The sequence below is a fragment of the Brachycentrus maculatus genome, unplaced genomic scaffold, assembly GCF_059751285.1.
Source record: "Brachycentrus maculatus isolate JH-2025_06_01 unplaced genomic scaffold, ASM5975128v1 h1tg002196l, whole genome shotgun sequence".
In the NCBI taxonomy this organism is placed as follows: Eukaryota; Metazoa; Arthropoda; class Insecta; order Trichoptera; family Brachycentridae; genus Brachycentrus; species Brachycentrus maculatus.
Window position 1 is genome coordinate 8,663 of NW_028282703.1, and position 62,021 is coordinate 70,683.

Below are 62,021 nucleotides of genomic sequence, written 5' to 3' on the forward strand. Positions count from 1 at the left end.
GTTTTTATTTGCTATAACTGATTTCAGAGCACTATTCACTTTGTTCCCAGCATTCACTCTCCTTTCTATGTCTTTATCAATCTTTCCATCCCTAGAAAACATACTACCCAAATACACGAAATCATCTACCTGTTCCAAAATCCCGTTTACCAATATTTCACATTCAGATCTGCATTCTTCTCTTTCAAAAACCATTATCTTGGATTTGCTAACATTCATCAATAAATCACTTTCCTTGCAAATGAAAATATAACCTCAATAATAGTGCTTTAGTTTTCCAGATAATTCCACATTAAAATTTTCCGAACGTCTACGCCTTAGATCAGTTTTTTAACTGCCATTTTTTTAAATTTTCATATTTTAGTATTTTAATTTTAATTTTTTAATACGTAATTAGTATTTTATTGATTACAATTCAAAATATTACCATTACTGGCTTGCCTTGGCGAAAAAAAAAGTTTAATGCCCGGTCAATGATTTTAAAATAATTTTTTAGGTGACTTTGACTCTTCACCCTGAAAAAAATATATATGACGCTAACCTGGCAAGTTATTTTAAAACTTTTATGTCATTTTTGTGTCACATTTATGTCGTTTTATGTCAGTTTTATGTATTTATGTCATTTTAAAAACAGTACAAAATTTACTTTATTTAATTTAGAAAAAAAAATGCGTTTTTAATGCAAAATGAGCTGATTTTATAACAATTTTATTTATTAGGAATTCCGATGTAAAGATATTTCTTGTTTTAATAAAGTAAAAAGTGTTTACGTTAAATTAAATTATTTTTGTATGTTATTGTGAAACATTGTGTCCGCCTACGTAGTGTCCCGAGTTCGATTCCCAGGGGGGGTCAAATAAATATAAGTGATTTTTTCACTGTAATATCTATTCAATATTACCCTGGACTGGTACCTGAAGCGGAGGGCTGATCACCTTTCCTTAATGTGAAAACGATCAAGATAACACTGCGTTTATATGAAGCAGTGCCCTATGCACCATTGGGGTGCGGATAAGGGTTTTTTTAATTGTGAAACAAAAATTAGAATCCTAAAATATGAAAATTTGGAGAAGTGGCTTTCAAAAAACTGTTCTAAGGGGTAGATTTTCTGAAAATTCACAAAAGTCGAAATATCTCGAAAACTAAGGCACTTTTACGGAGGTCATATTTTCATTTTATGTTGAGTTATGAGCTGGCCTAACACCCCTTAAAAGGAATACGACGGATTATGGGACATCCTGTATATATATTGTAGTCGTACGGGAGAAATTGACCAAGTGCATTTTTTACAAAAACGTGATCATTGACTATTTGATATCTTACTAGCTTAATATTGCCCTGAAAAAATCCTAAAGCGATTTAAAACTTGGAAGCATAATATATTGACTTGGTAGAAATGACTAACTGCATTGATGTTTATTTTGTTGCCAAGCAAAAGTGACTTAAATGGCCCTCCTGAACATTTTACGTTTTGTTAGTTGGTCACTTTCTCCTGTACGACTACGATATGTACAATATTCCCAAAAGTAAATCCCAAAAGTAGAAAAAAAACAGCGATTCTACACTGTTCATATTTTTGGAGCTTCTATATATCGCTTACTCCTTTCAAGAACGTCATAAAACAAGAAACTTGATTTTTCAGGAGAACGTTTTAAAAGTTTGAAAATATAATATAATGTATAAAAATTACATATCAAGCCACTTATTGAACTTTTTTCTATGCAAAACATCTTTTAAGGTAAAACTTGAAGGTTTTTTCTCCATTTGAAAAATATATATAATTTCAAAAAAAAAATTAACAATTCCTTTTCTTCAAAATGCAAAAACTACAATTTCTGCCCTGTAGCGGGTAAATATTAAGTTAAAAATATGCCGGTTTTGCTGGGATATAGTACATTTTCTGGGCATTCCAAAAACATACACAACTGAAAATTGACGATTTTTGATTTATGACGTTCTTGAAAGGAGTAAGCGATATATGTTTTTACATACATATATTGTTCAAATTTGAAACAAATTGCTTGATTGACTAGAATTTCACTAGAGACATCTATGGTTAGACTAAGAAAGCTTTTTATTCAGCAGAAACTCTTTCATTTGTCCGAATCCTGGATTATATTAACACACATGAGAAACGCTAGACAAATTTTTATGGTTGTCAATAATGGGTAGAATTGGTGAATGTTACACGTGTGTAAAGTGATCACTGAAACCAGCCTATGACGGTCGTCAGCCCCGTAAATGCCCAGACTTCCATATCCTCCTTCATCTTTGATGAGATGCCAAAAAATAAAATGAAAAATACAACTCAGTGGACTTAGTAGACAATTAATACATACTTACTTACATACAATGTGGCGTTCCATCCTCTCTGCCTACCCCTGCGGGGAAACGGCGTGATGGTAGTAGTAGTAGTAGTACTTTCATACATTTTTTGAAAATAAAAAAAATAAAACACTTTTACTTACTTTTTTCTTCTAAGTATTAAAAATAGATATTCTGAACAGAGACGAAGTCTTCCTTGCTACAATCACTTCCATTTTATCACAAATTTCTTTCACAGACACTAAAATAGTACATTGTAAAATTATTTATTCCACTATCGAAAATAGTAACATGTAAATTTGTTCTGTCACATATTTTTTATTAATAATAAAAATAATGATAAAACAAAATAATAATACTTTTATTCATCATTTTCTTTTGGAAAATTCGCATTCGAAAAAACGTTACTTTCGTAAGTTGGCAATGAATGACGTCACAGAAAAGTTGGAGTTATTTTAATGTTGGCGTCATTGCTAAATTATTTGCGGCTCTATGTGTTTGAATATAAAAAAAAAAAAACCCTTATCCGCACCCCAATGGTGCATAGGGCACTGCGTCATATAAACGCAGTGTTATCTTGATCGTTTACACATGAAGGAAAGGTGATCAGCCCTCCGCTTCAGGTACCAGTCCAGTGTAATATTGAATAAATATGACAGTGAAAAAATCACTTATATTTATTTTACCCCCCTTGGGAATCGAACCCGGGACCTCCAGAACGGTAGCCGAGCGTGCTGACCATTACACTACGGAAGCTATTTTTTTATTAAAAAAAATATATATATATATATATTTACATTATTTTTGACGTCTCAACATTCGGAAGCACGCTCGGCTGCCGTCCTGGAGGTCCCGGGTTCGATTCCCAGGGGGGTCAAATAAATATAAGTGATTTTTTCACTCTAATATTTATTCCATATTACCCTGGACTGGTACCTGCAGCGGAGGGCTGATCACCTTTCCTACTGCGTAAATACCCAGACATTCATATTTACATACACACATACATCGCTCACTCCTTTCAAGAACGTCATAAATGAAAAATCGTCAATTTTCAGTTGTGCATGTTTTCGGAATGCCCAGAAAATATACTATATCCCAGCAAAAGAGGCATATTTTCAACTTAATAATCACCCGCCACAGGGCAGAAAGTGTTGTTTTTGCATTTTGAAGAAATGGTTTTGTTGATTTTTTTTAATATACTAAATATTTTTCAAACGGAGAAAAAACATTCAGGTTTTACCTTAAAAAATCTGTTGCACAGTAAAAAGTTCAAAAAGTGGCTTGATATTTATTTTTTAATACATTGCATTATATTTTTCAACTTTAAAAACGTTTTAAACCTGAAAAAGTTTTTTGATTTATGACGTTCTTGAAAGGAGTGAGCGATATATACAATACAATACAACAATAATACAACAATAAAGTGCAGACGTACCGTCTTGATTACCAAAGCAAACTTGTGTAAAAAGTGATATTTTCTTGCCAATTGTCAAAAAAAACATAGTCGAATACTTTCATATCGACTCTTCTTACCGGATAATTGTTAAACTGTGACACGGAACTGTGCAATAATAACATAAAAACATCATTTCGAAAAATATATAAACAAGCCATATCTAGTGTTCCTCGCTGATATTAAACGAAACTTCCATGTGATTGGTTAACGATCGATCGTACCTACCAATCCGCCGCTTCTATCAAATCGGACTTTGACCGGCAATTAGCGCTGAATATATCCAGGGGTACTCAACCTGAACTTATTATAACTTAATTATAAACTAAATTAAATTATATTTTTACGAAAAATAAAATGTCGAATACCAATAATACAGCTATGCAATATATCGAAGAAGCGAGAAACATTATAACTAACTTAAACATTTTTATTAATGATCAAAGTAACAAATTCACTAAGGATCACATCGCAAAATTGTCTCCCAAATTCTCAAACCTGTTGGGGACAATAAGCCAAATGGCAGTGAAAATGGGGAGCTTAGAGGGAGAAATTATATCTTACAAAACAATAATCCAAAGCGGCCCCTCCCCGACTCAGCAATGTAATAATAATCCAAACGACGTTCTCGAAGCTATTGCGGAGATGGAAGAAAGAAAGGAGCGCTCCAAAAACATTATCATTTATAACGTACCTGAGAGCCTCTCACCAACCCAAACACGGAAAAGCGAAGATGACACAAAAACTACTACCGAACTAATCAAACAAATCGAACCAGTAACCAACGGCGACATAATAAAAATATATCGACTTGGTGCGCAACGAGATGGTACTAACAGGCCTATAAAAGTCGAACTTCGTGACTCCTTGATAGTCAAACGTTTGCTACGATCTAAATCAAAAACACCTGATAATCTCAAAATCAAGTCAGACCTGACGCCCAAGCAACGAGCCTACTTGACGGACCTCAGAAATGAAATGGAGTCAAGAATAAAAAATGGTGAGACGAATCTAACTATCAAATATATTAACTCCTTACCATCGATTATATCAACAGTGTCAAAAAACATAAAAAACATACAAAATCTTCTTTCGCATCCTTAAATATATCTAATAAAATATATCATCTATCTAATGACGATCCCTTCCTATCAATCCCTAACTCCTCACCATCTTCATTCTATGATCCCAATGATGTCTCAGATATTTCTAACTCTTCTTTTTCTGAAGCTGCATCCAGTCGCCCTCCTCTATATTACCAACTCAACTCAGAGTTGGCCCCTTTCCCGAAAAACTTTCATGTTTGCCATATTAATGCGCAAAGTCTTCCTTCACATTACTCTGAGTTCCTTCTAACATTCGCCGATTTACCTCTTCATGCTATCTTAATTAGTGAAACTTGGTTAAAGCCGTCGCTAAATTCGGACCTGTATGCATTACCGGGGTTCCACCTCATTCGCAATGACAGAATAGAGAAAAGAGGTGGGGGAGTGGCTATATATCTACGCACAGATATTACATTTTCTATCTACTCCCAATCACAAAGTTCCTCTCAAAATACTGAACATATTTTCCTAGAAGTACAGTGCAAATTTAACAAACTCTTACTGGGTGTAGTATATTGTCCCCCTACTATTAATTACTTCGACTCCTTCGAAACCACCCTAGCAGACCTGATTCCCGCTTTTGAACACTCTATCATAATGGGAGATTTTAATACTTGCCTAATCAACCCCACCCTTAGAGCTAACAGACTAAAACACATTATAGAATCTTTTAATCTATCTTGCCTAACTCTCAATCCCACTCACTACAGTAACTCTAACAAGTCACTGTTAGACCTAATACTAACATCTCAACCAAATAGGGTCAATTCCCATGGTCAACTTACTGCTGGCGGTTTCTCTAGACATGATCTCATTTTCGTTTCCTATAACTTATTGCCTGTAAAAAAACAAAAAAAGGTGATTTTCAGGAGGAATTTTCGTAACATGGACATCAACAGACTTGTTACTGATGCCAATTGTATCAATTGGGATGATCTATTCACCATGGCTGATATAGACTCTAAAGTTGACTTTCTCAATCAAGAAATAATTTCTCTCTACGATCGGCATGCGCCGATAAAGAAAATTAATACCAAGCGCTCACCTACTCCATGGTTTACGGCGGATATAGCTCATCTAATGTGCAAGAGAGATAAAGCTTTCAATAAAGCGAAGAACCACCCTGGAACCGCTACCTGGGAAAATTACAGGTCTCTAAGAAACAAATGCAATCAGAAGTGTCGTAATGCTAAACGTAGGTTCTTTTACGAGTCTTTGGTCCAGGCTAGCCCTAAGGACTCTTGGAAGTTTCTCAAGACTCAAGGGTTTGCAAAACCTAAAGATGCTGTAGATATTTCAATTGACTTAAATGCCCTAAATAGTCATTTTTCCAAACCTCCCATTCTACTTGATAGCGCAATCAAATCAAATACAATATCACACATCAAATCTCTCCCTCAGCCCAACTGCCAACCTCTTTCATTTAATATTGTCACTGAAGCGGAAATTAAAAAAATTCTCCTTTCTATAAAGTCCAACTCCAGTGGATACGATGGAATTAATTTATCTATGATTAATCTCATTTTTTACTCCATTGGGCCAATCATCTCTCATATTATCAACTACTCACTTACTTCACATTCTTTTCCTGCAAAATGGAAAATTGCTAACATAATCCCACTCCCTAAAATACCTTCACCCACACAACTCACAGACTTTAGGCCGATTTCCATTCTACCAACCCTCTCCAAAATTATCGAAAGGGTAGTTTTTAATCAAACCAATAGCTACTTAAATAGTAATAAACTATTCGACCCATATCAATCAGGTTTCCGCTCAGCCCATAGCACAACGACGGTTTTAACCAAAATTACCGATGATATTAGACGCGCTATGAATGATAGACAACTTACTGTCCTGGCTCTCCTAGATTTTAGCAGTGCATTCAATTCTGTGGATTTTGATATACTTCTCGCCCGACTAAGCTCCCTCAATTTCTCACATTCAGTTATACAATGGTATTCAGCTTTTTTAAATGGGAGAAGCCAAAGTGTTATTCTGCCAGATAAATCATCAGAGTTTAATTGGTTAAGCACAGGGGTACCTCAGGGTAGCGTTATTTCTCCACTCCTCTTCTCAATCTTCATAAACACCATATCTACCCACTTGAGTTGTTCTTATCATCTCTACGCCGACGACCTTCAAATTTATCTTCACACTGATGCCAAAAATGTTGACAATACTATAAAAACGTTAAACTCTAATCTCTATTCAATCTCTTGTTGGTCCAAAGATAATGGTTTACTGATCAACCCAAAAAAATCTCAAGCCATTGTTATAGGTAGTCGTAGACAAATTTCCCTTCTAAACTTAACTACTTTATCACCTTTAGTAATTAACAAATCTCCAATTCCTTTTACGAAAACTGTAAAAAACCTTGGTGTCTTAATGGACCAACACTTAAGCTGGAATGAACAGATAACTGAAGTTAGTAAAAAATTTTACCGCACTCTCCACTCATTAAAAAGGTTACAAAATTTTCTTCCGCCCACTGCTAAAATAAATCTGTCACAATCTGTCCTCCTATCTTCTCTGTGTTATGCTAATATATGTTACCTTAACGCTAGCACGGAACTTATTAATCGTCTGGAGCGTCTTCAGAATCATAGTATTCGCTTTATTTTTAACTTAAGGAAATATGACCATGTTTCACCCTGTCGCACTGAATTAAAATGGCTTCATTTTAATCAACGCATAAATTCACAATCTCTTGCCCTATTATACAACATTCTTCACGACCCCAGTGCACCAATTTATCTTGTAGAAAACTTCGTTTACCTTTCTGATCATGGTCTATCGCTTCGCTCTTCCCAAGAGAGAACACTCTCCATTCCTTGCCACAACACAGCATTCCTCAGTAATTCCTTTACTGTCCAAGCGGCTAGACTCTGGAATGAACTACCTCTACATGTAAAAAATGCACCTTCTATCTTAACCTTCAAAAAACGCCTGAAACATCATTATCTTACCTTAGAACCCTAACTGTCCATCTCTTCCTCCCCTGACCCCTCCTCTCTTTCTTAAACTTGCTACCGAATTCTACCTATTTATCTTTAGAATCCTAGAATACTTTTTTGTCTAATTGTTAATTAATTGTTTTTTAGTTTTTTGATAAAATCTATTACATCAGACAATAATATGTATTAACTTTTAAAAACGTCTGAGACATTACTATCTGTCATTAGAATCCTAACTGTCGATCAAACCTCCTCCCTCTACCTCCTTCCCTATTCTCCCTTCTTCCTTTGCCCTCCTCATTATCGTCTTTTGTTAATTTATGTTTCTTTTTAAATGTCAATTTGTAATTTATGTTTTTTTAAATGTTCAAGTACTATCTGCCCACTGATTGCAAACGGCTATATATGGTATCAAACGTTTTGATCAATATCACTAGTCCGTCTTTGGTCGGTTGGAAGATATTGCTTTTTAGCAATAAGCCCGCCAATGTACTTTTTATTTTCTGTACATGAAGTTTAAAATAAAATAAAAATAAAATATATATATATATATATATATATATATATATATATATATATATATATATATATATATATATATATATATATATATATATATATATATAAATATATGCATATATATATATATATATATATATATATATATATATATATATATATATATATATATATATATATATATATATATATATATATTATATATATATATATATATATATATATATATATATATATATATATATATATATATATATATATATAAATTATTCCTTTATTTTGGTACCAATTGGCAATGTGTTTTTCGATTAGTCCGACGAATCAAAATTGGCGGAAAATTCCAAAAAAATAGCACCCACACATACTCTCACATTTCGAATAATACCCGGGCGCACTATCCTCCGTGCGTACGTCGCTCCCCTGGGCCCGGGCGTTGGGCGCAGTTCGGGCGCCGAGTGACAGCTATTTCGCCCGCTTTATCCGACGACACACCCGGCGGGCGCGAATCACCAACACCTACTGCGAACCGTGCGAGCGAGACGGGCTGAAGACGTTACGAAATGTGCCCCGTCCCTTTCTGCTTTCTGGAGTCTGAGACCGTTCCACAGCGGCGGATAAATATGCTATCAAAATAAATATGAGTACCATATCCTATACCCATCATTCTCTTCTTCTTCTTCTTCATGCCCTCATACACGTGTGTCAAATCATCATCCACGTGTATGAGATACTTGATCATGCCAAGATTTACTCGGTTTTCCTCTGCTCTCATTCTTCTTCTTCTTCTAACCCTTATCCGCACCCAATGGTGCATAGGGCACTGCATCATGTTATCTCGATCGTTAATTGCATGAAGGCAAGGTGATCACCCCCGCGCTTCTTGCACCAGTTCAGGGTGATATTGAATAAATATGAGAGTGGAAATCGGCCATATTTATTTTGACCCCCTGGGAATCGAACCCGGGGCCTCCAGCACGGTATCCAAACGCGCCGACCACTGCGCTACGGAGGTGGACATTCTGCTCCTATTACCAACCACATTCGCCTCATAAATTTGTTTAACTAACCTCTAATTATCCACATGCCCAAACCATCTCAACACACCTTCCTTGGTTTGATGGATAGTGCTCATCTCAGCCTTGTACCCTTTCCTTATATCACCATTGGAACATCTACCATACATGGTCTTGCCGCACTGAGAGATGGCATCCCGACTGCATCCAGTCTACTCTCATCCTTCCCAAACCATCCCAAGCCGCCTTCCTTAGTTTGCTGGATAGTGCTCATCTCAGCCTTGCACCCTTTCCTTATATCACCATTGGAACATCTACCATACATGGTCTTGCAGCACTGAGAGATGGCATCCCGACTGCATCCAGTCTACTCTCATCCTTCCCAAACCATCCCAAGCCGCCTTCCTTAGTTTGCTGGATAGTGCTCATCTCAGCCTTGCACCCTTTCCTTATATCACCATTGGAACATCTACCATACATGGTCTTGCAGCACTGAGAGATGGCATCCCGACTGCATCCAGTCTACTCTTATCCTTCCCAAACCATCCCAACCCGCCTTCCTTAGTTTGCTGGATAGTGCTCATCTCAGCCTTGCACCCTTTCTTTATATCACCATTGGAACATGTACCATACATGATCTTACCGCACTGAGAGATGGCATCCCGACTGCACTCAGTCTACTTTCATCCTTCTTTTGCCAACTCCATGCTTCACTTCCATACAAAAGGGTTAATTAAATCAATATACCACCATTTGTGTTGTATAAATATGAGAGAAGAGAGGGGAGGTGGGAGGGTGGACCATAGACATCAACGAATATAGCCACCAATTATTTAGCAATGTTACCAATATCAAAATAACTCCATCATTTCTGTGTCGTCATTCATTGCCAACTTACGAAATAACTTTTTTCGAAGGCGAATTTTCCAAAAGAAAACGATGAATGAAAATATTGATTATATCGGCTGTTATAAACACTGCACGAGTCTAATACAATCCTTTATAGGTTGAGTATGTTAAATAAATTTAATAAAATAAAAAGATCCATTGGCGAAAGTTACACGTGCGTAAAGTGATCACTTAATCACCCTATGACAGGCCGTAAGCCCTGTAAATACCCTGACTTCTACATTCTTCCTTATCTTTGTTGAGATGTCTTCTTTTTATCATGATCGTTAACGCGTGTAGGAAAGGTGATCAGCCCTCCGCTTCAGGTACCAGTCCAGGGTAATATTGAATAAATATTGGTGTGAAAAAACACTTTTATTTATTTGACCCTCCCCCACCTGGGAATCGAACCCGGGACCTCCAGAACGGTAGCCAAGCGTGCTGAGTTAGTTGAACTATAATAAAAATACATACAATTAAAAATTAAAATTATATTCATTTAAGATTATTATTTATTTGACCGTGTGAGATGGGCTTCAACCGATTCAGTATTATCGAGATGATTTATCTCCGTCTCTCTCATTGCCGCTACAATTTCGTATGTGCGAGAGAGACAGAGCACACTCTTTACGAGCTAGAACAGTATCGAGAGCGATAAAGTATCTGCGTCCCTCTCGCACCTGCCGGCAAGTGCGGCGCGCGAGGGAGACAAAGCAATCTCTTTACGAGCTAGAAATGTATCGAGAGCGATAAAGTATCTGTGTCTCTTTCGCACTTGCGAGTAGATGCGGCGCGCGAGGGAGACGCAGATACCCATGGGAGAATCTATGAGAGAATGCTTTTTTTAACCTTCAGTGAAGGTCTCTTCTAAGTCCAAACAGTGACGTCATTAGATTGGCAGCAGCCATAGAGTCCGGGTATGCAGCCCCGAGCGCCATAGCTGCAGTTCTCCCTTTTGATCGCTCCTTAAAACTAAGAAAGACATTTACAACAGATAATTAATTTAATTATCTGGTCAAATTATAAGCTTAAATAATAAAAATGAAAATGGTATTTTCTGGCGTTTCTCATGTGTGTGAATATAATCCAGGATTCGGACCTCACATACTAATATAAGAGTTTCTGCTTAATAAAGAGCTTCTTTACATCTCACCAATAGATGTCTCTAGTGAAGTTCTAGTGATTCAAGAACAAGGTTTCTAAATTGGTTCATATATGTAGAACTTCCAAGAATTTGACTAGTATGGTTGTCAATAATGGGTAGAATTGGTGAACGTTACACGTGCGTAAAGTGATCACTTAAACCAGCCTATGACGGTCGCCAGCCCCGTAAATGCCCAGACTTCCATATTCTTCTTCATCTTTGATGAGATGTCAAAAAATAATAAGAAAGACATGTTGAGATGGTTTGGTCACGTGAATCGAATGGACGAAGAGACAAGAGTAAACCAAATTTATGAGGCAAATGGATTTATATTTAATTTAATTTTATTTTTTAAATAATGAGTTGCCTTCTTGCGTATTATGTACAAGGATTTATAGCATATTTAGTTTATATATAAAATATTTGTGGATTTGTATTAAAGTTCATAAAAAATGAATAAATGGATGAAAGCAGACTGAATGCAGTCGAAATGCGATCCCTCAGACGAATGTGTGGCAAAACAATGTTTGATAGATGTTCGAATGACGAAATAAGGAAAGAATGTAAGGCTGAGATAAGCATTATCGATAAAATTAAGAAAGGTGTGTTGAGATGGTTTGGACATGTGGAGCGTATGAGTGAAGAAAGAACGGTTAAACAAATTTATGAGGCGAATGTAGTTGGAAAAAGAAGCAGAGGACGACCGAGGAAAACTTCAGGCACAATCAGGTATGTCGAATACTTGAAAGCGGCCGGGTTAGGAGTCGTAATAATCGTCGGGTATGTATGAGGAGATGCATGAATGCAGGAGAGGCAAAGAACGTTTGCAAAGACAGAGTGGTGTGGCGTTCTATTCTCTCTGCCTACCCCTGCGGGGAAGCGGCGTGATGGTTAGTTAGTTAGTTAGTTTATAAATGAATAAGGTTGATCCCTAAACACAACACAATAGGCACAATGGATTCAATATCATATCGCTCACTCCTTTCAAGAACGTCATAAATTAAAAAAACTCGATTTTTCAGGAGAACGTTTTTAAAGTTTAAAAATATAAAACAATGTATTAAAAATAAATATCAAGCCACTTATTGAACTTTTTACTGTGCAACAGATCTTTTAAAGTAAAACCTGAAGGTTTTTTCTCCATTTGAAAAATATTTTGTTTATTTTAAAAAATAATTAAACAATACCTTTTCTTCAAAATGCAAAAACAACACTTTCTGCCCTGTGGCGGGTAAATATTAAGTTGAAAATATGCCGCTTCTGCTGGGATATAGTAAATTTTCTGGACATTCAGAAAACATGCCCAACTGAAAATTGACGAACTATGACGTTTATGACGTTCTTGAAAGGAGTGAGCGAAATATCAATCAAGATCTGTCACATAGCTCATTGAATTGTCTTATTCGTCTTGTCATATTTTCTAAACAAGACTTTACTAAATCCCATAGATCCTTATGTCGTATTTCCTCATAAAATTTTGTCAACTGCATACCTTCTTTTGCACATTCTGTTTCCAATTTCAATCTTTCTTTTACAAAAATATGTCATGCCCGCACTAAATGAGGGGCATCTTGTGATGACGTCTCGTCACATTCACAAGTAGAGGTTTGTCATATTTTAAAACGGAAGAGGTATTCTCAAAAAGTCCCATGAGCTAAAAAATATGGCTATGTTAAATTTATGGTTTTTACTTTATGAAAATCATTATCATATTATTTTTTGACAACTCATCAAAGATGAAGAAGAATTTGGAAGTCTGGGCGGGGCTGACGACCGCCATAGGCTGGTTATGATCACTTATAATCACTTTACACACGTGGAACATTCACCAATTCCACCCATTATTGAAAACCACACTACTCAAAATCTTGGAAGTTAAAACATTGTTCTGAAATCACTAGAACTTCTCTAGAGACATCTATTGGTGAGATGAAAAGAAGCTTTTTATTTATTTTACGGAGCTGACGACCGTCGTAGGCTGATGAGATGTCAAAAAATAATATGAAAATAACTCGAGTAGTGTGGTTGTCAATAATGGGTAGAATTGGTGAACGTTACACGTGTGTAAAGTGATCACTTAAACCAGCCTATGACGGTCGTCAGCCCCGTAAATGCCCAGACCTCCATATATTTAAAAAATATATATGAAAATAAAAAAATATATTCATATGAAAAAATATATATATAAGTATTTATGAAAATAACTCCTGTAATTGGAGACAATCCAGATTTTGTGAACAAGTATTTGGACACACTCAAAATGTTGTGAGAAAATTATTATAGTTGTAAATAGGAGCAGAGGAAGACCGAGAAAGACCGGGCATGATACTTGGGCGCGGCCAGGTCAGGACTCGGAACAATCGGCGGGTATGTACGAGGAGATGCGCGAATGTGGAAGAGGTGTGGATTGTTTGCAGACAGGTTGGTGTGGCGTTCACAGATAACTGTGGTGATGGTAAAATTTGTTTTCTGATCTCTTTCGTTCGCATCGTCTCTGTTCAGTCCCATATACAATCATCTGGATCGCACTCGCATTGGTCGCATTTTGCATCGATCAACTATCAACTATCTATAAGGTGCCATATGCACTATTGGATGAAATAAACTTAGACACGGGCTGCTCGACGTATGAGTAGCTGAAGAGGACTTCCGAAAATAGGCGAGAATGGCGAAAGAGATGTCATCTGTCGCTACAGACCGATCCGCAGGGTTTAGACCAAAGAAGAAGAAGAAACTTAGCAGTAATTATATATTTATTGATTTGGCGTTTAATTTGTAGAACTCCATTTTAATTTATGTATTAATTTTAAATCAAACACAGATTTTTTGAGTCTACGCCTTGTGAGGGCATTATCAAACGAATGTGAAGATCAAATGGACTACGGTCCTTATGTAGCTATACAATTCTAAGTGACAGTTTTAACACATGCAGCAATAATTTATGGGAGACAACAGTAGCTAATGGGGGATGTAGGTATGTACCCTTATATTTATTTTCTGGGAAGGGAGATTTTATTGCAATGGCAATTTTTTATTTTATTTTAAGAACGAATTTATATAAGTATGTAGATATAATTAATTATGTATGTAGATATAATAATTACTAGACATGGCAATTTTAATTTTAATTTTAAGAATGAATTTATATATATGTAATATAGAATATAGGAGATGGACAGTTAGGGTTCTATATATATAGATATCTGTATATATAGAACCCTAACTGTCCATCTCCTCCTCCCCTGACCCCTCCTCTCTCCCTTTAACTTGCTACCTGATTCTACCTATTTATCATTAGAATCCTAGAATACTTTTTTTTTTTTTTTTTCATTTTCATCTTTTTGTTTTTTAGTATTTTGATAAAATCTATTACATCAGACAATAATATGTATTAACTTTTAAAAACGTCTGAGACATTACTATCTGTCATTAGAATCCTAACTGTCCATCAAACCTCCTCCCTCTACCTCCTTCCCTAAACTCCCTTCTTCCTTTGCCCTCCTTATTATCGTCTTTTGTTAATTGGTAATTGGTATATTAATATGTAATTTATGTTTTTTTTAAATGTCAATTTGTAATTTATGTTTTTTAAATGTTCAAGTACTATCTACCCTCTGATTGCAAACGGCTATATATGGTATCAAACGTTTTGATCAATATCACTAGTCCGTCTTTGGTCGGTTGGAAGATATTGCTTTTTAGCAATAAGCCCGTCAATGTACTTTTTATTTTCTGTACATGAAGTTTAAATAAATAAATAAATAAATAAAAAATATGTAGATACAATTATAAGTTTATCAATAACGCATCATGCAAGCGTTTACATAGAGAGAGATGATGTACAGTAATAGTCTATTTAAATATATTTAGCAGTGGTGAAGATATAAGGTTGGTTTGTTTATTAATGATTTTAAAATTAGGATTGTTTATATACTTATTTATTTCTAATTGCTCTCATATATTCATTTTTCTACCTTTGCTTTCAATATGTAATGGAATTGGTTTATTTGAGACATGAATTTTATGGTTATTTTCATTTAAGTGGTTGGCAAATTGAGAGTCTTTGGTCTTCTAGTTTTTTATTTTTATAAGATCTTTTATGTGTTTTTGTTAATAAAATACAACTTAAATTAATAAAATTTTGTTGAAATTGCTTAGTGTTGCTTTTTGGAGTAGAAAAATCGTTTGAGAATCTAGAAGATAAACTTTTTTTAGATTCAAATAATTGTCACCCATTTGGATGGTTTGAGAAAGTGGGAAAACTCTGGCTTTTTAACCTAGGATGAGGCACGCGTTGAAGATCTCGGTCAGGCTGACGATGGACCGCTGCGGTAGGTGTTTGAGTACCACGTTCATCACGCCGTCGTCGCCCGGTGCTTCGAGTGGTGCCCTTGTTCTCATGGAGTCTTCTTCGGTGTCTTCCGTCTCCCTGAAGAGAAGGCCCGCCTCGGAAACCGCGTCGTCCGTCTGCATTCACCGAGGCCCTGTGACAGATAATGGGTATTTTCAAAACTGTCCGCCAAGGCTTCCGCTTTTCCCTCGTCAGGCACTACGACCAGGGGGTGGGCACTTGTCCGACATTGATAAATTGTAATGTTTACGGCAAGTAAGTGGTTCTGAAAAGAACTGTTTTTATTTGAGATCGGTAATGAGTCGACTCAAAATACCGGAACTGCGCACTCACTACATACGTAGGTACTGCGCACATTGCAAGGGACAAGTGCGAAGCGGACACTTGTAGAAGACATAGACAATAATATGCCGATTAGTTAGTCTGTGGACAATAAGCATTGTGCTATCGGCGGCGTTGCGCGTACCCTTGCAGGTAATTATTGTGATAGTTATTGATTTAATGTAAAGTAAGCAGTAATAATTATATATTTCACTTAACAAACCCAATGTTTTGTCACGGCAATTCCTTCTTGTTGACGGCAATTAATGATGGCAGTTGTAGCTGTCAAAATTGATACAAGAGATAAAGTAAATAGGGAAATTATTCGCAATAACAGATGAGAAGTTACAAATTTCGAGTATTGATGTTTATTGTTTAATGTTATTAAGTTTATTCAGGAAAAGCGTTGTGAGTGGTCACTTGCAACTTGGATACATCTTTTCCAAATTTCAGTGATGTGTTTGTCAATCGTGTGTAGAATGGTGAATATAATGTAGTTATAACCCGATTACTTAAACCAGTCCATGATTCTCACATCATGACTGTCTTTTCATCTTTATGCATTTAATTTTCATCATTGTAATAATGATCATAATCCAGGTTTTGAATTTTCAGGACAAACTACCTTTTTCCCTTGAAATCTTAGCTAGAAGATTGAAAAACATGGATCCTACTTTAGCGACTGTTAAGGCTGAACCGGGAGATGAAAAAGGGGATACTCTACCTTTCTCTGCTGGTGAAGGGCCACTTCTCGGGGGCTGCCATAATTTACGACATTGTTATGTCGACTTGTCATACTCTAGGATTATTAACCCGCATGATCCTATTATCAAAGAGGAACCGGGAAGTGATAATGCTTCTCTCCATACTAGGAAATACCTGACCGAGGGGCCAGTAGTACCGGAAACTGCTTTAGACCTACAATGCAAAGTAATATCTAGCGATATCGTCATCCTCACCGAAATAGATATTGATCTTCCTGATATTAAACAAGAGTGCGCGGAACACTCGAGCAGACTTGAAGCTGAATCTTGTAAGTAACCTTTTGTAGTATGATGTGACTTATCTCCACATGTGAGACGCGGTTTCAGAGAGATGCATGGGGCATTTCATTGCTAGAAGCCCGGCATATTTCTTGTTTAGTCAATTTAAGCAACTACAAAAATGACAATATTTTACTTCAACCTTTTTCGCCTATTTCGACTGAGAATTCAATGTTTTCAAAACTATACATACAAACTATACAAAAATATACATATGTATATATATATATATATATATATATATATATATATATATATATATATATATATATATATATATATATATATATATATATATATATACATACATATATACATATATACATATATACATATATACATATATACATATATACATATATACATATATATATATATATATATATATATATATATATATATATATATATATATATATATATATATATATATATATATATATATATATATATATATATATATATATATATATATATATATATATATATATATATATATATATATATATATATATATATATATATATATATATATATATATATATTTATAAATATATATATATATATATAAAATTTGGTTTTGTTTTATGTCAGCTTTGATCAATAATTAATTTTTATTTCAGATTTAATAGAAAGTGAAATAAAATCTTCATGTTCAGGGAATATCAGGAACATTTCTTCTAACAATGTTGGAGAAATAATGTCTTCCTCCTCAATGAAACAGAATCTAGAGTTACGTAATATGTCAGTTGTTGCAGGAGAGAAACACTTCCCTTATTCAAAGTATAATAACAAATGTTCACAAAAAAGGAATTACAAGGGACATGTGTCAATTCATACTGATGAGAAACCCTACTCTTGTTCAGAGTGTGATTATAAATGTTCACAAAAAGAACACTTAAAGAGTCACATGTTTATTCATACTGGTGAGAAACCCTTCTCTTGTTCAGAGTGTGATTACAAATGTTTACGGAAAGGGAATTTGACGCGTCACATGTTAACTCACACTGGCGAGAAACCCTTCTCTTGTTCAGAGTGTGATTATAAATGTACACGGAAGGGGGATTTAAAGAATCACATGTCAATTCACTCTGGTGAGAAACCCTTCTCTTGTTCAGAGTGTGATTATAAATGTAAGCGGAAAGGGGATTTAAAGAATCACATGTCAATTCACTCTGGTGAGAAACCCTTATCTTGTTCAGACTTTTTTTACAAATGTGCACGGAAAAGGGATTTAAAGAATCACATGTTAACTCACACTGGCGAGAAACCCTTCTCTTGTTCAGAGTGTGATTATAAATGTTCACAGAAAAGAAATTTAAAGACACACATGTCAATTCACGCTGGTGAGAAACCCTTCTCTTGTTCAGAGTGTAATTATAAATGTTCTTTAAAAGGGAATTTAAAGAATCACATGTCAATTCACACGGGAGAGAACCCCTACTCTTGTTCAGAGTGTGATTATAAATGTTCACAAAAAAGGTATTTAAAGCGTCACATAACAATGCATACTGGCGAGAAACCCTTTTCTTGTTCAGAGTGTGATTATAAATGTTCATGGAAAGGGGAATTAAAGAAACACATATCCACTCACTCTGGTGAGAAATCCTTCTCTTGTTCAGACTGTTTTTACAAATGTGCACGGAAAAGGGATTTAAAGAATCACATGTTAACTCACACTGGCGAGAAACCCTTCTCTTGTTCAGAGTGTGATTATAAATGTACACGGAAGGGGGATTTAAAGAATCACATGTCAATTCACCTTGGTGAGAAACCCTTCTCTTGTTCAGAGTGTGATTATAAATGTACACGGAAGGGGGATTTAAAGAATCACATGTCAATTCACTCTGGGGAGAAACCCTTCTCTTGTTCAGAGTGTGATTATAAATGTAAACGGAAGGGGGATTTAGAGAATCACATGTCAATTCACTCTGGTGAGAAACCCTTATCTTGTTCAGACTGTTTTTACAAATGTGCACGGAAAAGGGACTTAAAGAATCACATGTTAACTCACACTGGCGAGAAACCCTTCTCTTGTTCAGAGTGTGATTATAAATGTTCACAGAAAAGAAACTTAAAGACACACATGTCAATTCACACTGGTGAGAAACCCTTCTCTTGTTCAGAGTGTGATTATAAATGTACACGGAAGGGGGATTTAAAGAATCACATGTCAATTCACTCTGGTGAGAAACCCTTCTCTTGTTCAGAGTGTGATTATAAATGTTCACAGAAAAGAACCTTAAAGACACACATGTCAATTCACACTGGTGAGAAACCCTTCTCTTGTTCAGAGTGTAATTATAAATGTTCTTTTAAAGGGAATTTAAAGAATCACATGTCAATTCACACGGGTGAGAACCCCTACTCTTGTTCAGAGTGTGATTATAAATGTTCACAAAAAAGGTATTTAAAGCGTCACATAACAATTCATACTGGCGAGAAACCCTTTTCTTGTTCAGAGTGTGATTATAAATGTACATGGAAAAATGAATTAAAGAAACACATGTCCACTCACTCTGGTGAGAAACTCTTCTCTTGTTCAGACTGTTTTTACAAATGTGCACGAAAAAGGTATTTAAAGAATCACATGTTAACTCACACTGGCGAGAAACCCTTCTCTTGTTCAGAGTGTGATTATAAATGTTCACAGAAAAGAAACTTAAAGACACACATGTCAATTCACACTGGTGAGAAACCCTTCTCTTGTTCAGAGTGTGATTATAAATGTACACGGAAGGGGGATTTAAAGAATCACATGTCAATTCACTCCGGTGAGAAACCCTTCTCTTGTTCAGAGTGTGATTATAAATGTTCACACAAAGTGAATTTAAATCGTCACATGTCCATTCACACTGGTGAGAAACCCTTCTCTTGTTCAGAGTGTGATTATAAATGTTCACATAAAGTGAATTTAAATCATCACATGTCCATTCACACTGGTGAGAAACCCTTCTCTTGTTCGGAGTGTGATTATAAATGTTCACACAAAGTGAATTTAAATCATCACATGTCCATTCACACTGGTGAGAAACCCTTCTCTTGTTCGGAGTGTGATTATAAATGTTCACAGAAAGTGTATTTAAAGAATCACATGTACACTCACACTGGTGAGAAACCATTCTCTTGTTTAGAGTGTGATTATAAATGTTCACAGAAAGTGTATTTAAAGAATCACATGTACACTCACACTGGTGAGAAACCCTTCTCTTGTTCGGAGTGTAATTATAAATTTTCACGGAAAGCGGAATTAAAGAGGCACATGTCCACTCACACTGGTGAGAAACCTTTCTCTTGTTCAAAGTGTGATTACAAATGTTCAATCAAATGGGCATTAACGAGACACATGAATGTACATTCTGATGAGTAACCCTTCTCTTGTCAGAGTGTTATTATAAATGTACACGGAAGGGGGATTTAAAGAATCACATCGCTCACTCCTTTCAAGAACGTCATAAATCAAAAATCGGCAATTTTCAGTTGTGCATGTTTTCAGAATGCCCAGAAAATCTACTATATTCCAGCAAAAGAGGCATATTTTTAACTTAATATTTACCCGCTACAGGGCAGAAAGTGTTGTTTTTGCATTTTTAAGAAAATGTATTGTTAAGTTATTTTTTTAAATAAATTAAATATTTTTCAAATGGAGAAAAAACCTTCAGGTTTTACCTTAATAGATCTGTTGCACTGTTAAAAGTTCAATAAGTGGCTTGATATTTATTTTTGAAACATTGTATTATATTTTAAACTTTAAAAACGTTCTCCTGAAAAATCAAGTTTTTTGATTTATGACGTTCTTGAAAGGAGTGAGCGACATGTTCACTCACACTGGTGCGAAACCCTTCTCTTGTTCAGAGTGTATTTATAAATTTTCACGGAAAGTGAATTTAAAGAGGAACATGTCAATTCACTCTTTTGAGAAACCCTTCTCTTGTTCAGAGTGTGATTTTAAATGTTCACGGAAAGGGGATTTAAATAGTCACGTGTCAATTCAACATCCCTAAAAAAGATCTGTTGCATAGTAAAAAGTTCAATAAGTGGCAAAATATTTATTTTCAATACATTTTATTATATTTTTAATCTATAATATATAATAATTATTATATTTGATCTCCTGATAAATCAAGTTTTTTGATACATAACGTTGTTGAAAGAAGTGAGAGACATGTCAGAGACCCTTCTCTTGTTCAGTGTGTGATTATAATTGTTTTTATCTATTGATTTGGCATTTACTTTGTGGGATGACATTTAGATTATTTTTTAAAAATTAAACACTTACAATATACCACTTAATGAGTTTAATTTTTGTATACTAGTTTCGAAAACTTACTTCAAGTAAATTTAATTAAGTCAGTTTCAATTTTTACCTGTTGATGAAAACATCTGTAGGTTTTCGAAACTAGTCGTATGTAAAAAGTGGTAATTAATTTTAAAAATATATGTTCACGGAAAGGGGGTTTAAAGAGTCACTTGTCCTTTCACACTGGTGTTTTCACACCTTCTCGATTACAAAATGGACATTAGTGAGCCACATGAATAAACATTCTGGTGAGAAACGCTTCTCTTATTAAGAGTGTGATTACACAAAAGGCCGGGCCACCGTTAGGAGAAAAAAAAGTTGTTCGATTTCTATCGGGCACAAAATGAAAATGGTGCCAAATGATGTTTTTATCATAAATAAAAAAAATACGCAAATTGGAAATCATCCTATTTCTCGGGATCGACTTTGAAATATTGATTTATTTTAGTTCAATTTTGCAGTAAGGCTAAAAAATCAAAAAATGTTAATGCTATAATAATAATAATAATAAAACACTTATCCGCACTCCAATGGTGCATAGGGCACTGCGTCATATCAACGCAGTGTAATCTTGATCGTTTACATATGAAGGATAGGTGATCAGCCCTCCGCTTCAGGTACCAGTCCATTGAATAAATTTTATCCGCCTCCGTAGTGTAATGATTAGCACTCTCGGCTACCGTTCTGGAGGTCCCGGGTTCGATTCCCAAGGGGGGTTAAATAAATATAAGTGATTTTTTTCACTGTTATATGTAATGTTATATTTAAAAAAAAAATTGGAGATTAAAGATTAATTGGAGATTAAAATTAAATAAAAAAAGTAACATTTATTAATAACAATATTGAATTTTGCCAAAATGCCATTCATTAAAATATTATTTACTTCATCATAAATACTAACAATTTAGATTTGCAAAATTTGTTCCCGATTGGGTTTTCGCGTGTCGATGGCTTATTTTACAATATTATATAAATAAATTATTTGTGAGTTTGTCAATATGTTTGTGAGTCGAACAATTATGGATGATGTGGCTGCATGATGTAATCTGTTTTGTATCTAACCATTTCCATTGTCCGATTATAATTGGTTCTTTTGTACATCCTTTTGTAAATTGAAGATTTTATGAATAATGGCAGTAGATTATAGAGCTTTATTGCGAAACACTCAAAGTTTATTTGACAAAACTTTGAATTTGTTTTTTTTTTTGTTTCTGTATTTTTGATCCTGTGATTCTATGAATGCTTGGTTATTGACGATTTGTATTTCGTTATTAATGTTATTTAAAGTTTCTTGTATAGTATCTGAAGTATTATAATAAAATAATTTATCCTGGCGAAGAATCCTTATTGTTATCAATATTTTTTGGCTTTTCGATATTTTATTAGGGTTTATACTACCTACTTTTGATCTGTACAAAACCTAACGACATCTTCGATCTCGCATATTCGTCGTGTTGGGGAAACAAGGTTCTATGTAACAAATTTAGGTATTTTTACATTTAACTATTCAGATTTAAATTTCGGTTCTATTTGTATAAAAATAACAACAAAAACCAAATCAATCGTCAGAAATTCAAAGGGAAACAAAGCTCCATTTCTTAATTTTTAATATCATTCGGAGAAACAAGGTTCTATCTCGACTAATTTCATACTATAAAGTATTCAAGATGGCGGAATTGCTAGGTTTTGTGAACCGATAAACCGGAGTTTTGTGTGGTATAACTGGTGAATTTATCAATATTCCCAAAAAATGATACAGAAAGGTAGTGTAAACATAAAATTTTCATATTTTGAAAAAAAAAACAGTAATTTTTGCTATAATCTGTGGAAGTAACACTGTTGAATTTATCATTATTTACCAGAGGCAAACTGGTTGCTGCCAAAAAATTACTCAACAAGGAAAATTGCTTGGAAAAATGCAAATTTAAGTGCGGGGCACTGATTCCAGAAGATGTATGAAACATCATTCATAAAAAGCATTATAAACTGTCACAAAATGAAAAATATCATTTTATTTCTAAAATAACATTTTGTTTCCGAAAGAAAAATGTTTACATTTAAATACTATTTAAAAAATGAATCAATCATGTTTCGTGTATCCAAAATATTTTATTTGGGAACACTAGATATGGATATCTCAGAAGTTCATAAGCGGTGTCCACATTAGAAGGTATAACAGGTATATCTTCACAAGACAAAAGGGGTAAACATGGAAAACACCACAAAATGGCTGAGGAAAAAAGGCGCTTGGTCAGGGATCATATAAACTCATTTCCTCATGTCTTCTCACTCACTTATGTCTTCTGCTATAACAAATTCCTAAATCAACAATAAGAAAGTGGAGGATATTATTGTTAAATACTCAACTGAATGTCCAGATTCAGCGGTTCAAGAAGTGAAAAATGTACACTCTACAATTGAGAGTATTTTGAAAGTGTCAGAGTATTATTCAACTCTTTCCCTGTTAAGGCTGTTAAAACAAATAAACATCGTATTGTAATGCACAATAGAAACGATTTTAAAGACTTAACCCCTTGCTCAAAATATTTCAAATATACGAGTCATATAGTCGAGATATACATTTACTTAAGTCACAGTTCTTCATTTAAAGTCACTTTCAAGTGACATTTAAAACAAGTCATGCAATAGACATGGAATGGTCCGATTGCTGCCATAATTTCGATCATTGATTGATTGATTGATTGATTGATCTCTGCTATTATTTTTCAAGCCCTATGGGACTTGTGCACTACACGGAATTTAACCGTCCGGTTGTCCGGTTTTGGAAAATAAAAGCGACTTCGACAGTTAAGCGTAATCAAATTTACGCGCAACGTGTTCACGCACCCCTCAAGTGTACCGATCCGAAGAAAGAAAGACAAAAGCACAAGCCAATCATCCGTTTTATATGGTAACTGAAGTGCCGGACGGTAAAATTCCGTGTAGTGCACAAACGTCCTGCAATCGGGTGTGTGTTTTGACCTCCGCCAAACCCCGATGACTGATTTACCGAACTCCTGGATTTTGATCGAACCCAGGTTAAGAACCACTAAATACCATACATATTTATTTTATGTTTTTATATTACTGAGAACTGTGAAAGATCTCATATTGTTATTTAAAATGTAACGAAGGTTGGTGGGTGTTCCAGTAGGCGCTGGCCGCTACGAGAAGATTTCGATTCGTACCCCTAGATTCTCACTATATGGGCATTTGATGACCTCTGAAGGCACTGGGTGTGATGATGAAGTTCATCTTGCCTTTAGAGTGTTACTAGTCGGGCTGATGGGAGTTCTAGAAGGCGCTGGCCGCTACGAGAAGATTTCAATACCTGCTCCTAGATTCTCACTAGAATGATGAGTAGAAAAAACTTCATGGTTGTTGTTTTAATGTGTAAAATGCAGTTCCACCTAGAAACGAGTAAACTAAACTAAATGAATAAACACCAATTATATATTTTCTGTCCACAAATGGGTGCCAAACTGTTAAGTCAATTAAAGCTCATGAAGAGGTTCAAATGAACTCCATATATATATCTACATAAAAAGCTTCATAAAACCTTTAATATCTACGTAAATATAATGAAATGTGTGTTGAGATGGTTTGGGCATGTGAATCGAACGAGTAAAGAAAGGATAGTTAAACAAATTTATTTTGAATGAATGTGGTTGGTAAAAGAAGCAGAGAAAGACCCAGTAAAACTTCATGATCAAGAATTCAAATACTTGAATGCGGTCAGGTCGGCAGTCAGAATAATCGGCGTGCGTGTATGAGATGTTAGTGGAAGAGGCGAAGAATGCAATGACATAAGTTAGCTTTATATTTTTACTGCCTACCCCTGGGGAAGAGGCGTGATGGTTAGTTTATTTTTAATACATATTGAAATTGACGATAATTTTTCATCGATATTATTTTATTTGTTTTTAGTCTTTATTAATCACGAATAACTTCTCTTTTTTTAGGTTTGACAGTATTAAACCTATTTTTCTCACTCACAATCGCAGAAAAGTGGAAACGTTTAGCTCTGATAATTCAAACAAATGGAATCGTAAAACTAGTGCTGATTAACCGTTCTTCTGTTCAAAATGTAATTATAAGTGTTCGCAGGAAGCGAATTTAAAATTACATTTATCAACTCGACATGAACATTTCTTTGCGTGAATTTAAAAGACACATGCTTTTGCACTGTGGCGGGAAACCGTTCTCATGTCCAGAGTGTAAATATGCCTGTTCGTATGAGTCCGCATTGACAAGACAACACGTTAATCCACACTAGTGAAAAAACATGTTCATGCAGGGAATGTAATCACACATGTTCTCAGAAAAAAATGCTACAAAGACAAATGTTAACTCATAAAAATAATAAAATAAAAAATGGTTATCGATTTTGGAAATGAGTGTGTTATACAATCGAATTTGAAGACCAACATTCATTTTACAAGTTTTGTCTGAAATCATTGTCACGCGTACAGGGAATAATATGTTGAATTTATGGTTATATTCGATATTTCGTTTCAAACCCCTATCCACAACCGATGGTGCACTGCATCATTTAAACGCAGTGTTATCATGATCGCTAACACATTAAGGAAAGGTGATCAGCCATCCGCTTTAGGTACCAGTACAGGGTAATATTAAAAAATAAAAGAGTAAAAAAAATACTAATAACCCCCCTGGGAACCGAACCCGGGACCTCCAGTACGATAGCCAAGCGTGCTGACCATAACACTACGGAGGCGGAAGTGTACTTTTTTAAATTACCTTGTCTAGCCACGGCTTATGCAACACCGCTTATCATGACCCTACTCAAGCTTCAACTATTTAAATATTATAGCCTATGCCTACTCGTCAGTGGATTTACTCTTTATGTTTAAAGTTACCATAATTTCATGTAACTCATGAGAGAAAATTCTCGGCAAAAACACTCGCTATCTCGCTAGAGGCATATATATTTCAGTGATTCTAAGTTAGCAGTGAAATTACTTAGGTGTATGATTTTTTACTTTGGAAGTGAGGCACGCGTTGAAGATCTCGGTCAGGCTGAAGATGGACCGCTGCGGTAGGTGTTTGAGTGGCACGTTCATCACGCCGTCGTCGCCCGGTGCTTTGAGTGGTCTCAGTCTTCTTATGATGCCCTTGACCTCATCGAGTCTTCTTCGGTGTCTTCCGTCTCCCTGAAGAGAAGGACCGCCTCGGAAACCACGTCGCCCGTCTGCATTCACCGAGGCCCTGTGACAAATAATAGGTATTTTCAAAATTGTCCGCCAATGGGGGAAATACCGTTTTACGACGCCTCACAAGGATGGATTATCGGTGGTGGTGTGTACACTGAGAAATTCGTGATTTGACCTAAGTTTGTAAAAGTTGTAATGTCAACGGCAAGTAAGCGGTTCTGAAAGGAACCCTTTTTATTTGAGATTGAACTGCGCACTACGTCCTGCGCACACTGCAAGGGACGAGTACGGAGCGGACGTCCGTACTTATTCTTCTTCTTCTTTTTAAATGGATTTTCACCCATCTAGAGTGTTCTAGCCAGTGTCGAGTTATTCGGACTTCCGTGCGCGATCCCTTGCAAATAAGAACCCCAAAAAAGGTAATATTCCACTGCCTGCCACACTTGTAGAAAACATAGACAAAAATATATAGAGTAGTTAGTCTGTGGACAATAAGCAATGTGCGATCGTCTGCGTTGCGCGTGCCCTTGCAGGTAATTATGGTGATAGTTATTGATTTAATGTAAAGTAAGCAGTAATAATTATATATATTTCACTTAACAAACCCAATGTTTTGTCACGGCAATGAGTGTTCTTGGTAGAACTAAATAATTCCTTCTTGTTAACGGCAATTAATGATGGCAGTTGTAGCTGTCAAAATTGACACAAGAGATAAAGTAAATAGGGAAATTATTCGCAATAACAGATGAGAAGTTACAAATTTCGAGTATTGATGTTTATTGTTTAATGTTATTAAGTTTATTCAGGAAAAGCGTTGTGAGTGGTCACTTGCAACTTGGATACATCTTTTCCAAATTTCAGTGATGTGTTTGTCAATCGTGTGTAGAATGGTGAATATAATATAGTTATAACCCGATTACTTAAACCAGTCCATGATTCTCACATCATGACTGTCTTTTCATCTTTATGCATTTCATTTTCATCATTGTAATAATGATCATAATCCAGGTTTTGAATTTTCAGGACAAACTACCTTTTCCCTTGAAATCTTCACTAGAAGATTGAAAAACATGGATCCTACTTTAGCGACTGTTAAGGCTGAACCGGGAGATGAAGAAGGGGATACTCTACCTTTCTCTGCTGGTGAAGGGCCACTTCTCGGGGGCTGCCATATTTTACGACATTGTTATGTCGACTTGTCATATTCTAGGATTATTAACCCACATGATCCTATTATCAGAGAGGAACCGGGAAGTGATAATGCTTCTCTCCATACTAGGAAATACCTGACCGAGGGGCCAGTAGTACCGGAAACTGCTTTAGACCTACAATGCAAAGTAATATCTAGCGATATCGTCATCCTCACCGAAATAGATATTGATCTTCCTGATATTAAACAAGAGTGCGCGGAACACTCGAGCAGACTTGAGGCTGAATCATGTAAGTAAAACTTTGTAGTATGATGTGACTTATCTCCACATGAGTGACGCGGTTTCAGAGAGATGCCGAGCATGGGGCATTTCATCGCTAGAAGCCCGACATAGTTCTTGTTTAGTCAATTTAAGCAACTACAAAAAAATGACATTATTTTACTTCAACCATTTCCGTCTATTTCGACTAAGAATTCAATTGAATGTGTTCAAAACATTTAATTAAAACATATATTTATATATATAACCTAACCTAACCTAACCTAAACATATATATATATATATATATATATATATATATATATATATATATATATATATATATATATATATATATATATATATATATATATATATATATATATATATATATATATATATATATATATATATATATATATATATATAATTTGGTTCTGTTTTATGTCAGCTTTGATCAATAATTAATTTTTATTTCAGATTTATTAGAAAGTGAAATAAAATCTTCATGTTCAGATAATATCAGGAACATTTCTTCCAACAATGTTGGACAAATAATGTCTTCCTGCTCAATGAAACGGAATCTAGAGTTACGTAATATGTCAGTTGTTGCAGGAGAGAAACACTTCCCTTATTCAAAGTATAATAACAAATGTTCACAAAAAAGGAATTACAAGGGACATGTGTCAATTCATACTGATGAGAAACCCTACTCTTGTTCAGAGTGTGATTACAAATGTTTACTGAAAGGGAATTTGACGCGTCACATGTTAACTCTCACTGGCGAGAAACCCTTCTCTTGTTCAGAGTGTGATTATAAATGTTCACAGAAAGAAAACTTAAAGACACACATGTCAATTCACACTGGTGAGAAACCCTTCTCTTGTTCAGAGTGTGATTATAAATGTTCACAGAAAAGAAACTTAAAGACACACATGTCAATTCACACTGGTGAGAAACCCTTCTCTTGTTCAGAGTGTGATTACAAATGTTTACTGAAAGGGAATTTGACGCGTCACATGTTAACTCACACTGGCGAGAAACCCTTCTCTTGTCCAGAGTGTGATTATAAATGTTCTCAGAAATTAAACTTAAAGACACACATGTCAATTCACACTGGCGAGAATCCCTTCTCTTGTTCAGAGTGTGATTACAAATGTTTACGGAAAAGGAATTTGACGCGTCACATGTTAACTCTCACTGGCGAGAAACCCTTCTCTTGTTCAGAGTGTGATTATAAATGTTCACAGAAAAGAAACTTAAAGACACACATGTCAATTCACACTGGTGAGAAACCCTTCTCTTGTTCAGAGTGTGATTACAAATGTTTACTGAAAGGGAATTTGACGCGTCACATGTTAACTCACACTGGCGAGAAACCCTTCTCTTGTTCAGAGTGTGATTATAAATGTTCACAGAAAAGAAACTTAAAGACACACATGTCAATTCACACTGGTGAGAAACCCTTCTCTTGTTCAGAGTGTGATTACAAATGTTTACAGAAAGGGAATTTGACGCGTCACATGTTAACTCACACTGGCGAGAAACCCTTCTCTTGTTCAGAGTGTGATTATAAATGTTCACAGAAAAGAAACTTAAAGATACACATGTCAATTCACACTGGTGAGAAACCCTTCTCTTGTTCAGAGTGTGATTACAAATTTTTACTGAAAGGAAACTTTAAGACACACATGTCAATTCACACTGGTGAGAAACCCTTCTCTTGTTCAGAGTGTGATTACAAATGTTTACGGAAAAGGAATTTGACGCGTCACATGTTAACTCACACTGGCGAGAAACCCTTCTCTTGTTCAGAGTGTGATTATAAATGTTCACGGAAAGAAAACTTAAAGACACACATGTCAATTCACACTGGCGAGAAACCTTTCTCTTGTTCAGAGTGTGATTATAAATGTTCACTGAAAAGAAACTTAAAGACACACATGTCAATTCACACTGGTGAGAAACCCTTCTCTTGTTCAGAGTGTGATTATAAATGTTCACAGAAAAGAAACTTAAAGACACACATCGCTCACTCCTTTCAAGAACGTCATAAATCAAAAATCGACAATTTTCGGTTGTGCATGTTTTCGGAATGCCCAGAAAATGTACTATATCCCAGCAAAAGAGGCACATTTTTAACTTAATATTTACCCGCTACAGGGCTGAATGTGTTGTTTTTGCATTTTGAAGAAAAGGTATTGTTTAATTATTTTTTTAAGTATACTATATATTTTTCAAATGGAAAAAAAACCTTCAGGTTTTACCTAAAAAGATCTATTGCACAGTAAGAAGTTCAGTAAGTGGCTTGATATTTAGTTTTAATACATTGTGTTATATTTTTAAACTTTAAAAATGTTCTCCTGAAAAATCAAGTATTTTGATTTATGACGTTCTTGAAAGGAGTGAGTGACATGTCAATTCACACTGTTGAGAAACCCTTCTCTTGTTTAGAGTGTGATTGAGTCACATGTTAATTCACACTGGCGAGAAACCCTTCTCTTGTTCAGAGTGTGATTACAAATGTTCACGGAAAGGGGATTTAAAGAAACACTTGTCCACTCACTCTGGTAAGAAACTCTTCTCTTGTTCAGAGTGTGATTATAAATGTTCACAGAAAAGAAACTTAAAGACACACATGTCAATTCACACTGGTGAGAAACCCTTTTCTTGTTTAGAGTGTAGTTATAATTGTTCACGGAGATGGCATTTAATGAATCACATATCAATTCATACTGGTGAGAAACCATTCTCTTGTTCAAAGTGTGATTATAAATGTAAAAAAGGAATTTTCACATGCTAATTCATTCTGTCGAGAAACCCTTCTCTTGTTCAGAGTGCGTTATAATTATTCACGGAAATGGCATTTAAAGAATCACTTGTCAATTCACACTGGTGAGAAACCCTTCTCTTGTTCAGAGTGTAATTATAAATGTTCTCAAAAAGGGAATTAAAGAATCACATGTCAATTCACACTTGTGAAAAACCCTACTCTTGTTCAGAGTGTGATATAAATGTTCACGGAAAGGGGATTTAAAGAAACACTTGTCCACTTACTCTTGTGTGAAACCCTTCTCTCGTTAAGAGTGTGATTATAAATGTTCACGGAAAGGGGATTTAAAGACTCACATCGCTCACTCCTTTCAAGAACGTCATAAATAAAAAATCGTCAATTTTCATTTGTGCATGTTTTCGGAATGCCCAGAAAATGTTCTATATCCCTGCAAAAGCGGCATATTTTTAACTTAATATTTACCCGATACAGGGCAGAAATTGTTGTTTTTGCATTTTGGAGAAAAGGTATTGTTTAATTATTTTTTGAAAAATACCAAATATTTTTCAAATGGAGAAAAAACCTTCAGGTTTTACCTAAAAAGATCTGTTGCATAGTAAAAAGTTTAATAAGTGGCTTGATATTTATTTTTAATACATTGTATTATATTTTCAAACTTTAAAAACGTTCTCCTGAAAAATCAAGTTTTTTGATTTATGACGTTCTTGAAAGGAGTGAGCGACATGTCAATTCATACTGGTGAGAAACCCTTCTCTTGTACAGAGTTTGATTATAAATGTAATTGTTCATTGATTCTGCATTAACTTTGTGGAATGATTTGTTGATTATTTTTTTAACATAAAGTGAATATAATTTAATTAGTTTTAATATTTTCCTGTAGATGAAAACATTTGTAAGTTTAAGAAACTAGTCGTATATAAAAATGAAACTCATGAAGTGGTATATTACAAGTGTTTAATTAAAAAAGAGTTATAATTGTTCACGGAAAGGGGATTCAAAGAGTCACATTTTTATCCCTTTTCGATTACAAAGGTTTAATAAAATAGACAATTGTGAATATACATTCTGGTGAGAAACGTTTCTCTTAAGAGTGTGATTACACTACAGGCCGTGCCACCGTTGTATGGAGATAAAAAAGTTGTTCGATTTCTATCAGGCACAAAATGAGAATGGTGCCAAATGATGTTTTTATCATAAATAATAAAATTACACAAATCGGAAATCATCCTATTTCTCCGGATCGACTTTGAAATATTGATTTTCGTTGTTAAATTTTTGCAGTAAGGCTAAAAAATAAAAAATAAGTTTATGTCGTAGTAAAAAAATTAGGGTCTTTATAACAAAATAAAATAATAAAAGTAACACTTATTATTAACAAAATTGAATTTGCCAAAATGCCTCTCATAAAAATATTATTGACTTCATCATAAATACTAACAATTTAGTTGCCCTGATTGGGTTTTAGCGTGCCGATGGCTAATTTTACAATATTATATAAATAAATTATTTGTGAGTTTGTCAATGATGAGTCGTACAATTATGGATGACGTGCTGCATGATGTAATCTGTTTCGTAGTTCTTTTGTAAATCCTTTTGTAAATTGAAGATTTTATGGATAATGGCAGTAGGTTATAGAGCTTTATTGCGAAACACTCAGTTTATTTGACAAAACTTTGAATTTGTTTTATTTGTTTCTGTATTTTTAATCCTGTTATTCTATGAATGCTTCATGTAGTGGGTTTTTTGACAATTTGTTTTTCGTTTTTAATGTTATTTAAAGTTTCTTGTAAAGTATGTGAAGAATTATAATAAAATAGAGAAGACTCTTGCTAATATGTTTCTGAGAGTCTTCATTTCTGACACTCTTAGCGCGTTTTTTGTGCCAACGGTGTCCCCTCTATTTTCGATTCCGTACTCATGATGGGTCGGACACAAGATTTGTAAATCTTGATTTGCTGCCGATCTTCATCTCGGGATTTTTCCATATAGAATTTTTTAGGCATCTTGAGATGGCTGTAGTATTGTTTTCTTGCCCCGTCACTTCTCATCGCAGATCCGTTCGATCACACAGATCCACACCCAGTTATTTGAACTATTCAACCTGTCTACTAAGACGCTATCCACAGTCACTCTTTGTAGCTGATAAAATCATATTGTATTTTTGAATAGCAAGATGGAATGCGTGCAAAAGTAGTTGCAGGTCCCCTTCAGTTTCAACAGATATAATATCCTCCACAATCCCATCCATGATAAGATTGAAGAGGAATGGACTCAGACTGTCGCCCTTCCTGATGCCGGTACCGACTCTTACAGGATTTGAAAGTTTACCAACTACTCTGATTCTGGCGTTTGTGTTTGAGCTGAGTTGCCTGAGTATGTTGACTTTTTCCGGGAGCGCTCTTCTCTCAGCCAGTATTTGCGTTATATCATTAAGTCTGGCTCGGTCAAACGCCTTAGGGACGTAAATAAAGTGCATACGAATGCCGGCCTATTATATTCAAAAGCTTTTTCTTTTATTTGCGTTACTATTAATACTGCATCTGTGGTGGAACGATTTTTTCGGAAACCTTGTTGCTCCTCGCTATTTTGTATGGTCACTTCTAGTTTAGATTTCAGGATCTGCGTGAAAAGTTTAAGAGAACATAACAACGATATTCCTTTGTAGTTATTCGGGTTACTTTTCTGTACTTTTTTCAATTTCAATTTTCAATTTCAATTTAAATTTATTTATTTAAATTAATATATACATTACAAACTTTAAAATTTTTCAATCGTATACATTAAAATAAAACATTTGAAAGAACTATTGCTAAAGGTAAGAAGAATCCCGCTTCGGAAAACTCCTTCAGACACATGGAACAGATCAAACTCCAATAAGATATCGTTCAACATAGCGGTAGCTCTTCCTAAAGGCATAACCATCGGCAGGTTGGTTCTGTGTATAGGAATATGAAACAATCTATGTCGACGCTGTCTTAGGTAACTATCGGGAACATACAGACCAATGTTATGGATAATTTCAGGATTACCGATCATACCGCGCAACAATCAATAAAAATGCGTTATCAAATATAAATTCATTCTAGTCTCTAATAGATGTAGTAGATCTAAGGATAATAGCCGTACTCTCTGATGTAGAGATACCTCAGAAACTTCTTTTGGACTTTCTCTACCATAAGAGAGTACTTAAGCTCGTGTGGCCCCCCCCAAATCATCGAACCATTCTAGAGTCTACTTCGCACCAGAGTGATAAAGAGTTCTTAGAACGCGGGTATTTTCGAAAACCCTGGCAGTACGCATAATAAACCTTTTTACCAGCTAAATGATTTTTTAATTCGTCAATTTAATTGAATAAAGTCAAAATCGATATAGCCTAAATATGTCATTAACATAAACTCTGTAAAATGCGTATTTTGCCATTTTCCTAAAAAGGCGGGAAAATGACGAAACGCATTTTACAGAGTTTCATGTCGATGGCATTTTTAGGTTATTTTGATTTTGACATTTGAGCTTCTTCTTCTTTTTTGTCTCTATAAGGCTGTTGAGTGCATCGATCAGCTGATATTTCTGCGTAGGTTATTTTTTAGTGTGAATAGTGAGAATATTTAATTTTCTTGATTTTTTTCAACATGTATAATCATTTACCGTACTAATTTGAATGAGATATCAATCTTTACTAGTATATAATCTTTGCAATGTGCTATAGGCGGCGGTGCGCGTGCCCTTGCAGGTAATTATGGTGATAGTTATTGATATAATGTAAAGTAAGCACTAATAATTATATATATTTCACTTAACGAACCTAATGTTTTGTCACGACAATGAGTGTTCTAGGTAGAACTTAATAATTCCTCCTTGTTAACGACAATTAATGATGGCAGCTGTAGCTGTCAAAATTGAACACAGATGAGAAGTTAGTAATTTCGAGGATTGATGTTTATTTTTTAATGTTATCAAGTTTATTTAGAAAAAGCGTTGTGAGTGGTCACTTGCAACTTGCATACATCTTTTCCAAATTTCAGTGATGTGTTTGTCAATCGTGTATAGAATGGTGAATATAATATAGTGTATAATCCGATTACTTAAACCAGTCCATGATTCTCATCATCATGACTGTATATTCATCTTAATGCATTTCATTTCCACCATTGTAATAATAATAATAATCCAGGTTTTAAATTTTCAGGATAAACTAATCTTTTTCCTTGAGATCTTCACTAGAAGATTGAAAAACAAATGGATCCTACTTTAGCTACTGTCAAGGCTGAACCGGGAGATGAAGAAGGGGATACTCTCCCTTTCTCTGCTGGTGAAGGGCCACTTCTCGGGGGCTGCCATAATTTACGACATTGTTATGTCGACTTGTCATACTCTAGGATTAACCCTCATGATCCTATTATCAAAGCGGAACCGGCAAGTGATAATGCTTCTCTCCATACTAGGAAATACCTAACCGAGGGGGCAGTAGTACCGGAAACTGCTACTGATCTACAATGCAAAGTAATATCTAGCGATATCGTCATCTTCACAGAAATAGATATTGATCTTCCTGACATTAAACAAGAGTGCGCGGAACACTCGAGCAGACTTGAGGCTGAATCTTGTAAGTAACACTTTGTGGTATGATGTGACTTATCTCCACATGAGTGACGCGGTTTCAGAGAGATGCCGAGCATGGGGCATTTCATCGCTAGAAGCTCGACATAGTTCTTGTTTAGTCAATTTAAGCAACTACAAAAAAATGACATTATTTTTTTCAATCATTTCCGTCTATTTCGACTAAGAATTCATCAATCAATTCCGTCTATTTGAACACATTTCAAAACATTTAATTAAAATATATATTTATACACATAACCTAACCTAATCTAACCTAACCATACATACCGGTTTGACCGGGATTGCCACGGTGTCAGACACGGGTCCCGGAGTCCTGGCCGGTTTAGATAATGTCCCGGTTTGCGCGAGCGCTGTCTATTTATCTATTCGGTGCATTTCTTACATAGAATTATGGGAAAACTCATATCGACTACATAATACTCTAAAATGGGAAAAATGGAGAGATCTGCAGCTCTAAACGAAATACAACAATCAGATGAACGCCAGCAAATTGATACTGATAGTCTTTTTGATGATCTGTCGCTCGCAAAAATTTTTGTATCAAAAATAAAAAAATAGAATAAATTAAACAATATATTTTGTGCTTACCTGAGACTTCGGCACCTTCGGAGCGTGTTTTCTCAATAATGAATCATATTTGGTCGGATGACCGCAGCCGCATGCTGGAGTCTACTGTACGAGCGTTACTATAGTGTAAATTAAATTTTGGCATTACGTGCAGTGACTTTTATGAAGAAAAAAAATAGATCATAAACAAACAATTGGCACAGTAACTTATTTCTAAACTTAACCCTTCATAACGAGCACCTCTCATATCAAGCAAAAAAATCTGAAATAGTTGCTCCCTTACTGAGCGATATTTTGCATAACGAGGTACAGAAAGAGTCCCCTTTTTTACGAAATTCATTTGTGAGCCGGGACTCGAGGTGGATGACAACGATATTGAAGAGCTTGTGAAAGAGCATACTCAAGCTGACCACTGAAGAGTTTATGGAGTTGCGTCGTGATTCACAGCAAGAAAGTAAGGAGAAGAGCTTGTTAGTAGAGGAGTTGGAATGCTGTGACACATTTACGCCAAGTTTTGAAGCGTCGACAAAAACAACAGTCTCTTGACAGTTTCCTAGTTAGGAAGAATTTATTACTTGTCACAAATATATAATTTATTGTATTCGAAGTTGTAACACTCCTGTAGTTCTTCCGTCCAGGTCTGAGTTTTGTTTCTATTTTATATCAGCTTTGTGCTATAATTTTATTTTTGTTTTCAGGTTTAATAAGAGGTGAAATAAGATCTTCATGTTCAGGGAATATCAGGACCATTTCTTCACACAATGTTGACGAAATTATATCTTCGTGCTCAATGAAAGGGAATCTAGAGTTACGTAATATGTCAGTACATGCAGGAGAGAAACACATCCCTTGTTCAGAGTGTCATAACAAATGTTCAAGAAAAAAGAGTTACAAGAGAAAACTGTCAATTCATACTGGTGAGAATTCCTTCTCGTCTTCTGAGTGCGATAACAAATGCTTACGTAAAGGGAATTCGAAGCGTCACATGTCTACTCACTCTGGTGAGAAACCCTTCTCTTGTTCAGAGTGTAGTTATAAATGTTCACACAAAGTGAATTTTAAGAATCACATGTCAACTCACACTGGTGAGAAACCTTTCTCGTGTTCAGAGTGTGATTATAAATGTTCACGGAAAGGAATGTTAAAGAGTCACATGTTAATTCATACTGGTGAGAAACCTTTCTCTTGTTCAGAGTGTGATTACAAATGTTCAATAAAATGGACATTAATGAGACACATGAATATACATTCTAATGAGAAACCCTTCTCTTGTTCAGAGTGTGATTATAAATGTAAACGGAAGGGGGAATTAAAGAATCACATGTCCATTCACACTGGTGAGAGACGCTTTTCTTGTTCAGAGTGTGATTACAAATGTTCACTGAAAAGGAGTTTGACGAGTCATATGTTTACTCACACTGGCGAGAAACCCTTCTCTTGTTCAGAGTGTGATTATAAATGTACACGGAAGTGGGATTTAAAGAATCACATGTCAATTCACTCTGGTGAGAAACCCTTCTCTTGTTCAGAGTGTGATTATAAATGTTCACAGAAAGTGAATTTAAAGAATCACATGTACACTCACACTGGTGAGAAACCCTTCTCTTGTGCAGAGTGTGAATATAAATGTTCACAGAAAGTGTATTTAAAGAATCACATGTCCACTCACACTGGTGAGAAACCATTCTCTTGTTTAGAGTGTGATTATATTTGTTCACGGAAAGGAAAGTTAAACAGGCACATGTCAATTCACACTGATGAGAAACCCTTCTCTTGTTCAGAGTGTGATTATAAATGTTCACGAAAAGGAAGGTTAAAGAGGCACTTTTTTATTCATACTAGTGAGAAACCCTTCTGTTGTTCAGAGTGTGATTATAAATGTTCAGAAAAATATAAATTATTGAGACACATGAATTTGCATACTGGTGAGAAACCCTTTTCTTGTTCTGAGTGTGATTACAAATGTTCACTGAAAAGGAGTTTGACGAGTCATATGTTTACTCACACTGGCGAGAAACCCTTCTCTTGTTCAGAGTGTGATTATAAATGTTCACAGAAAGTGTATTTAAAGAATCACATGTCCACTCACACTGATGCGAAACTTTTCTCTTGTTCAGAGTGTAATTATAAATGTTCACGGAAAGCGGATTTTAAGAAGCACATGTCAATTCACTCTGGTGAGAAACCCTTCTCTTGTTCAGAGTGTAATTATAAATGTTCACAGAAAGTGAATTTAAAGTATCACATGTCCATTCACACTGGTGAGAAACCCTTCTCTTGTTCGGAGTGTGATTATAAATGTTCACAGAAAGTGAATTTAAAGAATCACATGTCCACTCACACTGGTGAGAAACCATTCCCTTGTTTAGAGTATGATTATAAATGTTCACAGAAAGTGAATTTAAAGAATCACATGTCCACTCACGCTGGTGAGAAACCCTTCTCTTGTTCAGATTGTGATTATAAATGTTCACAGAAAGTGTATTTAAAGAATCACATGTCCACTCACACTGGTGAGAAACCTTTCTCGTGTTCAGAGTGTGATTATAAATGTTCACGGAAAGGAATGTTAAAGAGTCACATGTTAATTCACACTCGTAAGAAACCTTTCTCTTGTTCAAAGTGTGATTACAAATGTTCAATTAAATGGACATTAACGAGACACATGAATGTACATTCTGATGAGAAACCCTTCTCTTGTTCAGAGTGTTATTATAAATGTTCACAGAAATTAAATTTAAAAAATCACATGTCCATTCACACTGGTGAGAAACCCTTCTCTTGTTCAGAGTGTGATTATAAATGTACACGGAATGGGGATTTAAAGAATCACATGTCCACTCACACTTGTGCGAAACCCTTCTCGTGTTCAGAGTGTATTTATAAATGTTCACGGAAAGCGTATTTAAAGAGGCACATGTCAATTCACTCTTTTGAGAAACCCTTCTCTTGTTCAGAGTGTAATTATAAATGTTCACAGAAATTTAATTTAAAAAATCACATGTCCATTCATACTGGTGAGAAACCCTTCTCTTCTTCAGAGTGTGATTATAAATGTACACGGAATGGGGATTTAAAGAATCACATATCCACTCACACTGGTGCAAAACCCTTCTCGTGTTCAGAGTGTAATTATAAATGTTCACGGAAAGCGTATTTAAAGAGGCACATGTCAATTCACTCTTTTGAGAAACCCTTCTCTTGTTCAGAGTGTAATTATAAATGTTCACGGAAAGGGGATTGAAATAGTCACGTGTCAATTCACACATCGCTTAAAAAGATCTGTTGCATAGTAAAAAGATCAATAAGTGGCTAAATATTTATTTTCAATACATTTTATTATATTTTTATCTATAATATTTAATAATTATTATATTTTATCTCCTGATAAATCAAGTTTTTTGATACATGACGTTGTTGAAAGGAGTGAGAGACATGTCAGAGACCCTTCTCTTGTTCAGTGTGTGATTATAATTGTGTTTTGTCTATTGATTCGGCATTTTCTTTGTGGGATGACATTTAGATTATTTTTTAAAAATTAAACACTTATAATATACCACTTAATGAGTTTTATTTTTGTATACTAGTTTCGAAAACTTACATCAAGTAAATTTAATTAAGTTAGTTTCAGTTTTTACCTGTTGATGAAAACATCTGTAGGTTTTCGTAACTAGTCGTATGTAAAAAGTGGTAATTAATTTTGAAAATATATGTTCACGGAAAGGGGGTTTAAAGAGTCACTTGTCCTTTCACACTGGTGTTTTCACACCTTCTCGATTACAAAATGGACATTAGTGAGCCACATGAATATACATTCTGGTGAGAAACGCTTCTCTTGTTAAGAGTGTGATTACACAAAAGGCCGGGCCACCGTTGTATGGAGAAAAAAAGTTTGTTCAATTTCTATCGGGCACAAAATGAAAATGGTGCCAAATGGTGTATTTATCATAAATAAAAAAAATACGCAAATTGGAAATCATCCTATTTCTCGGGATCGACTTTGAAATATTGATTTATTTTAGTTCAATTTTGCAGTAAGGCTAAAAAATCAAAAAAAGTTAATGTTATAATAATAATAATAAAACCCTTATCCGCACCGAAGTTACTTAGGTGTATGATTTTTTACTTTGGAAGTGAGGAACGCGTTGAAGATCTCGGTCAGGCTGAAGATGGACCGCTGCGGTAGGTGTTTGAGTGCCACGGAAACCAAGTCGCCCGTCTGCATTCACCGAGGCCCTGTGACAGATAATAGGTATTTTCAAAATTGTCCTCCAATGGGGGAAATACCGTTTTCCGACGCCTCACAAGGATCGATTATCGGTGGTGGTGAGTACAGCTTTATGAGTAGATTCCACGGTGAGGGGAGGGGAGGGGGGTCCGGGCCGGCAGGGGGTGGGCACTTGTCTGACACTAAGAAATTCGTGATTTGACCTAAGTTTGTAAAAGTTGTAATGTCAACGGCAAGTAAGCGGTTCTGAAAGGAACCCTTTTTATTTGAGATTGAACTGCGCACTACGTCCTGCGCACACTGCAATGGACGAGTACGGAGCGGACGTCCGTACTTATTCTTCTTCTTCTTTTTAATGGCTTTTCACCCATCTAGAGTGTTCTAGCCAGTGTCGAGTTATTCGGACTTCCGTACGTATCCCTTGGAAATAAGAACACAAAAAAGTTAATATTCCACTGCCTGCCACACTTGTAGAAAACATAGACAAAATTATATGGAGTAGTTAGTCTGTGGACAATAAGCAATGTGCTATCGTCGGCATTGCGCGTGCCCTTGCAGGTAATTATGGTGATAGTTATTGATTTAATGTAAAGTAAGCAGTAATAATTATATATATTTCACTAAACGAACCTAATGTTTTGTCACGACAATGAGTGTTCTAGGTAGAACTTAATGATTCCTCCCTGTTAACGACAATTAATGATGGCAGTTGTAGCTGTCAAAATTGAACACAGATGAGAAGTTAGTAATTTCGAGTATTGATGTTTATTTTTTAATGTTATCAAGTTTATTCAGAAAAAGCGTTGTGAGTGGTCACTTGCAACTTGCATACATCTATTCCAAATTTCAGTGATGTGTTTGTCAATCGTGTGTAGAATGGTGAATGTAATATAGTGTATAATGCATTTCATTTTCACCATTGTAATAAAAGTAAAAAAATAATCCAGGTTTTAAATTTTCAGGATAAACTAATCTTTTTCCTTGAGATCTTCACTAGAAGATTGAAAAACAAATGGATCCTACTTTAGCTACTGTTAAGGCTGAACCTGGAGACGAAGAAGGGGATACTCTCCCTTTCTCTGCTGGTGAAGGGCCACTTCTCGGGGGCTGCCATAATTTACGACATTGTTATGTCGACTTGTCATACTCTAGGATTAACCCTCATGATCCTATTATCAAAGCGGAACCGGCAAGTGATAATGCTTCTCTCCATACTAGGAAATACCTAACCGAGGGGGCAGTAGTACCGGAAACTGCTACTGATCTACAATGCAAAGTAATATCTAGCGATATCGTCATCTTCACAGAAATAGATATTGATCTTCCTGACATTAAACAAGAGTGCGCGGAACACTCGAGCAGACTTGAGGCTGAATCTTGTAAGTAACACTTTGTGGTATGATGTGACTTATCTCCACATGAGTGACGCGGTTTCAGAGAGATGCCGAGCATGGGGCATTTCATCGCTAGAAGCTCGACATAGTTCTTGTTTAGTCAATTTAAGCAACTACAAAAAAATGACATTATTTTTTTCAATCATTTCCGTCTATTTCGACTAAGAATTCAATTCAATGTGTTCAAAACATTTAATTAAAACATATATTTATACACATAACCTAACCTAACCATACATACCGGTTTGACCGGGATTGCCCCGGTGTCAGACACGGGTCCCGGAGTCCTGGCCGGTTTAGATAATGTCCCGGTTTACGCGAGCACGGTCTATTTATCTATTTATCTATACGGTGCATTTCTTACATAGAATTATGGGAAAACTCATTTCGACTACATCATACTCTAAAATGGGAAAAATGGAGTGATCTGCAGCTCTAAACGAAATACAACAATCAGATGAACGCCAGCAAATTGATACTGATAGTCTTTTTGATGATCTGTCGCTCGCAAAAACTTTTTGTATCAAAAATAAAAAAATAAATATATAGAATAAATTAAACAATATATTATGTGCCTACCTGAGACTTCAGCACCTTTGGAGCGTGTTTTCTCAATAATGAATCATATTTGGTCGGATGACCGCGGCCGCATGCTGGAGTCTACTGTACGAGCGTTACTATAGTGTAAATTAAATTTTGGCATTACGTGCAGTGACTTTTATGAAGAAAAAAATAGAACATAAACAAACACTTGGCACAGTAACTTATTTCTAAACTTAACCCTTCATAACGAGCACCTCTCATATCAAGCAAAAAAATCTGAAATAGTTGCTCCCTTACTGAGCGATATTTTGCATAACGAGGTACAGAAAGAGTCCCCTTTTCATAAAAATCACTTGTGAGCCGGGACTCCAGGTGGATAAAAACGATATTGAAGAGCTTGTGAAAGAGCATACTCAAGCTGACCACTGAAGAGTTTATGGAGTTGCGTCGTGATTCACAGCAAGAAAGTATGGAGAAGAGCTTGTTAGTAGAGGATGTGGAATGCTGTGACACATTTACGCCAAGTTTTGAAGCGTCGACAAAAACAACAGTCTCTTGACAGTTTCCTAGTTAAGAAGAATTTATTATTTGTCACAAATATATATTTTATTGTATTCGAAGTTGTAACACTCATGTAGTTCTTCCGTCCAGATCTGAGTTTTGTTTCGGTTTTATATCAGCTTTGTACAATAATTTTATTTTTGTTTTCAGGTTTAATAAGAGATGAAATAAGATCTTCATGTTCAGGGAATATCAGGAACATTTCTTCAAACAATGTTGGAGAAATTGTATCTTCGTGCTCAATGAAAGGGAATCTAGAGTTACGTAATATGTCAGTACATGCAGGAGAGAAACACATCCCTTGTTCAGAGTGTCATAACAAATGTTCAAGAAAAAGGAGTTACAAGAGACAAATGTCAATTTATACTGGTGAGAATTCCTTCTCGTCTTCTGAGTGCGATTACAAATGTTTACGGAAAGGGAATTCGAAGCGTCACATGTCTTCTTACACCCGTGAGAAACCCTTCTCTTGTTCAGAGTGTAGTTATAAATGTTCACAGAAAGTGAATTTTAAGAATCACATGTCAACTCACACTGGTGAGAAACCTTTCTCGTGTTCAGAGTGTGATTATAAATGTTCACGGAAAGGAATGTTAAAGAGTCACATGTTAATTCATACTGGTGAGAAACCTTTCTCTTGTTCAGAGTGTGATTACAAATGTTCAATAAAATGGACATTAATGAGACACATGAATATACATTCTGATGAGAAACCCTTCTCTTGTTCAGAGTGTGATTATAAATGTTCACAGAAAGTGAATTTAAAGAATCACATGTCCATTCACACTGGTGAGAAACCCTTCTCTTGTGCAGAGTGTGATTACAAATGTTCACTGAAAAGGAGTTTGACGAGTCATATGTTAACTCATACTGGCGAGAAACCCTTCTCTTGTTCAGAGTGTGATTATAAATGTACACGGAAGGGGGATTTAAAGAATCACATGTCAATTCACTCTGGTGAGAAACCCTTCTCTTGTTCAGAGTGTGATTATAAATGTTCACAGAAAGTGAATTTAAAGAATCACATGTCCATTCACACTGGTGAGAAACCCTTCTCTTGTTCAGAGTGTGATTACAAATGTATACTGAAAAGGGATTTGAATCGTCACATGTGTACTCACACTGGCGAGAAACCCTTCTCTTGTTCTGAATGTGTTTATAAATGTTCACAGAAAGGGTATTTAAAGATTCACATGTCAATTCACACTGGTGAGAAACGCTTCTCTTGTTCAGAATGTGATTACAAATGTTTACTGAAAGGTACCTTTACGCGTCACATGTTAACTCACACTAGCGAGAAACCCTTCTCGTGTTCCGAGTGTAATTACAAATGCTCACAGAAAGTGAATTTAAAGAAACACATGTCAACTCACACTAGCGAGAAACCCTTTTCGCGTTTAGAGTGTGATTATAAATGTTCACAAAAAAAATACTTAAAGAGTCACATGTTTATTCATACTGGGAAGAAACCCTTCTCTTGTTCAGAGTGTGATTACAAATGTTTTGAAAAATATATATTATTGAGACACATGAATTTGCATACTGGTGAGAAACCTTACTGTTGTTCAGACTGTGATTATAAATGTTCACGGAAAGGAAAGTTAAAGAGTCATTTGTTAATTCACACTGGTGAAAAACCCTTCTCTTGTTCAGAGTGCTATTATAAATGTTTTCGGAAAGGGGATTTAAAAAGTCACATGTCAGTTCACACATGTGAGAAGCCCTTTTCTTGTTCAGAGTGTGATTATAAATGTTCACGGAAAGGGGATTTAAAGTGTCATATGTTAATCCACACACGTGAGAAACCCTTTTCTTGTTCAGAGTGTGATTATAAATGTTCACGGAAAAAACAGTTAAAGATTCATATGTTAATTCACACTGGTGAAAAACCCTTCTCTTGTTCAGAGTGTGATTATAAATGTTCATTGAAAGGAATGTTAAAGAGGCACATATTAATTCATACATATGAGAAACCCTTCTCTTGTTCAGTGTGTGATTATAAATGTTCACGGAAAGGGGATTTAAAAAGTCACATGTCAGTTCACACATGTGAGAAGCCCTTTTCTTGTTCAGAGTGTGATTATAAATGTTCACGGAAAGGGGATTTAAAGTGTCATATGTTAATCCACACACGTGAGAAACCCTTTTCTTGTTCAGAGTGTGATTATAAATGTTCACGGAAAAAACAGTTAAAGATTCATATGTTAATTCACACTGGTGAAAAACCCTTCTCTTGTTCAGAGTGTGATTATAAATGTTCATTGAAAGGAATGTTAAAGAGGCACATATTAATTCATACTGGTGAGAAACCCTTCTCTTGTGCAGAGTGTGATTACAAATGTTCAGTTAAATGGACATTAGTGAGGCACATGAATATACATTCTGGTGAGAAACGCTTCTCATATTAAGAGTGTTACTACACATCAAGCCGGGCTACGGTTGTATGGAGAAAAAAATAGCAGCACCCGATCGGTTTTCATAAAAATATTATTTACTTCATCATTAATGAGAAACGCACTGTTAAGGTGTTTATTGTCCTTTTAACTGCTCAAGTATGTGAGAGGTCCAAAATCGACAGTTTTCCTTCTCCTTTTGTGTGACAAATTGTTGGAAATATTTGTCGGATATCAATTTAAATATTGGTGATCCAGTTATATTTTTCTACCTGCCAAAAAAATCAGTGTAAGATCATCATTCGAAGCTTAATTGATGTTTTGAGCTTTTCGAATGCAACGGGCTGCTAGGTCACTAATGGGTGTTTCAAAGCAATACGATTCCAGGGCGGAGAATTTCCAATTATATTCTGTTATTCATTATGTTGAAATATTTTATTATCCGTCTTAACAAGAAAGGTGAATTTTAAAAGAATACTGCGTTGAAGGATAAACACTTACAACATTCTTTGCAAGAAGTTATAATTATTCCGAGACATATTGCATTGAAATATTCAAACGATGAATTTGATTGGCACTAGTAAGCCGTTGGGTGTGAAATATTTTGTGAAGTGATTCGTTTCATAAATCCTTTAGAAGTATTTAAACAAGAACCGCCACCATCATTCGTCACATATGTTTCTAGTGTATATATTGATATTGAGTGAAACACTATAGTAACTCAGTTAAAATTGGTAAAAATCGAATAACGGGTGTAACGGACTTGCGGCCCTGATGTCTTATTTGTCATATTTGTTTATATGTCAATATGTATATTTGTTTATATGTCAATAGAATTGTGAGCGAAGGGTGTTCCTCTAATCAAGGATTTGTTTGCCACGAAGGAACAGCCCTCGCGATAGGCATAGGTTATTTAGGCTAAGCTATGTATAATTTATGTCAAATACTTGTGTTTGTGATGAGCATAGTAATTTAATAAAAATTCATTGAAACTTTGTGTTCGTCCATCGCTATATTTGATACTGTCTCGGTCGTGCAAAAATATCGGCTTGAATTTGAAAAAATCCTATTCTAATTACTTACGCATGAGTAAAATGTTGTCTTTCCATCATCTGATTTAGAGATATAAATCGTGGATTACTCAATATTCATTATTTTCATGTGATTTATGTCCAAGTGACTATGAAATCTAGCTACGGCTTTTGGAATACAGCTTTTAAAATGTCTACTTAGGCTTCGTGTAAGTTTTTCAGCCTCTTTCTACTTGTGAGTGGGTTTACCCTTATGTTTAAAGTTATTATCTCTTCTTCACGTGTCCTGCCGGGTCCCCCTGCGTTGGCGATCACTCAGGAGAAACCTTATCTGTCCTGAGCACCATACTGCTCCTCCACACCTTTCATCCCGGTCCACTCTGCAATGTTCCCAAGCCAGGAAACCAGCCTTCTTCCAACCTATCTATATCAAACAATCATCAATCCGGAGAAGGCGCCCGGCGAAGATCACTTCACCGCGGACATCTGCCTTCACTTCTTCAACGCAGACAGGTCATTAGTATTAGGTATGTACAACGCATGTCTCAGACTGAACCACTTCCCGATTCCATGGAAAACAGCGAGGATCATAGTCATACCCAAACCAGGTAAGGACGACCTTCAAGATATTAAGTCCTACAGACCGATCGGACTCATTTCGGTGTTTGGAAAAGTACTCGAAAAGATGATGATCAATCGGATTAACTGGCATTTTCATCGTAACGGTAAGTTAAGTCCGAAACAATATGGATTCACACCCCAAAAATCGACAGAGGATGCTCTCAATGCCTCAGTCAAGGTAATCAGGACGGCACTGCAAGACAAGAAAATGATCGTCGCGATTTCGCTTGACATACGGGGAGCTTTCGATAATGGCTGGTGGCCATTTTTAATGTGCCAACTTAGCAGTAAAAAGTGTCCTAGGAACTTGTTCTTGCTGGTGAAAAGTTATCATCAACAGAGGAAAGTCGTGTTGTCACACTTTGATGCAACTCTCGAGAAGGTCACGACCAAAGGATGCGTTCAGGGATCTTCCTGCGGACCGAGCTTCTGGAACTACATCTTGGATGATGTACTCCAGAAAGACTTGGGCCAGGGGGTAGAACTGAGGGCATTCGCGGACGACCTTCTCTTGACGGCTGTGGCCGACAGCACGACGGATCTCGAGATAATGACGGATAACGCCCTGAAAACCATCACTACATGGGGAATTAAGGCCAAACTCCATTTTGCAGAAGATAAAACGAACGCGATGTTTATTACCAGACGAAAGGACCGCCAGCCGGAAATATACATGAACGGAGTCCGGTTGCAATTCGTAGACCATTTCAAGGTTTTGGGCCTCACCATAGACCGCAACCTAAATTGGTCTAAACACGTTGACAACGTTTGCAAAAAAGCAGCTGGCATCACGAACAAACTCTTGAGAGCCGCCAAACCGACATGGGGAGCGTCACCGGAAGTTATGCAGCAAATATATATAGGCGCTGTAGAACCTCTGATAACATATGCCTCAAGCGTGTGGGTGGAAGCGGTTCGCAAGAAAGTCATCAGAAAGAAACTGGACTCCATGCAAAGACATATTGCTATCAGGTCATGCAAAGGATACAGGACAATCTCCCTTGTTTCAGCTCAGGTTTTAAGTGGATTTATGCCACTCGATCTGAGGATTAGAGAGCTTGCTGAGGCATACGCAGTCAAGAAAAGCCTTATCTTGCAGGACCTGCCGGAAGACAGATTCTACCAGGGAGTCGGAGACTACTTCTCCCTCCCTCATCCAGCTGAACGACTTTCCATAGATCACGGCTACGATGACCAGACTCTACCTGGGACATTGCAGGAAGAGTTGAGGATCTTCACCGATGGTAGTCTCTTGAACGGCAAAGTAGGTGCAGCTTTTGTACCCTTCGATGGCGTGAGAGAGCTGCCTTCGAGGAAGTTGAAACTCGACGACTTCTGTTCTGTGTTCCAGGCGGAACTTTATGCGATCAAAGAAGCCTTGTTTTATGTTTTGAAAAAACCCCCCAACAGATGGAAGCAGATAACGATCCTGACAGACTGTAAATCTGGCGTCCACGCAATAGCGGACCGAAATTCGATCAACCCTATTGTCATGGACATCAGAACAGATATTCAAAAGTTAAGATGCAGACACCAGAATGTGTATATCGGCTGGATAAGGGGTCACTGCGGTATCCTAGGGAACGAAAAGGCGGATGAAAAGGCCCGGGAGGCAACACTCAAGAAGACTGCCCCTGACTATGCCAACTTCCCGCTAAGTTTTGCCAAAAGGAAAATTAGAAGCAGGACCCTCCAACTCTGGAACGATCGTTATTTGAACGAAACCACCGGAAAGGTAACCAAAATGTTCTTACCAACCATTTTCCATGCCTTTGATTTCAGGAGACTGCAGAAACCTGGCTTTGAGCTCACTCAAATCCTTACGGGTCACGGTGGGTTCATGAGCTACCTACATCGTTTCAAGATCTCCGAGATCGACAGCTGTACGTGTGATGATGAGACACCTCAAGATGTCCCTCACCTGTTGATGCTTTGCCCCCTTTTCAGCTTTGAAAGACAACAGCTGGAGGCGCGTTGCAGGAGCCTGGGTGAGGATCTATCCAACATCGAATCCGTGATAGTTCATAAGGAATTGTCACGAGAGGTAGTATCATACATGATAAAAATAGTGAAGGACATTGGTAACATAAACCAAAGTAGGACACAAAATGCCGAACCCTCTTCTAGTGGAACGGAAGGTCTGCTGATGACAGTCAACAGTCCGCCTTCTCCTGAGGAGTTTTACGTGGTTTCCTCCCAGCAATGAGCAAATGCAGAGAAGTTCCTATTTGACCCACACTAGATGATCCCTCCTGTTCCCAACACAGATTCAAATAAAAACATATTTAATTAGCTAGAAGAAACAAAAATCCACTAAATGATCTATAAACCTTGTACATAATAAGCAAGGTAAATAATAAATGCAATTCCCATCTAAAAAAAAAAAAAAAAAAACCTATCTATATCTATATACCTAATTATCCTACCAATCAATAAAATCAATACAAGTTGATGCATCATTCTAAGTGTTTTAATGTTGAGGGGGTTTAAAATACGACGGGCTTCTAGGTCACTAATTGATAATTCTGAGCAATACATTTCCAGAGCTTGAGGAGTAATTATTTCGTTGAATTTCCGAATATATTTTGCTTATAAGTTCTGTTGTTATATTTTATAATCCATATTTACAGAAAGGATGAAAACTGCGGTGGAGGGTAAACACCTACAACAAGGGTGACCAACCCGCGGCCCGCGGGCCGCTTGCGGCCTCCGGGTGTCCTCTTGCGGCCCGCAAAGCATTTCACATATTTTTCTTTAAGTGTACATAAAACTACCAAAACAACATTCAACCATGCGTAATTTATTTCATATCCCATTTATAGAAGTATTTCACTATCGTGACAATTTCAAGACACATATAATGCCGTCAAATATAAAAACGTTGGACCAAAGAAGAGAAGAGTAACAGAAGATCTGAAAAATTTTCGATTATTTTTTGTATTGCTTACTAATTTAATAGATATGTTTGATTCTCATTTATTTTTGTTATACCTTCAAATAAAAGTAATATATATATATTTAAATATATATATATAAGTATATACAAGTATATATATATATATATATGTATATATATATATATATATACACATATATATATATATATATATATATATATATATATATATATATATATATATATATATATATATATATATATATATATATATATATAAACATATCTTGTTTGCTTTGAATAATAGAAGAAATTTTGTTTTTCGGCCCGGTGTAAAATGTCATTTCTAAAATTTGGACCGTCTGCTGAAAAGTTTGGCCACCCATGACTTACAACATACTTTGCAAGACGTAATAATTATTCAGAAACAGATTCCATTGAAACATTCAAACGAAGAATTTGATTGTATGCCGTTGGGTGTGAAATATTTTGTCTGGGGATTCGTTTCATAAATCCTTCATGTAGAAATATTTCTATAATAACTGCAACCACTATTCTGTCTTAATTGATCTTCAGTGAAACACTTAACTTAAACGGTTACTCTGTTAAAATTGGTAAAAACCTAAAAACCTTTATTTTAAAAATAATTTACTGATATGGCAAAACCCTCGTTATTTCTTTTATAGTATTTTAAGGTATTTATGTTAGATATTAGGAATTGAAGTTTTGGACTATTTTTTTTTAAATTAAGACCGGAATATATCACCTATTTTCTTAAATGTGGGTTCATTGTTAATTTTACAAGCATTTTTTACCTTATACCGGTTCCATACAAGTAATTTTATTATATACATTGCATACAAGTTACTTCATCTTCGGAGCATGGTAATATATTGTATTTAATATCATTTAAGAAAAACATGGCAAGATCAGGTATACCAAATACTTGAAAATGGTCAAGTTAGGAGTCGTAATAATCGGCGGGTATGTATGAAGAGATGCATGAACGTGGAAGAGGCGAAGAATGTTTGCAAAGACAGAGTGGTGTAGCTTTCTATTTTCTCTGCCTACCCCTGCGGGTTAAGCGGCGCGATTAGTTAGTGAGTTAACATCACTTAAATCACCAAACATCTGGCATTTTCACTTTGTACGAGTACAATGCATCGCAAAATGATGAAAACGAGCGCAACACATTTCTCGTTTTATTAGCCTTAGCTACAATGGAAACGTGTGCAGAAAGTGCCACAAGAGTGCTGGTGTTCCTCAACTTGACCATCCCTTAAAACATTCTACACTTATTTGAAAAACACTTACGTATAAAAAAATATGTTTATTGGATGAAATCGAAATGGGAAGTTATCTCAAAAATTACAAGAAAGTAAAACTTTGACATCAATCCGGAGACAGAGAAAGTAATCAAAATTAATTTATAATTTACGCACGTTAATTAAGGACCATTTGGCACCTTTTGATCGCTGTGCCCATTAATAAATCGAAAAAAATGAAAACGGCCCGGCCTACTGAATAAATCGTAAATGATTTACCTTTTAACCGGTATTGCCAGTATGGGGATGGAAGTAGATTGCGCGAATGATTATGCTCTGGCATCCACCATTCATTTCTCCTCAGAAGCTGCGTTTACATAAGGATGGAAATTAAATTAATTAATCAATTACTTCAGTCCACATTTATTCTGCAATATTTACAATGGCATAGAATGCTTATTACTACGTTAATTTTTATGAAAAAGAAATGATCACTGATCACGTGGCTCTGGTAATGTTACATAGTTTATTATAACGACAATGCGGTAAATGGCGACTAAAGGTAGGTCTCGTAAGATTTTTTCATTCAATCTAGTTTTTTCTCCTGCTTCTTGTAATTCAGCCTTGTACGGAGATGTTTGTCCAGTAATAACAGTTTTCACAGCTTGTTCCATATTTTCTCACAAGCGTTTTTGTCTGCCAGTTTTTCTGACCTAATGCCGCATCATATCTATAAACATTACAAACAACAAATTGTAATAAAGTCACATACGTCTTGATCAAAAAATTATTTAAAAATCTGGGGCACATCGGGACATTCCCATCCCACCCTACCCCGTTCTCCCCCAATATGAATGTCTGAATTTGATGTCAAATAAAACGATTTTAGAAAATGATGTATTTAGTTGGGTATTGTATTATATGCAAGACTTCTTCACGACGAAACACATGACTAAATATCATGGCAACAGAAGATAAAAATGAGACGATATTCCTCGGAAGACTTACAGCTGCTATTTACAAATGTTGTGTACATTTTAGTACGTTTGGAATATCGCGACGTGGTGCGGTGCAGCACCACACTAACTGTATGAAATGAGTTTCGGCCTACTACTGAGTGATAAAATACGATCATCTTTCATTCCCCACCACCCCCCTACAGATGACGGCCTTTTCCGTCATAGACATAGACATAATATATAGAGTAGTTAGTCTGTCGACAATAAGCAATGTGCTGTCGGCGGCGTTGCGCGTACCCTTACGGATAATTTTTGTGATAGTTATTGATTTAATGTAAAGTAAGCAGTAATAATTATATATTTCACTTAACGAACCTAATGTTTTGTCACGGCAATGAGTGTTCTTGGTAAAACTAAATATTTACTCCTTGTTAACGAATATTACTGATAGCAGTTGTAGCTGTCAAAATTGAAACAAGAGATAAAGTAAGTAGGGAAATTATTCGTAATGACAGATGAGAAGTTACTTATTTCGAGTATTGATGTTTATTGTTTAATGCTATCAAGTTTATTCAGAAAAAGCGTTGTGAGTAATCACTAGCTACTTGCATACATCTTTTCCAAATTTCAGTGATGTGTTTGTCAATCGTGTGTAGAATGGTGAATATAATATAGTGTATAATCCGATTACTTAAACCAGTCCATGATTCTCATCATCATGACTGTCTTTTCATCTTTATGCCTCTCATTTTCATCATTGTTATAATAATAATAATCCAGGTTTTAAATTTTCAGGATAAACTAATCTTTTTCCCTTGAGATCTTCACTAGAAGATTGAAAAACAAATGGATCCTACTTTAGCTACTGTGAAGGCTGAACCGGGAGACGAAGAAGGGAATACTCTCCCTTTCTCATACTCTAGGATTAACCCACATGATCCTATTATCAAAGAGGAACCGGGAAGTGATAATGCTACTCTCCATACTAGGAAATACCTGACCGAGGGGCCAGTAGTACCGGAAACTGCTACTGATCTACAATGCAAATTAGTATCTAGCGATATCGTCCTACTCACCAAAATAGATATAGATCTTCCTGACATTAAACAAGAGTGCGCGGAACACTCAAGCAGACGTGAAGCTGAATCTTGTAAGTAACACTTTGTAGTATGCTGTGACTTACTCCACATGAGTGACGCGGTTTCAGAGAGATGCTGAGCATGGGGCATTTCATTGCTAGAAGCCTACATAAAATTTGTTTAGTCAAGTTAAGCAACTACAAAACATGAAATTATTTTACATCAAACATTTCCGTCTATTTCGACTGAGAATTCAATTCAATGTATTTAACTGGTAACCCTTTCTGTTTTTTTTTGTCATTTTTGTTTAAGCGAAATGTTTTTTAATGATTATTTATCATTTTTGTTTAATGATCAATTCGAATTGTTCTTGAATTGGCTTTATGCATATACACACACACACATATATATATATTTATATATATATATATATATATATATATATATATATATATATATATATATATATATATATATAAATAAATATTTATATATATATATATATATATATATATATATATATATATATATATATATATATATATATATATATATATATATATATATATATATATATATATATATAAATATATATATATATATATATATATATATATATATATATATATATATATATATATATATATATATATATATATATATATATAAATAAATATTTATATATATATATATATATATATATATATATATATATATATATATATATATATATATATATATATATATATATATATATATATATATATATATATATATATATATATATATATATACATATATATATATATATATATATATATATATATATATATATATATATATATATATATATATATATATATATATATATATATATATATACATATATATATATATATATATATATATACATATATATATATATATATATATATATATATATATATATATATATATATATATATATATATATATATATATATATATATATATATATATATATATATATATATATATATATATATATATATATATATATATATATATATATATATATATATATATATATATATATATATATATATATATATATATATATATATATATATATATATATATATATATATATATATATATATATATATATATATATATATATATATATATATATATATATATATATATATATATATATATATATATATATATATATATATATATATATATATATATATATATATATATATATATATATATATATATATATATATATATATATATATATATATATATATATATATATATATATATATATATCTATACATATATATAAATACCTAATCTGAGTACATTTTACAATATATAATATTTTTTGCCCACCCGGGACTTCAGCACCTTTTGAGCGTGTTTTTTCAATAATGAATCACATTTTGGTCGGATGACCGCGGCGCATGCTGGAGTCTACTATACGAGCATGACTGTACTGTAAATTAAATTTGGCATTACGTGCAGTGACTTTTATGAAGAAAAAAAGACAATATGAAAAACGATTCACTCCAGCGAAAAAAGTACACTTGGCACAATAACTAATTTCAAAACTTAAAATAAACAGCTATTGGTATTAAATTATCAACGGAACCTCTGATAACAAGCACTCTCATACCAAGCAAAAAAAATCTGAAATAATTGCTCCCTTACCGAGCGAAATTCGGCATAACGAGGTACAGAGAAAGGACAAGTCCACTTTTCACGATATTCATTTGTAAGCCGAGACTTCCGCGCCAAGACTCGAGGTGGATAACAACGATATTGAAGAGCTTGTGAAAGAGCATAGTCGAGCTGACCACTGAAGAGTTAATGGCACTAGCCAAAAAGAGAAATGCTGAAAGTACGAGAAACTGTTGCATCGAACATTCAGAAGATTCACCCTAATAAGGGGGTGGCTATTCGCGCTATAAATTTATTCAATGATTATACTGTGACACATTTATGCCAAATTTTGAAGCGTCGACAAAAACAACAGTCTTTTGACAGTTTTCTAGTTAAGAAGAATTTATTATTTGTCACACATATGTATTTTATTGTATTCGAAGTTGTATCACTCCTATAGTCCTGCCGTCCAGATCTGAAGTTTTGTTTCTGTTTTATATCAGCTTTGTGCAATCATTTTATTTTTGTTTTCAGATTTAATAAGAGGTGAAATAAAATCTTCAGGGAATATCAGGAACATTTCTTCAAACAATGTTGGAGAAATTATATCTTCGTGCTCAATGAAAGGGAATCTAGAGTTACGTAATATGTCAGTACATGCAGGAGAGAAACACATCCCTTGTTCAGAGTGTCATAACAAATGTTCAAGAAAAAGGAGTTACAACAGACAAATGTCAATTCATACTGGTGAGAATTCCTTTTCTTCTTCTGAGTGTGATTACAAATGTTTACGGAAAGGGAATTCGAAGCGTCACATGTCTACTCACACTGGTGAGAAACCCTTCTCTTGTACAGAGTGTGATTATAAATGTTCACAGAAAGGAATGTTGAAGAAACACATGTCAATTCACTCTGGTGAGAAACCCTTCTCCTGTTCAGAGTGTGATTATAAATGTATACGGAAAGGGGATTTAAAGAATCACATGTCCACTCACACTGGTGAAAAACCTTTCTCTTGTTCAGATTGTGATTATAAATGTTCACGTAAAGCGGATTTAAAGAGGCACATGTCAATTCACTCTGGTGAGAAACCCTTCTCTTGTTCAGAGTGTGATTATAAATGTTCACAGAAAGTGAAACTAAAGGATCACATGTCCACTCACACTGGTGAGAAACCCTTCTATTGTTCAGAGTGTAATTTTAAATGTTCACGGAAAGCGGATTTAAAGAGGCATATGTCAATTCACTCTGCTGAGAAACCCTTCTCTTGTTCAGATTGTAATTATAAATGTATACGGAAGGGGGATTTAAAGAATCACATGTCCACTCACACTGGTGAAAAACCTTTCTCTTGTTTAGAGTGTGATTATAAATGTTCACGTAAAGCGGATTTAAAGAGGCACATGTCGATTCACTCTGGTGAGAAACCCTTCTCTTGTTCAGAGTGTGATTATAAATGTTCACTGAAAGTGAATTTAAAGAATCACATGTTCACTCACACCGGTGAAAAACCCTTCTCTTGTTCAGAGTGTGATTTTAAATGTTCACAGAAAGTGAATTTAAAGAATCACATGACCACTCACACTGGTGAGAAACCATTCTCTTGTTTAGAGTGTGATTATATATGTTCACGGAAAGGAAAGTTAAAGAGTCACATGTTAATTCATACTGGTGAAAAATCCTTCTATTGTTCAGACTGTTTTTATAAATGTACACGGAAAGGGGATTTAAAGAATCACATGTCCACTCACACCTGTGAGAAACCTTTCTCGTGTTCAGAGTGTGATTACAAATGCTCACGGAAAGGAAAGTTAAAGAGTCACATGTTAATTCATACTGATGAGAAACCTTTCTCTTGTTCAGAGTGTGATTACAAATGTTCAATAAAATGGACATTAATGAGACACATGAATAAACATTCTGATGAGAAACCCTTCTCTTGTTCTGAGTGTGATTATAAATGTTCACAGAAAGTGAATTTGAAGAATCACATGTCCATTCACACTGGTGAGAAACCCTTCTCATGTTCAGAGTGTGATTATAAATGTATACGGAAGGGGGATTTAAAAAATCATATGTCCACTCACACTGGTGCGAAACCCTTCTCTTGTTCAGAGTGTAATTATAAATGTTCACGGAAAGCGGATTTAAAGAGGCACATGTCAATTCACTCTGTTGAGAAACCCTTCTCTTGTTCAGAGTGTGATTATAAATGTTCACGGAAAGGGGATTTAAAGAGTCGCGTATCTATTCACATATCGCTCACTCCTTTCAACAACGTCATGTATCAAAAAAATTGATTTTTCAGGAGATCGGTTTTATGTTTAAAAATATAATAAAATGTATTCAAAATACATTTTAAGCCACCTTTTGAACTTTTTACAATGCAACAGATCTTTTTAGTTAGAACCTGAAGGTTTTTTCGAAGATATTTTTTTGAAGATATTTGACGTTGTTGAAAGGAGTGAGCTACATGTGAGAAATCCTTCTCTTGTTCAGAGTGTGATTATAAATGTTCACCTAAAGTGAATTTAAAGACTCACATGTCCACTCACACTGGTGACAAACCCTTCTCTTGTTCAGAGTGTGATTATAAATTTTCACGGAAATGGGTTGTAAAGAGTCACATGTTGATTCACACTGGTGTTTTTACACCTTCTCGATTACAAATGTTTAATAAAATAGACAGTAGTGAGACACATGAATATACATTCTGGTGATAACGCTTCTCTTATTAAGAGTGTGATTACACAACAGGCCGGGCCCCGTTGTATGGAGAGTATTTGGCATACCTGATCGTGCCATGTTTTTTTTCGGTCTTCCTCTGCTTCTTTTCCCACTAACATTCGCCTCATAAATTTGTTTTACCGTTCTTTCCTCACTCATTCGTTCTACATGTCCAAACCATCTCAACACACCTTTCTTAATTTTATCGATAATGCTTATCTCAGCTTTGCATTCCTTCCTTATTTCACTATTCGCACATCTATCATACATCGTTTTGTCGCACATTATTCTGAGAGATCGCATTTCGACTGCATTCAGTCTACTTTCATCCTTCGTTTGCCAACTCCATGTTTCACTTCCATACATTAGAGTTGGGACCAGAACTTCGTTGTGCACTGTCAGTTTAGCTTCCGCTGATAGGTTTTTATTTGCTATCACTGATTTCAGTGCACCATTTACTTTGTTCCCAGCATTCACTCTCCTTTCTATGTCTTTATCAATCTTTCCATCCCTAGAAAACATACTACCCAAATACACGAAATCATCTACCTGTTCCATAAATAATAAATAATAAAATTCCACAAATCGAAAATCATCCTATTTCTCCGGATCGACTTTGAAATATTGATTTTTGTAGTTCAATTTTTGCAGTTATCAAAAAAATAATTACATTACAGCATTACAATACGATATGATTTCGAAGTGTTTATCTGTTTTAACAGTCTCAACAGGGAAAGAGGTAAATAATACTCTTTCACTTTCAAAATACTCTCAATTCTAGAGTGTACATTATCCACTTCTTGAACCGCTGAATGTCCGGGAGTTGAGTATTTGACAATAATACCCTCCACTTATTTATTGTTGATTAAGACATTTGTTATGGCAGAAGACATGAGTGAATGAGAAGACATGAGGTAATGAATTTATATGATCCCTGACCAAACGCCTTTTTTCTTAGCAATTTTGTGTTTTCTTTTTCCATGTTTACCCCATTTGTCTTGTGAAGGTATACCTGTTGTAGCGTCTTCTAATATGGACACCATAAATAACCTTCTGAGATATACCTATCTAGAGTTCCCAAATAAAATGTTTTGCATGTACGAAACATGATTGATTCATTTTTTAAATAGTATTTAGACGTAAACTTTTTTCTTTCGGAAACAAAATGATATTTTAGAAATAAAATATTTTTTTTCATTTTGTGACAGTTCATAATGCTTTTTATGAATGATGTTCTTACATCTTTGGAATCCAGTGTCCCGCACTTAAATTTGCACTTTTCCAAGAAATTTTTCTTATTGTGTACTTTTTTAGCAGCAACCAGTTTGCCTCTTGTAAATAATGATAAATTCAACAGATTATCGCGAAAATTACTGATTTTTACTTAAAATATGAAAAATTTATGTTTACACTACCATTCTGTATATTTTTTTCGGGAATATATTAATTCATAAAAATTCACCAGTTACGTCACACAAAACTGGAGTTTGGCGGTTCACAAAACTCAGCTATTCCGCCATCTTGAATATATAGTATGAAATTAGTCGAGATAGAACTTTGTTTCCCTTTGAATTTCTGACGATTGATTTGGTTTTTTGTAATTTTTGTACAGATATAACCGAAATTTAAATCTGAATAGAGTTATAGTTAAATGTGAAAATACCTAAATGTGCTACATAGAACCTTGTTTCCCCAACACGACGATATACTACCACGGGTATGACTTAATGCACATATCTTTTGTTTAAGTGACATATTCAGCGAATAATTCCAAATTTATTTCATAGTACATGGAATTGGTTTGATTATCTGTAAAATTCTATTTCTTTTAATGACAGTAGCACGTATAAGTAATGCATTTGTAGGCTATCTAGCTACACCGTCAAATTTGCAGCGCTGACAGGACGAGTAACGACGAATGAGAACGGAGATTGCCGAGCGGAACCAACGCTGGAAAGGCCAGAGCTAAAACGCGTTCCACCTACAGCGTTGATATCATCGGACGTTTTTTAAGATTTTCATTTTGCTTCTTTAATTCATAAAGATATAGTATTAAGTATTTAGTAATTATTCTGATTTCAGTGTACGGACTTTTATAAATAAAAAACTAACTGTAAGTAAAAACATTCTTTAAATTTTATTCTGGCATTCCCTCATTATACGAAACACGGAAACATATCGTCATCACAAAAAATAGAAACCCTAAAACCCTAGCCATGTGTCGACCCCGACGTAGCAAACCGCTGCATATGGTTGCTATGCATTTGAAAGTTCGTTTAAAATATTGGCTGCATCCCTCTTTCCCGATACCCGCAACTTTACCTCAAATACTAAAGCAGTTTCTTGTAAAGATTGATATTTATCAATATTTTTAAAATTCTTTTTTTTTTAATTGCAGCACTGCAATTGTCAAAATCTTAAGAAGATCGACCTTTTTGTTAAGTATTTTCTTTATTTCATTCAATCATTGGTAAAATAAAAGGATGAAATACAGTAGGAACCAATAACTCTTTATCCAGCTAGTTTGCATTTTCTGTTTAAAATATTGCTTCACTGTAATGCTTTTTCTTTCTTCAGTATTTTATTAAAGGGCCTAGACGCGATATTATTTATATATGTTTTATAAAGATTTAATGATAGTTGTGTAAATTAAATTTATCAGATATATAGTTCCAGAGGTGTTAATTACGGTTATTTTTATTGCTATTCCGCCATACGCCATAAAATTCTCTTCTCGAAATCGATACACGATCCACTGAAAAATAAAAATATCTCCTAAACGGGGGAATTCGGGGAAATATAAATAACTGCATTAAAATAATAAGAAATGAAACTTAATATACACATTTATATCACAGCGGGGTAAGAGGGAGATTTTTTCGAAGGTCTAATTGAATGAACAATTAAAATATTTTCGCCCATTTTTTACATGTTTTATAAATTGAATGAATTTACATACTAATACGAGATTATTAAGTATTTTTTTAGAATAAATATAAATAAAATACTTTGCTTAGTAACGTATATTTAAAAAAAATCTACAGTCAGACAAATATCTAATCAAACCGGGCGTTGATCCGCGACTGACTAGGAGTTGAAATCTGGTGTCACGCTGTTCATCAACTTTGCGACGTGATACATAACACATATTTGACGCTTAAAATAAAACAGGTAAGCAGAAGATTGCACCGGTTAATAATTAAGGAGTTTTGATATTCAAATATGTAAAATTAAAACATGAAAAAAATGATTAAAGTAAAGCTAGATCGATTGCACACTGTGCGCTGAGGCCAACGGGGGACCAGTGGAAAGTGGTGGGGGTCGCGCGCGCGAGTGACAGGGCGACCGGCTCGTACGCACATAGGTATTTTTCATCAAATAAATCATTCCACTCGCGGACACCGAGTGTTGAACCCTTCTCTTGTTCAGAGTGTGATTACAAATGAAAGAAATGATATTAATGACACCCATGAATATACTTACTGGTGGGAAACCCTTCTCCTGTTCAGAGTGTGAATGGATGCAAAAAGTAGCGGAAAGTAAACCATTCACGTGAAGAATTTTAGCTTGGATAAAAATTCTGTTTTGTGATATTAATAGAAACGGGCGTCGCCGCGTTTCTATCCCCAGGATGGTAGAATGTATGAAAGAGTATGTGTTCGTCAACGCAAGACTCAAGTTTGTCATATTCAAAGTCGGATTAACAAAGCTACGTGTGTTGATAGGATATGCTCCTGTTAACTCCAACAGCGAGTCTGAGAAGTAGAGTTTTGGATGAATGTATTGAGTGTGATGAATGGAAAAATGAATACTGAAAAGATTCTGGCTGGTGATTTCAATGGGTGGGTTGGTAGTATGATATATAGTACGAGGTGTGTGGTACAGTGGTACAAGGACGAAAAAAAAGGGTTTCGTGGTGGGATGAAAAAAAGAATAGTGTAGTGATATAATAAATACAAACTTTTAGACGTATTGTAAGTATGTTTTAATTATGTATATATATATATATATATATATATATATATATATATATATATATATATATATATATATATATATATATATATATATATATATATATATATATATATATATATATATATATATATAAATTAAGAAGTAAAATCATACACCTATGTAACTTCACTGCTAACTTAGAATCAATGAAATGTAAAAACTCATGCCTCTAGCGAGATAGCGAGTGTTTTTGCCTAGAATTTTCACTGATGAATTAGGTACATGAAATTATAGTAACTTTTAACATAAAGAGTAGATCGACGAATAGGCATTAGTTATAAAACTTTAAAAGTTGAAGCCTGAGGTCATGATAAACGGTGTTGTATTAGTAGTGGCTATATTTCAGAGTTACTTGGACATAAAGTTATTAAAAAAAAAAAACTAGTTCATTTAACTCAGTAGCTTTCTTGTGCGGAGGGGGCATCGGGTCCAGGTGTGTTGTTAGTGATGTAGTAGTGTAGTGGGAGTCTGTGTTTGTACCTAAAAGGCATTAAGGAGACTTCCATTCCATACGAACCGAGGTCGCGGACGAGGGGGCTCCTTTGTAATTTGTTTGTGTTTGCTTTCTGCGCGTTTTTTGTGAATTTCGCAAAGCATTGATTTATTGTGTCGATTTTCCGACGACCGCAAATTTTCTTGAGGTTTTCGTGATGAAGTGTATTGTTTTCAAT

At 35.0% G+C, this 62,021-nt stretch overlaps 4 protein-coding genes and 1 long non-coding RNA gene across 7 annotated transcripts; all 5 read left to right on the forward strand.

The window, feature by feature from the left end:
- The first annotated feature begins 16,743 nt into the window (after window positions 1-16,743).
- LOC148298319 (uncharacterized) lies at window positions 16,744-22,751 on the forward strand. The gene is made up of 2 exons (XM_088276967.1): window positions 16,744-17,113; window positions 17,746-22,751. Exons 1-2 carry the CDS (start codon window positions 16,744-16,746, stop codon window positions 20,490-20,492), a joined length of 3,117 nt encoding a protein of 1,038 aa, XP_088133093.1. The 3' UTR covers window positions 20,493-22,751.
- Window positions 22,752-26,948: 4,197 nt separating this feature from the next.
- Window positions 26,949-30,165, forward strand: LOC148298320 (uncharacterized). The gene is made up of 3 exons (XM_088276965.1): window positions 26,949-27,129; window positions 27,620-28,036; window positions 28,486-30,165. Exons 2-3 carry the CDS (start codon window positions 27,667-27,669, stop codon window positions 30,150-30,152), a joined length of 2,037 nt encoding a protein of 678 aa, XP_088133091.1. The 5' UTR covers window positions 26,949-27,129; window positions 27,620-27,666; the 3' UTR covers window positions 30,153-30,165.
- A 4,341-nt stretch (window positions 30,166-34,506) lies between these two features.
- Window positions 34,507-38,332, forward strand: LOC148298321 (uncharacterized). Its single transcript, XR_015839203.1, has 3 exons — window positions 34,507-34,529; window positions 34,986-35,402; window positions 36,685-38,332. It is a non-coding gene; the product is annotated as an uncharacterized LOC148298321 (long non-coding RNA).
- Window positions 38,333-40,718: 2,386 nt separating this feature from the next.
- LOC148298322 (uncharacterized) lies at window positions 40,719-46,102 on the forward strand. The gene is made up of 3 exons (XM_088276966.1): window positions 40,719-40,772; window positions 41,177-41,593; window positions 42,863-46,102. The coding sequence occupies exons 2-3, from the start codon at window positions 41,227-41,229 to the stop codon at window positions 45,118-45,120; spliced, it is 2,625 nt and encodes an 874-aa protein (XP_088133092.1). The 5' UTR covers window positions 40,719-40,772; window positions 41,177-41,226; the 3' UTR covers window positions 45,121-46,102.
- A 6,062-nt stretch (window positions 46,103-52,164) lies between these two features.
- LOC148298323 (uncharacterized) lies at window positions 52,165-59,457 on the forward strand. Of its 3 annotated transcripts, XR_015839204.1 has the most exons (4): window positions 52,165-52,363; window positions 52,673-53,027; window positions 55,141-59,050; window positions 59,199-59,457. XR_015839204.1 is itself a non-coding variant. In XM_088276969.1 (3 exons), the coding sequence occupies exons 2-3, from the start codon at window positions 52,724-52,726 to the stop codon at window positions 56,904-56,906; spliced, it is 2,070 nt and encodes a 689-aa protein (XP_088133095.1). In that variant the 5' UTR covers window positions 52,165-52,363; window positions 52,673-52,723; the 3' UTR covers window positions 56,907-59,457. The 3 variants fall into 3 exon arrangements, 2 of the variants coding, with proteins under 2 accessions (XP_088133095.1, XP_088133096.1); XM_088276969.1 differs by having other exon boundaries at window positions 55,141-59,457; XM_088276970.1 differs by lacking the exon at window positions 52,165-52,363 and adding an exon at window positions 52,372-52,537 and having other exon boundaries at window positions 55,141-59,457.
- The last annotated feature ends 2,564 nt before the right edge of the window (window positions 59,458-62,021 follow it).

Bases quoted from the DNA above. Each gene is read 5' to 3' on its own strand.
- LOC148298319 (XM_088276967.1), top strand. From the start codon at position 16,744: ATGGATCCTACTTTAGCGACTGTTAAGGCTGAACCGGGAGATGAAAAA. The intron at 17,114-17,745 runs GTAAGTAACCTT...TTTTTATTTCAG, and splicing joins CAGACTTGAAGCTGAATCTT to ATTTAATAGAAAGTGAAATA.
- LOC148298320 (XM_088276965.1), top strand. From the start codon at position 27,667: ATGGATCCTACTTTAGCGACTGTTAAGGCTGAACCGGGAGATGAAGAA. The intron at 28,037-28,485 runs GTAAGTAAAACT...TTTTTATTTCAG, and splicing joins CAGACTTGAGGCTGAATCAT to ATTTATTAGAAAGTGAAATA.
- LOC148298322 (XM_088276966.1), top strand. From the start codon at position 41,227: ATGGATCCTACTTTAGCTACTGTTAAGGCTGAACCTGGAGACGAAGAA. The intron at 41,594-42,862 runs GTAAGTAACACT...TTTTGTTTTCAG, and splicing joins CAGACTTGAGGCTGAATCTT to GTTTAATAAGAGATGAAATA.
- LOC148298323 (XM_088276969.1), top strand. From the start codon at position 52,724: ATGGATCCTACTTTAGCTACTGTGAAGGCTGAACCGGGAGACGAAGAA. The intron at 53,028-55,140 runs GTAAGTAACACT...TTTTGTTTTCAG, and splicing joins CAGACGTGAAGCTGAATCTT to ATTTAATAAGAGGTGAAATA.